The sequence below is a fragment of the Salmo salar genome, chromosome ssa18, assembly GCF_905237065.1.
Source record: "Salmo salar chromosome ssa18, Ssal_v3.1, whole genome shotgun sequence".
Lineage (NCBI taxonomy): Eukaryota > Metazoa > Chordata > Actinopteri > Salmoniformes > Salmonidae > Salmo > Salmo salar.
Genome location: NC_059459.1, coordinates 24,262,706 through 24,334,794, shown reverse-complemented (window position 1 = coordinate 24,334,794; position 72,089 = coordinate 24,262,706). Strand labels below are relative to the sequence as shown.

Here is a 72,089-nt window from a genome sequence, read left to right as displayed (position 1 = left end):
CTTAACTTAGAACTTGATCCTTTCGCTTTTTATTATTTTATTTTACCTTTATTTAACCAGGTAGGCCAGTTGAGAACAAGTTCTCATTTACAACTGAGACCTGGCCAAGATAAAGCAAAGCAGTGCGACACAAACAACAACACAGAGTTGCACATGGAATAAACAAGCGTACAGTCAATAACATATTAGAAAAAAAAGAAAGTCTATATACAGTGTGTGCAAATGGTGTGAGGCGGTAAGGCAATAAATATGCCATAGTAGCGAAGTAATTACAATTTAGCATGTTTCATGCTTAAGCGTGCTTAAGAGTTAGAGGACAAATTGTGATATCGTGATTGTTAGATTCAGTCAAATAACAAAAACATTGAAATAATTTCGCCCTGTGAGAACAGCTAGAACATAAGGACGCAATTTGTGCATTTCCTCCTCCTCACTAAAGACATGGTGAAGAGGAGACTAGCTAACCTTCCTCTCTCCACCTCTGCCCGCCTCAGTGCCCGGCCCCAGAGGGCCAACGCAATGCAGATGCCTGTCTCTTCTGTTCTGTGTTAGTTAACAGCCGCCATGAGCTTCACCACTGCTCCACTCGTCCCATTTCATCAGTCTAATTCACATCAACCCTGACTAAAAGCTAATAACGCAGGAGCTCGGCGATCATGACCTGTGCCAGAATACACAGAGGGGTCCCTATTGACGTAATAAAACACAAGTAGGATGAAGGAATAATGTTTCGTAGCAGAGAGTTACAGTAGGTCTAGTTTGGAAACATAAGCCCAAAAGACAGCTACCATACCTTAGGGAAGAGTGGAAGTCAGATAATAGATCTCTGCCTCTGGGCTACAGTCAGAGTGTCTCTTGAAACAGCTGAGTTGGGAACCTGGCCCATCAAACCTCCCCGGGATGCAGGAAATTGTGGTGTTCGATACTAACTAGTCAGTATATCAACCACCCTGTCCCAATCAGCATAGGTTCACAGCTCTCATTAATTCCACTTTTGCACCAAACTAAACTGGCCCAACAAACAGGTAGTGATGTTTTTCCAATATATTTTCGTTACACAGCACGGAGGCAGCCTAACCCTATTTTCCCTAATGGAGCATTTATTACACACTAGCATTCATGCCTTTGTTTCCTGTGCTGTTCAATTCCCTGTTGAATTCCCTAATCTTACAGGCCCTTGCACCACCTTGAGCACCTGTGGAGGGTGGCCTAATGCCAGCGCCGCAGGGACAAAGGAGAGAAGGAAGGGGGGAGGAAGAGAGAGAAGGATAATCCTGTTAGCAAACTAATCACTGTGCCCAGGAACCACACAGGGAGAACGTCTAGGGATGCCACGAGTCTCTACTACTAGGAAGGAAACCTGTCATGGCTGCAAACTCATCATTTAAGAAAGGCAAGAGGGCAGGCAATCAGAGAGCAGGCTGGGAGTCCATTACCCATAATCAGCCAAGGCCCTTGAGGAGAGTTCGCTGAACAGGAGTGCAGAGAGCAGAGCTCGGCCAACACTCCAGCAAGAGATCATGCCTTGCAACAGGTGAAGCACTGCTAGTCCTTTGACTTTCATATTTCAGAATATTACATCAGCACGGTCATGGGCAGGTTAACAGGCATACTACTGTGCCCTGCCAGGGGATGACTTTTCATAGAATGGAATGATTGAGTGTTCATTCTTTTTTGATGATCATAAGAGATTTCACTGTGGTTAAGTTCTTGCCCATTTGCCACCCTATGTGACTGCCTAGAGTTGCTTAATGGGAGGGCAGCTGGACACTGAGTTTCCAATAATTAAATAAGCTTGCATCAGCAACTATGGGTGTGTTCATAAATTCAATCTGGAGTGCCAGAGTGTGTTCAGAGTGCGCTCTGGGCACTCGTAAATTCAGAGCGTTCCGCTCTCGGAGCGTTCAGAGCAGACACAGGATGCTCAGGCCGAGGAGTAGGGTTGATCCAAGCATTCTGACCTCACAATGGCAGTCAAGCACCCAAGCTAACTGGCTAACGTTGGCTAGCTTGCTAGCTACTTCCAGACACAAATGAGAGAACACCTGAGTCCGAACATTTTAATCGCCATAGCAGAGTTGGTTAGGCTGTTTTCATGTTATTGTAACAATGCTGTTGGCAACATTTGAATTACGCTTTTTTGCCGACATTTACTGACACCAGCCATATTCAACGGGTGTTGAGCGTTCATAAATTCATCAGTTATTCTGCGCTCTGGCACACTCAGACCAGAGTGCTCTGAAATCAGAGTACATAGCCAGAGTGAATTTACAAACGCACCCTATATAAAAATGCTACAGTATCCTATATGCTAAGCCTCTTTCCCTCAGATGAACAACCAGTCCTTGGTTCCTACTGTGTCCTTTGGAGCTGTGCACACCAAGGACAACCATGGCAGACACCTCAATGGTGTTTACATTAAACTTAAAAGTTATTCCAAAAGGAGAATATTATTTAAATAAATGAATACATCAAGTATTCTATGTAACAATCTTAGGAGTTGTATGGTACTTGTACATACAACAGAAGATTGCATTCATATTTCATGCCCGTCGAGATATGCTTACCATATATTTTATATTCAACATTTTAGAAAACAGAACACATTATGGCCTTTTGAAGCAATCAATCATATGTTTCAATACAAACATAAGTATCAACAACAAGAAAAGAGACAGCTTAGTGTAATTCTTAAAAGTCTAAACTGTTCTGGGGGGGCGTAAGGTTTTAAGGTGTCTGGAGATAGAAGAAAGCTCAGGAAATACACTACCGGTCAAAGGTTTTAGAACACCTACTCATTCAAGGGTTTTTCTTTATTTTTACTATTTTCTACATTGTAGAATAGTAGTGAAGACATCAAAACTATGAAATAACACATATGGAATCATCTAATAACCAAAAAAGTGTTCAACAAATCAAAATATATTTTATATTTGAGATTCTTCAAATAGCCACTCTTTGCCTTGATGAAAGCCTGTCACACTCTTGGCATTCTCTCAACCAGCTTCACCTGGAATGCTTTTCCAACAGTATTGAAGGAGTTCCCACATATGCTGAGCACTTGTTGGCTGCTTTTCTTTCACTCTGCAGTCTGACTCATCCCAAACCATCTCAATTTGGTTGAGGTCGGGGGATTGTGGAGGCCAGGTCATCTGATGCAGCACTCCATCACTCTCCTTCTTGGTAAAATAGCCCTTACACAGCCTGGAGGTGTGTTGGGTCATTGTTCTGTTGAAAAACAAATGAGAGTCCCACTAAGCCCAAACCAGATGGGATGGTGTATCGCTGCTGAATGTTGTGGTAGCCATGCTGGTTAAGTGTGATATGAATTCTAAATAAATCACAGCCAGTGTCACCAGCAAAGCACCCCCACACCATCACACCTCCTCCGTGCTTTACGGTGGGAAATACACATACGGAGATCATCTGTTCAATCACACCGAGTCTCACAAAGACAAGGCAGTTGGAACCAAAAATCTCCAATTTGGACTACAGACCAAAGGACACATTTCCACCGGTCTAATGTCCATTGATTGTGTTTCTTGGCCCAAGAAAGTCTCTTATTCTTATTGGTGTCCTTTAGTAGTGGTTTCTTTGCAGCAATTTGACCATGAAGACCTTATTCACACAGTCTCCTCTGAACAGTTGATGTTGAAATGTGTCTGTTACTTGAACTCTGTGAAACATTTACTGGGCTGCAATGTGAGGCTGTTAAGTCTAATGAACTTATCCTCTGCAGCAGAGGTAACTCTGGGTCTTCCATTCCTGTGGTGGTCCTCATGAGAGCCAGGTTCATCATAGCGCTTGATGGTTTTTGCGACTGCACTTTCAAAGTTCTTGACATTTTCTGTATTGACTGACCTTCATGTCTTAAATTAATAATGGACTTTTGTTTCTCTTTGCTTATTTGAGCTGCTCTTGCCACAATATGGACTTGGTATTTGATAATGGAATTTTATATCCTAATGCTATAAATTAACAATCAATAAGCCTTGACTAATCCCCAGGGTTTGTAAGACACTGGGTTCATAATTAGGCAAGGACTCAGCTTTCTGCAAAAGGTCTGTTCAGTTTATTCAGAGAACGTTCTGAGGTCTAAATGACAAAGATGTTCATTTTATCCTCTCTCCGCTTACGCACACACATCCACACCCAAAAGTAGATAACCTATGCACACACATACGCACAGACAGTAGGTGAACAGTATCTCTTCCTTGACCTGCTACCAGTGTTCCAGCACTGCCTGTTCCTTTCCCCATAGATTAGGAGAACCTTGAAGGCTCCTCTCTAAATGGTATCCTTGAAGGTATCTCTAAATACACACACACATTTCTCTCCCTTTCCAGCCTCTACTAGACCTTTATGAGACTAACGTTCAGTACATTAATTATACATGCTCCATAAGTAATAATTAATGATGGATTATTGATTCATTTACCCTTATTAGATAATTCTCTTATCAGTATTTTACCAAATAGAGCTATATTCTGTATACCCCCACCTTGTCACAACACAACTGATTGGCTCAAACGCGTTAAGAAGGAAAGAAATTCCACAAATGAACTTTTAAGAAGGCACACCTGTTAATTTAAACGCATTTCAGGTGACTACCTCATGAAGCTGGTTTAGAGAATGCCAAGAGTGTGCAAAGCTGTCATCAAGGCAAAGGGTGGATATTTGAAGAATCTCAAATATAAAATATATCTTGTTTTACACATACACTACATGACCAAAAGTAGATGGACTGGACACTTGCTCGTCAAACATTTCATTCCAAAATCATGGGCATTAAAATGGAGTTGGTCCCCCTTTTGCTGCATTATCACCCTCCACTCTTCTGGGAAGGCTTTCCACTAGATGTTGGAACATTGCAGTGGGGTCTTGCTTCCATTCAGCCACAAGAGCATTAGTGAGGTCGGGCACTGATGTTGGGCGATTAAGCCTGGCTCGCATTCGGTGTTCCAATTCATCCCAAAGGTTTTCGATGGGGTTGAGGTCAGGGCTCTGTGCAGGCCAGTCAAGTTCTTCCATACCGATCTCGACAAATAATTTCTGTATGGACCTCGCTTTGTGCACGGGGGCATTGTCATGCTGAAACAGGAAAGGGCCTTCCCTAAACTGTTACCACAAAGTTGTAAGCACAGCATTGTATAGAATGTCATTGTATGCTGTAGCATTAAGATTTCCCTTCACTGGAACTAAGGGGCCTAGCCCGAAACATGAAATACAGCCCCAGACCATTATTCCTCCTACACTATGCATTGAGGCAGATAGCGTTCTCCTGGCATCCGCCAAATCTAGATTCATCCGTCGGACTGCCAGATGGCAAAGCGTCATTCACCACTCCAGAGAATGCGTTTCCACTGCTCCAGAGTCCAGTGGCGGTGAGCATTAAACCACTCGAGCTGACGCTTGGCATTGCACATGGTGATCTTAGGCTTGAGTGCGGCTACTTGGCCATGGCAACCCATTTCATGAAGCTCCCGATGAACAGTTCTTGTGTTGACTTTGCTTCCAGAGGAAGTTTGGAACTCGGTAGTGAGTGTTCCAACCAAGTGAAACAGTATAGCTTCCGTCCCTCTCCTCGCCCCTACCTGGGCTCGAACCAGGGACCCTCTGCACACATCGACAACAGTCACCCTCGAAGCATCGTTACCCATCGCTCTACAAAAGCCACGGCCCTTGCAGGGCAAGGGGAACAACTACTTCAAGGTCTCAGAGCGAGTGACGTCACCGATTAAAACGCTATTAGCGCGCACCACCGCTAACTAGCTAGTCATTTCACATCGGTTACACAAGGACATACAATTTTTACGTGTTACACGCTTCAGCACTTGGCAATCCCGTTCTGTGAGCTTGTGTGGCCTACCACATTGTGTTCGTGAGAGTCTCCCCTTTCTACAATGGGGTATTAGTTTGTATCCCAAACGGTTCGGACGATACAGACAAAAATTAGCACATCAGTGTTACCGACTTCAGACGGTTGTAGACCAAAACGGAGAACACCATCGTGTCCGTGAGAGTCTCCCCCTTTCCATAGAATGGTAGTCCAAACCATTCAGATGATACAGATGTTTTCATGAGAAGGACGATTTTTGGGATGTCTCCTGGTCCAGTAACAAACAGCGCTGTAGCTCTGCCACTTTCCACCGCAGATGTGGAAGGGTGACATAGGCGGATGTGACGGATTGAGATGCAGCCCATAAAAAAACAGATATCTCTAGCTTAAACTGACAGATTCTGATGGGGATTATTTTATTATGTTAATTACATTGACACACCGGTGCGTCAATAGACTCTAGGGGGTTTTAACAAGACAGCTGATGCAAAGGAATGATATGATTCACATGTGAACACAGTCTACTTTCCTTCAGTATTCTGATTCCCTGTGACTTACAGTGCTTGATTTGGGCAGGAGCTCACAGGAGCTGAGTACCGGCACCGCACATTTTCTACTGCTTGTTCCTCTCATAGAATATCAGCTCTAAAGTTTTATGGAGCTCCTGCACCTAAATATAAACAGTACAGGCACCCACATTGAATACCGGCAACTATATCAGTCCAAGTCAAGCGCTGGTTACTTATGATCTCAACAGGTGTAATCGGCACAATTTTTTTTAGCTTTTGCTAGTTTAATAAAAACTTGACCACCAAAATAGACACTATTCACACTGAGGATGTCCTGCGGCCGAAACGTTGGTCTTTTGTTTTCACCTTTCATTTATTAACTTTCTTTTCGACAGCGTGCAGCTCTCTATCTCATCCAGTATTCTTACTTTTACTCCTACGGACCTGGAACAGACACTATTCAGTAGTAAGGGCTTTAAAAGAGCGCAGACAGCCTCTAATCATTCACCAAAATAGACATGAAATGACTTCTCGGTCCTGTATGGACATAATGTCATGGCTGTGCTTTTTAAGTGACAGTACTTATTACGCTGTACAGTCTCTGCAATAAGTGTCAATTAATTCCCAATTAGACTGTCTCCTTATGTCATTACTGACACACAGCTGTTACTTTTCATGCAGGGACACTTGTTATTTTTTGGAAAGTTAACTCACCTGAACCAAGTCATGAAAAATATAACCCTCCTTTGAAACTGCAGTCAATTAGGAGTTGCACTTAAATTCCACTGTGACTGACATTTAGAAGGTTCTGCTGACATATCTCTGACAGTGATTTTAATTGCCTTTTTGGCTGAAATTTCCCACTAATTATAATGTACATACAGGTAGTTGTCGTATGTGACTGAAAAAAAAAATGTTATACATCCAATTGCACAAAATGGATTCTTCGTCCTTTCGTCATGGAGATAATATCATCAATAAAATTACTCCTGACACGAAAGGAGGGAAAATGAAAGTGTTTGGGGTAAGATCTTATGAGACTAGCGTGCAGCAAGATTACCAATCAATGGCTAACTGGAGAGAAAACCCTATGACAGATACTTGAGTTATGTTTAACATGAGAATTTAGCCTCCCAAATCAGGATGAATTGTACTCTGCTGCTTAAAGTAACACAGGGAGGAGGGACATTAGCCTTAGCGTGGTTCTCTCCTCTGTTGCTCTGCAACGCCACCAAGTTACAACGGTACAGCCTGTGCCTGTCTGATCCAGCTCCTTCTGGGACAACTCTCTCCATCCAATCCACACTTTAAACGTGTCAGCTCCCATGGTGCACAGGGAGACCCTAGGCAAGCCATTTCCCAGGTCATGGCGCTTGACATCAGAGTTTCAAAACCCAGAGGCCCAACATCGCAATACTTCAGGGAACGCTTTGCAAAGCAGACTCTACGGACCAGACTGGGTTTTGGGGTTTGAGAAGTCAATAAGAGAAACGTAAAATTATTCTTTAGTTGTTAATTTTCTCGATTTCTAAAGGAACTACCTAGATTCGAGCCAATATTGTAACTGTCCAGAAAAATCACACTTTTAAAAGTTCATATTCTGTTAACTCATACCCAAAGAATGTGGTTGTCTCATCCTATAAATGGAGAAAAAAAAACACTTCAAAATCCCACCTCAAAGTTGTATCTTAACAGACAGTTTCACAAATGCTTGAGGATGAGCTGGCCAATCAGCACTCTAGAGGAGAATGAGCTGGCCAATCAGCGTTCTACTGACATAAATATTTTTAATGACCGGTATTTCTGTTGTTGGGTTACCCCCACACCATTCCAACACAGAAAACTATTTCACTCATATTGTAAGTAATTATAGGTCATATTTCATAGAACTCTGGAAACACTGGACAGCTACACATTTTCATTTTCGTCAAAAACAACTTAATTTCGAAGGAGTGCCTTTGATTTGACGGCATTTGATGGCATGACTGTGAGACGCCATGACGTGTTTCTGTGCATGACATCGCCTACAAGCATGATTGGGGTTTTCTATTGGAGAAGCAGTTTATAGGCATCTTCATACTTAACCATCTTTGGCTTGACCCTGTCCGAAAGCAAAGCCTCTAGTGGGTAACTGGGAGGGGAACAGAGTAGACACTGATTACAGACATGGGGTGGGTATGATCTCATGTAGAAGGGAAAAAACATACCTTAGAGCTGTACAGTGGGAGGGGGCATGACAGATTCTGTCCTGTATTTCAGGGCACAGGGATGGAGGGAAAATTATGTGAACTGTAGAGATGACAGGCAATCCTGCAAAGGACAGGATGTGGGGGGGGGGGGATAAATATTGTGCATTCATGCATGGCTGTAACAGGCCACAATTATCCTAGCTCTTATACCCACTGTGTCCTGCAGGGAAGTCCTTGCCTCTATTTGACAATGACAATGGGCTACAGAGCTGACCGGTGGCTCTATTGTTTGGTGACAGTCAGTATGAGAGATGTCTATTCCCTGCTGTATTAATGGAAGTTTGGCTTCACTCCTAGCTGGTGCAATCAGGTCTCATGCAACAGCTATTCTTCTAAGAAGTGTGGTTTAGATGGAATAGTATTTCCCAGGACGCAAAGAGCTTTGAGACCCCCAGTTAGAAAACGTTATTTAACCAGTTAGAAAACGTTATTTAAATTCACAATGCTTTAAGCAGCAGGTAGCCTGGCAGATAAGAGCAATTCAACGGTAACAGTGACACTGACTCACTGTTACCGTTCAGTGACACTTTCCCTTGAAAATTATAAATTGTAATTTTACATTTATTTGCAAACATTGTTTTTTGTTTGACATGCATTTTAAAGTGAAAAGTCTGTGTCACTCTGTTACTGTGGAATTGCCCTCTTGCCTATCATGTTCATCTGAGAGGCAGAGAATAGACACTCTCTCCAGATCGAGAGGGATTGGTAAATCCCATCCCATGCATGGTGGCCAGGTCTTTATCTGTCTCGTCTGGGCCTCAGAGGGATGGAGGTACTTGGGATGTCCCCAACTTCACAGAGAGAAAAACAGAGAGTGAGAGAGAGGTGATTATAATGACTCTCTCATGCAGAAAAGAGAGAGAAATGGAGGAAGGGAGGACAGAGGGGAGAGGGGGATCTTGGTAACTTTCAGTAGGGACATTGTGCAGATAGCCAGGATTTGAATACAGGCCACAAGGACGTCTGGAAAGCATTCAAGACGTCTGTGAGTGTGGAAAGGAGGGAGCGATGGAGCCAGGGTGATCTAACAGATGTTGTGTCTTAGAAAATGGCTGGAGGAGATCCAGCAAAGCTCCGTTTCCCTCCTGAGAGAGTGGCAAACCGCGCTGCCTCCAATCCACACTGTTCTCCACTTAAACACAGGTGTTTGCCAATTACCGGTACTGAAAAGTGTTTGACAAAAATACACCCATAGAAAGCGGAACACTAGGGGATGGGGAAGGCTGAGGTGAATACCACAAATATAGTGCTTCTTGGGGAATGTTGTGCAGTACTACTTTGTTGACCAGAGAGAGATTCATTGTTTCCATTCATCCCTCGGTCTCCCTCAGATATGCCTATGCTAGGTCTCTCTGTTCCTGCAAAAGTACTGTCAAAAGAATAAAGTTAATATATTTGGAATAAATTAATGTCTTTACAAGTAAATGGGTTACAAAAATGAGAACACACATCACATTATGTATACAATTTCCACTGAGGAAACACCTACCTCAATTTTACCTTCCTTCTTCCAACAATGTTGCAGGAACATTTCCTGATTGAATCAAACAACATGCTAAAGCAAAAATCATAACTAGCACACTGTTAAAGAAAACCCTCAGTTCTATTAGATAGATAGCTCTGAATCCACAATATGGCAGAGGTTGAAAAGCTATAAAACATACATTTTCTCAACAACAAGTTATGGTCAATAATATCAAAGGCTGCACTGCAATCTAACAGTACAGCTACAACATTTTTCATCTCATTAATTTCTTTCAACCAATCATCAGTCACTTGTGTCAGTGACATGTTCAGTGCCCTTCTCTATAAGCATGCTGAAAGTCTGTTAGATAATTTGTTTACAAAAAATATATAATTTAATTTGGTCAGACACAATTATTTTTGCTAAGAGCTGGCAGCAAGCTGACAGGTCTGCTGTTAGAACTCTTGGGTAGCAGAATGACTTTGGCTTCCATCCTGGCCAAACACATTCCTCTAGCATCAGATTAAAGGTGATTGAACGGAGTTGCCACAGAGTCATCGACCCTCCTATGTAGCTTTCCATCTAAGTTGTCAATGCCAGGAGGTTTGTCATTATTGATTGATAACAATAATTTTTCCACCTCTCCCACACTAACTTTACAAAATTCAAGCTTACAATTATATTTGTTTTTTATACATGAATACAATGGCTCACTGTTCATTGTTGGTATTTGCTGCTGATTGCCACTTTGTCAAATAATTAAAAAAATATATAATAATAATAATAATATTTAAAATAATTAAAATCAAATCAAATATACTTTTATTTGTCACATGCGCCGAATACAACAGATGTAGACCTTACCGTGAAATGCTTACTTACAAGCCCTTAACCAACAATTCAGATTAAATTAAAATAATAGTTAAGAAAAGATTTACCAAATAAACTAAAGTTAAAAAAATTAAGAGTAACAATAAAATAACAATAAAGAGGCTATATACAGGGGCTCCCGGTACCTTGTCAATGTGTGGGGGTACAGATTAGTCGAGGTAATATGTACATGTAGGTTGGGGTAAAGTGACTATGCATAGATAATAAACAGTGAGTAGCAGTAGCGTAAAAAAAAGGGGGGGGGGGTCAATGCAAATAGTCTGGGTAGCCATTTGATTAGCTGTACAGCAGTCTTATGCCTTGGGGGTAAAAGCTGTTGCTGTTAAGAAGCCTTTTGGACCTAGACTTGGTGCTCCAGTACCGCTTCTCGTGCGGTAGCAGAGAGAACAGTCCATGACTAGGGTGGCTGGAGTCTTTGAGAATTTTTAGGACCTTCCTCTGACACCGCCTGGTATAGAGGTCCTGGATGGCAGGAAGCTTGGCCCCAGTGATGTACTGGGCCGTATACACTACCCTTGTTGTCGGATCCCAAGCTGTTGCCATACCAGGCAGTGATGCAACCAGTAAGGATGCTCTCGATGCTGCAGCTTGGATCTGAGAACCCATGCCACATCTTTTCAGTCTGCTAAGGGGGAATAGGCTTTGTTGAGCCCTCTTCATGTCTGTCTTGGTGTGTCTGGACCATGATAGTTTGTTGGTGATGTGGACACCACGGAAATTGAAACTCTCAACCTACTGCACTACAGCCTCGTCGATGAGAATGGGAGCTTCCTTTTCCTGTAGTCCACGATTTTTTACTCTGTCTTGATCACGTTGAGAGAGAGGTTGTTGTCTCTGACCTCCTCCCTATAGGCTGTCTTAACGTTGTCGGCATTCAGGCTTCCCACCGTTGTGTAGTCGGTAAACTTAATGATGGTTTTGGAGTTGTGTTTGGCCACGCAGTCAAGGGTGAACAGGGAGTACAGGAGGGGACTAATTTGCACCCCTGAGGGGCCCATGTGTAGAGGATCAGTATGGCAAATGTGTTGTTACCTACCCTCACCACCTGGGGGCGGCCCGACAGGAAGTCCAGGATCCAGTTGCAGAGGGAGGTATTTAGTCCCAGGATCCTTAGCTTAGTGATGGACTTTGAGGGCACTATGGTGTTGAATGCTGAGCTGTAGTAAATTAACAGCATTCTCACGTAGGTGTTCCTTTTGTCCAGGTGAGAAACGACATTGTGGAGAGCAATGGAGATTGCGTCATCTATGGATCTGTTTGGGCGGTATGCAAATTGGAGTGGGTCTCAGGTTTCTGGGATGATGGTGTTGATGTGAGCCATGACCAGCGTTTCAAAGCACTTCATGTCTACAGAAATGAGTGCCACGGGGCGGTAGTCATTTAGGCAGGTTACCTTTGTGTTTTTGGGCACAGGGACTACGGTGGTCTGATTGAAACATGTTGGTATTACAGACTCAATCAGGAACAGGTTGAACTTGTCAGTGAAGACAAATGCCAGTTGGTCAGCGCATGCTCTGAGTACAGGTCCTGGTAATCTGTCTAGCCCTGCGGCCTTGTGAATGTTGACCTAAAGGTCTTACTCACATCAGCTACGGAGAGCGTGATCACACAGTCGTCCGGAACAGCTTGTGCTCTCATGTATGCTTCAGTGTTGCTTGCCTCAAAGCGAGCATAGAAGTCATTTAGCTCATCTGTTAGGCGTGTGTCACTGGGCATCTCACGGCTGGGCTTCCATTTGTAGCTTGATTTCTTATGAGAGTCTTAAAATGTATTTTAATTGGCAACATCAAATGGTTTTGTGATTAATACACCATCTGATTCGATGAAATATGGAGTTGAATTTATCTTTCTGCCCATATTTTCATTTAAAGTTCTCAAAAGTTGTTTTTTTTTCATTATTCTTCATATAATTTTCTTGGCATCATAATATAGCTACTTCATTTCATTGAGGTTAGTCACATAATTTCTAAAAGTTGCTGTAGGTCAGCCAGTTCGATGTGCACCTAGACTTATTAGCCACTCCTTTTGCCCCATCTCTTTCAGCCATACAGTTTTCAATAGCTCATCAATCCATGGAGCCTAAACAGTTCTAACAGTCAGTTTCTTAACAGTTGGTAATTGGAAGATGCAATTTCATAAATTCATCCAGTGCAGCATGCTCCTTATTAATGACGGATACAGCTTTAGAACAAAGTTCTACAGTATTTGTAAAAATGTGATCAATACATGTGGATGATCTTGTTCCTGTAGTGTTTGTAAACACCCTGACAGGTTGATGTATACTTTCTTGGGGACCTGAAATTTGACTGGTTTTCACTCAAGAGGAAGCTTCTTACTGTAACCAGTGCCTGTAATCTGGTTCAGGTTATAACTCTGTTTACATCACATACCCTATCAATAATTTTACAAACATTTATATACTGTCTGTCAGCACTTGGTGGCTGATAGCAACACCCCAAAATAAGAGGCTTTAGATGAGGCAAGTGAGCCTGCAACCACTTCAATAACACGTGACAACTCTAAGCATTGCAGTGTCATGACTCTCCTGATAGTGGATCAAAGCACCCATCAGTTAGGCAAATATTTGAAGATAGTAGAAGGGGGAAGAGGGGCTGTGCTGGTCTTGACATTTTAACACTGAGTCGTAAATTTAAGCAGGAGAGAACTTTCTCTCTCTGCCTTTCAGTATCCACCAAAGGAATGCTTTGTCTAGAGAGAGTGTGGCCTGCCTAAAAACTCTAACGTCAAAAGATTGGACATTGGAACATTAATTTATGACATCCAAATGTTAAGAATGGTACGGGGGGTCTGAAGAATAATCCTGTCACATTGTTTATTATTTTGTGATGTCATTAAGGACGGTATAACAAAGTAACTGTGTCTCTGAAAGTGTACGCATCCCATGTACCAAGTTTACATTTAAATGCTATATAAATTATATGATTAACCCTCCTGTTGTGTTTGTTTCATGTTAATTAATTCTGTCTTCCCGGGCCATAATGACTGCCCCATTATAGCTGACTATAAATCCATAAATAATACATATATTATCAACTCTCAACATGAGTGAAGAAGGTAAAGACTAGACCAGAAAATTCACAGTCTGCAGCTGTGCATGAAAAGTGGTTTTAGAACTTTGATTAAAGACACGAGGGAGGAAGGAACACAATTCTCTCTGATACAACCATTGGTACATCTGAAGTAACTATTCTAACGAACACTCCAAGACCAGAGAAGCTCTACAACTAAGAAGGACAATGTGACCTCTGGTGGACAACCAGAGCCTTACATCAAGCCACTACCCATAGACGGATCGATTGGATTCAACACAGAGAAAGACATGTACGGGTAAATATATATTGCATTTCTTATCCGAATGAGCGGTGGTTAGGGTGCTAAGTATTCTGGTTACTGTGAGCGTAGTTTCCAAATGTACAGTATGTATTTTTTTATTTTTTTATTTAACCTTTATTTAACCAGGTAGGCTAGTTGAGAACAAGTTCTCATTTACAACTGCGACCTGGCCAAGATAAAGCAAAGCAGTGTGACATAGACAACAACACAGAGTTACACATGGACTAAACAATAAACAAGCCAATAACACAATAAACAAGTCAATGACACAGTAGAAAAAAAGAAAGTCTATATACATTGTGTGCAAAAGGCATGAGGAGGTAGGCAATAAATAGGCCATAGGAGTGAATAATTACAATTTAGCAGATTAACACTGGAGTGATAAATGAGCATATGATGATGCGCAAGTAGAAATACTGGTGTGCAAAATAGCAAAAAAGTAAATAAAATAAAAACAGTATGGGGATGAGGTAGGTAGATTGGGTGGGCAATTTACAGATGGACTATGTACAGCTGCAGCGATCGGTTAGCAGTTCAGGTAGCTGATGTTTAAAGTTGGTGAGGGATATAAAAGTCTCCAACTTCAGCGAGTTTTGCAATTCGTTCCAGTCACTGGCAGCAGAGAACTGGAAGGAAAGGCGGCCAAATGAGGTGTTGGCTTTGGGGATGATCAGTGAGATATACCTGCTGGAACATGTGCTACGGGTGGGTGTTGGTATCGTGACCAGTGAACTGAGATAAGGCGGAGCTTTACCTAGCATAGACTTATAGATGACCTGGAGCCAGTGGGTCTGGCGACGAATATGTAGCGAGGGCCAGCCGACTAGAGCATACAGGTCGCAGTGGTGGGTGGTATAAGGTGATTTGGTAACAAAACGGATGGCACTGTGATAGACTGCATCCAGTTTTCTGAGTAGAGTAATGGAAGCTATTTTGTAGATGACATCGCCGAAGTCGAGGATCGGTAGGATAGTCAGTTTTACTAGGGTAAGTTTGGTGGCGTGAGTGAAGGAGGCTTTGTTGCGAAATAGAAAGCCGATTCTAGATTTGATTTTGGATTGGAGATGTTTGATATGAGTCTGGAAGGAGAGTTTACAGTCTAACCAGACACCTAGGTATTTATAGTTGTCCACATATTCTAGGTCAGAACCGTCCAGAGTGGTGATGCTAGTCGGGCGGGCAGGTGCGGGCAGCGAATGGTTGAAAAGCATGCATTTGGTTTTACTAGCGTTTAAGAGCAGTTGGAGGCCACGGAAGGAGTGTTGTATGGCATTGAAGCTCATTTGTAGGTTTGTTTGCACAGTGTCCAAGGAAGGGCCAGAAGTATGATAAGTTGACTCTCTTTGTCTCTCCCTCTCTTTATCTTTCCCCACCCCTTATCCATTGTGTAACAAGCCGTCCTACCGTGTCCATCCACTAGGGATTTTAATCTCATGTAAGTGTGTATGGGTATTCTGTGTTATTATTTAGTTAGTTAATAAATAAACAATTAAGCCAATTTGTGTATTGCTGATTCATCAATGAGGTTAGTGTTCTTGCAGACGTTCAGAATGAGACTGATGAGGCAATAATTAATAATTGACTGTTATTGATGTAAGAGATATCTATATATCTTTAGAGTTTAAGTCGGGACATAGTAACTTGTTAAAACACTTTTCCCATGGTGCCCCAAATTCCTAATGAGTTAATTGTTACATGATTCATTTAATAGAGTAATTATTAAACATAGTTAGTTTATGAAATAAATAACAGTCATCAGATTGATGATAGTCACGTCATGACAACAGGCTCTGAATATATACAGCAACACGTCCCCCATAGGCATTCCAATGTTGTTCCGCCTTGATTGTCCCTGGAGATAATCTGATTTCTCCATCATTGTTATCATGGATTCACATACAGAACTGATGTTCTCTCTCATTGACTTACAGATTGCTGTCATCTTGCCATTTTCCTGTTTAAATTCATCAAAATGACCATGTGAGAAATGCAAACTGTTTTTCAGGTCATGGAGCTCACTGGTCAGGTTGTCCGTAGTTGACTTCACCAGTATTTGGACAAAACACTTGAAGCTATTTTATTGTTGTTGTAAAAACTGCTAGTAAAACCAATTTTGTTCATTTTAAAGAACCTTCACCTGCGATAAAAAGACACCACAGTCCTCAACAGCACTCCCACCAGCTTTGGTCATTGTCATGGTAGCAATGTAGGCTACACTGTTACTCCTTACAGTTCCAGACCGGGCTGGTCACAGGGAAGATGTAAACAGCAACAAACAGCAGGGATCTAGACAGCCACAAGCCCGGGACAATCCGCAGGTCCAATTTATCCCAAAGGTCTTAGATGGGGTTGAGGTCAGGGCTCTGTGTAGGCCAGTCAAGTTCTTCCACATCGATCTTGACAAACCATTTATGTATGGATCTCACTTTGTGCATGGGGGCATTGTCATGCTCAAACAGGAAAGAGCCTTCCCCAAACTGTTGCCACAAAGTTGGAAGCACAGAATCGTCTAGAATGTCATTGAATTCAGTAACGTTGAGATTTCCTTCCACTGTAACTAAGGGGCCTAGCCCGAACCATGAAAAACAGCCCCAGACAGCCTCCTACACCAAAATGTACAGTTGGCACTATCGATTCGGGTAGGTAGCGTTCTCCTGGCAACCACCAAACCCAGATATGTCCGTTGGACTGCCAGATGGTAAAGAGTGATTCATCACTCCCGAAAATGCGTTTCCACTGCTCAAGAGTCCAATGGAGGTGAGCTTTACACCACTCCAGCCGATGCTTGGCATAGCGCATTGTGATCTTTGGCTCGTGTGTTGCTGCTCGGCATGGAAAACTATTTAAAGCAACTAGGTAGGAGGTAGGATGTTGATGTACATCAAATCACAAAGGGAGAAGAGGGAACCAGTCCAAGCCCCACTCACCATAGCAAAGCTAAACATGGCTCACTCCATCTTCCTCTGGCTGGGTCTGCACCAGCTCTCTTCATCATCTCCCACCCTCACCAGCCCCCAACGTCTGGCAAGCCCAATCGAGTTGCTCTGTGGTAGGCTTGGTCATTTAGGCCAGTCCCAGGCCTGTGTGGCCCTCATCATATCCACAGATACTTAGGGTTGTGGTGATAGCTAGCATTAGACATCAAACACAAGGAGAGCTGGAAAGAGCAGAGAGGCAACAGAAGCAACCTAGCAGGGGATGTTTGTAGGAGTACCCCTCACCTCAGCCAAATGACTACAGGCTTTACGTTTGTATTATGTGCCCATCCGCAGTGCTAGCTTCTTCCTTCAGCTCTAACATAGGAAGTACCCATTGGAAAACTGTTTTGGGATGAACATCTTAATTAAGAAGTTGTAGTTGATCAATTGGTTGTGTGTTTTTCTCCTCTTCTCTTGGTTTTAGTCCTTCAGTACCAATGCCAATTGTCTCTCATTGGATTACATTTGGCATAACCAGCAGACAATATTTCAGGTCTGTAGGAGGTTGGCAGTATAAGATAAGTAGCTTGCTGGTGGATAAGTTCTTCTACAACAATGGTCCTTGTGTGACATTGCCAAGGACTCCTCCTCTAGGCATTTGAAAGAACTCATGGCCTCTTGCACGAATGGAGAGCTAGACCGAAGAGGATAAGGGAGAGGAATATAGAGAAGGGGAGAGGCAGAGGGAATACCAGCTTCTGCCTTCTAATTCCCCAGGTCCCAGCTGTTTCCTATCTGTCTCTCTTCTTCCTCATCTCTGGCAGGTGTTGAATTCTTTTTGTCACACCTTTTTTCCTCACAACATTCATGGTTCCGAGCCTCACTGATACTTTTGTGTGAGCTTGATAAACAAGGGGCTTTTCTGACTGCCCTGTTTTCTTGGATAATTATTCCCCAGAGAGAGAGAGAGAGAGAGAGAGAGAGAGAGAGAGAGAGAGAGAGAGAGAGAGAGAGAGAGAGAGAGAGAGAGAGAGAGAGAGAGAGAGAGAGAGAATCAGTTATAGAACCCATTGCCCTTTATGGTTGTGAGGTCCGCTCACCAAACAATAATTCACAATGGGACAAACACCAAATTGAGACTGCATGCAGAATTCTACAAAAATAACCTCTGTGTACAACGTAAAACACCAAATAATGCATGCAGAGCAGAATTAGGCCGATACCCGCTAATGATCAAAATCCAGAAAAGAGCTGTTAAATTCTACAACCACCTAAACCTTCCATAACAAAGCCATCACCTACAGAGAAATAAACCTGCAGAAGATTCCCCTAAGCAAGCTGGTATTCACAAACACAAACAAACCCCACAGAGCCCCAGGACAGCAACACAATTAGACCCAACCAAATCATGAGAAAACAAAAACATAATTACTTGACACATTGGAAAGAATTTACAAAAAATAGAGCAAACTAGAATCAATTGCCGTTGGGAGTACACAGTGGCAGAATACCTGGCCACTGTGACTGACACAAAGGACATCTTTGAGGACATCTTTGATTATGTACAGACTCAGTGAGCATGGCCTTGCTATTGAGAAAGGCTGCCGTAGACAGACCTGGCTCTCAAGAGAAGACAGGCTATGTGCACACTGACCACAAAATGAGGTGGGAACTGAGCTGCACTTCCTAACCTCCTGCCCAATGTATGACCATATTAGAGACACATATTTCCCTCAGATTACACAGACCCACAAAGAATTTGAAAAAAATCAAATTTTGATCATTTGTGACCTGTTGCCACAAGAAAATGGCAACCAGTGAAGAACAAACACCATTGTAAATACAACCCATATTTATGTTTATTTATTTTCACTTTTGTACTTTAACTATTTGCACATCGTTACAACACTGTATATAGACATAATATGACATTTGAAATGTCTTTATTCTTTTGGAACTTCTGTGAGTGTAATGTTTAGTGTTAATTTTTATTGTTTATTTTCTACCTCACTTGCTTTGGCAATGTTAACATATGTTTCTCATGCGAATAAAGCCCTTAATTGGAATTGAGAGAGAACGAGAGAGAGAGAGAACTCTACAAGCGCTCCTTGGGCAGGGGCTGACTGCAGAACCAGCATCTTTGGGCTTTAAAACAGCAGCCCCCAGTGGCCACCACCACTCACTGCAGCCAAAGCCTCAGTCCGTCTCCAGAATAAGATAACTTTATTTATTCAGAGTGCAGCATCATTTAGATAAGGCTGCGATAGTCACAAGCTAATCAGGGCAGGCTTACGGCCAGTGGGTTTTTTAATCGAGAGTTGTGATGTCTTGTTCCCGTGCAGGTATTGGTTTTCCCCAGTCCTTAGATGTGTGTAATAGAGGGAAGGTTAAGTCTGGCTCAGTGTAGAGAATCTGTCTGACCACACAGACACAACACAGCATCTCCCTGTCACTACTGAGCCAAGCTTGTTTGGGATGCAGCCGCGATGACAGCCAGTGTGATGAACCAATTTGTTCCATGCTCATCTCAGGCCCTATTCCCCACCGCCAAAGCAGGAAATGTACAGGCCCTAAAGAGGGTTTAGTGAACACAGCTGCAGGGGGGAGACATGGTGTTGGACAACTCTGGATGATTTGGAGTCCTCTTCTGGAATCAGCTCTTTCTAGCTACTCAACACTGGTGTTACTACAGTATGCATGTCTGTGACATTGGTGACAGTTCAACTGGATGAAGAGTAACAACACAATGATTTGACTGCCGTTGATGTTGTTTTGATGAATGATAGAAGGGCTGTCATTAGGAAGCACCAGGAGACATGCACCAGTAACAGTAAAAGCCAAGCCGGAGGCTCCCTAGAGTGGTGATCAAAGTTGTTGTGTTCAATAAATTCCTGACTGCTAAAAACCTCCCGTCAGTGAATGGAAAAGGGCATTTTACGGTCTTTACGCACGTTGTTCTAGTTTATCTGCCAGAGAAGGCAGATGCAAAGTAAACACATTTTCTGGGACAGTTTGTCAAAGAGTTAGAGTGACAGCCACTTACTTCACACTGTTGACTGTGAATATAAGTAAAATAACATTTGAAAGATCTCCCTAGAGAGTTCATTTGCACTCACTGTATATAGTCTTTTTTGTTTTCTTTTGTTCTACTGTATTATTGACTATGTTTTGTTTATTCCATGTGTAACTCTGTGTTGTTGTTTGTGTCAAATTGCTACGCTTTATCTTGGTCAGGTCGCAGTTGCAAATGAGAACTTGTTCTCATCTAGCCTACTTGGTTAAATAAAGGTGAAATAAATAAATAAATAACACACACACTGCATTTTCTGCATTTCTGAACGGGGTCAGAAATTTGACGGGAGCGGAATTGGTGGAATGGTATCAAATACATCAAACACAAGGTTTCCATGTGTTTGATGCCATTCCTTTTGCGCCGTTCCAGACATTATTACCAGCCGTCCTCCCCTCAGCAGCCTCCACTGATCTCAAGGTCCAGCACATCGCTCAGCTCAATTGGTGAAATGTTTCACTGCAGTAAAGATATGGGAATGCATTCCCTTCTAATGAGTCTAGCACGTATCAGGTGATTTGGAGGCAATTAACAATGAGAGGAGGAGAGGTCCTCACCCCAATACATCACAGTGAACATGGGCTCCAGGGTTCCAGTTTATGAAAATTAATATGCATGGAATATAAGTGTTATAATGAGCAAAGTAAGGTCCATTGGGGAGGGTTATTGTTACTGCAAAATAGGTAACAAATATGGGACATTTACAGTATGTTTCATCATAGAGAAGACTTCACAGAGGACAACAGGTGGATGATAACTTCTTTAGCATACCCACCTTGTTGATTCACAGCTAAATATTTTGTCTCATGAAAAAATGTTTATTGGATCAATCTGATCCTCTACTGACACAAATAGGGGGGTTCACATGTCTGTGTTTACACAGGCAGCACATTTCTGATATTCTTTTCAATAATTGGTCTTTTGACCAATCAGAACAGCTCTGAAAAAGATCTGATGTGATTGGTCAAAATACCAATTAGTGGAAAGAAAATCAAAATTGGGCTGCCTGTGTGAATGCAGCCAATGCAGCCATTATGTACAGGCTTTAGAAAAGCACACAGGCCCAGATTCTGACCCGAGTTAAGCGAGCAGAAATTGATAATATTCCCTTTTTATGCAGTTCTCTCTATGCGTATTCTGATCTTGAACTTAAGCATGAGAATAGTATGCTATTCACCAACTATTCGTTCGGGGTGGAGATCTAAGGAATTAAGGTGTGGCGGAGGTGTGTCTATAGATAATCCGTATTCTGACCTTGATAACCTTATTCTGACCCTCATAATTCCACCATCAATAACATCGACCAAACCTGCCGGTTCCAAGTGGAAAAAGCATCTAGTTTATTTTTTCCCGATAGAAATTCTCCATACACTGTAATTTATAAATGGATAACAACTATTACAAAGAGCTAGGTAAATCAGTAATTCATTTGGAGAAGGGGATTGTAAATACACAGATCCCTGGAAACGAATGTGAAACCAGCCATATGGAAGCAAACTGAAAATCAAATCAACATGACATGTATTACGGCCCCTTTTCCACAGCGAAATAGGCTCTAAATAGCTGTGCCGTTATTCAGTATTTTAATTGTGTGCACTCATAATTTGCGTGGATGAAATTTGGACACCCATGCTATAGGCTTCTGTAGGGCTGAACCTGCCGAATTGATGTATGCGCTGTAGAATGTATTAATTATAGCCTATGCCCAGGCATTTCTCCTTTTTATTTTACAATTTGTATCATACTAAATATTAGCCACTATCGGGAGCCACCATCAGTAAATACCCACATACATTTATAGCTGTCACTTTAGTGTTCGTTGTCTTCAATTTGTAGTTTACATTTTGCATCATTCCATTCCGTTGACCTTTCTTTTCTCTATCATGTCCAAGTTGTTCCTGAGGGTCGCTATTAGTGCATCATATTAGGATGACGTTGTGCAGTAATTTGGAACATGTAGCCTATTTGAATCATTATGGAACTCAGACCACACCTACTGTAGCAGGTTCAACCTGGAGCCTGGCGCACAGTTCACAACGACTGGACGGTTGATATATCATTATGGAACTCAGACCACACCTACTGTAGCAGGTTCAACCTGGAGCCTGGCGCACAGTTCACAACGACTGGACGGTTGATATACAGTTCCATGATTAGTGAGGATTAGGGTAGATTCATAGGATTATTGTTCAACCCCTACTGTATACTTTTTTCCACCTTCCAATATTGAACTTGAATATGACAACTTTCAGGATGAATTAAACCACTATATTTTTTATTCATCAATATAGATCGTGCGTAAAGGCTCTCCAAACCTGTTTTTTTTATGATTCATAGAAAATGGGTCTAAAAAATCTATAAAATCAGGGTATTTTCTATCTACCAGTTGGTGCTGAAATGGAAATGAAGATGCATAGATGGAATTCTTTCATTGATCCATATATTCTGAACCTGTTCTCTTGGTGTATTGTAGTCTTTTGACAAAATTCGAATTAAAGGTACACCGTATTTAAAGGGATGGCTTAAGAGAAACGTACTGAAAACCCTATTGAATGAAAACCATGCCTGGGTTTCCATCAGTGTTAAAGCACTGCCTTACAGCAGCCACACTGTTTGAGATGCCACTGCTGCACTCAGATTGTCTCCACCAGCCTCAGAGACGTGATGGCCATTTGGAGTTGTAATTGCAGCTGAGATCCGTTGAAGGCACCCAAAACTACAATTACCCAGGGACCCCTCCTTCTGTCAGCCTCTCACAGCTTTGTCCAAAGTCACCATGGCGTTACAGAGTGAATGAATGCATGTCACGGAGCTGGAGGAAATTAAGTTTGCGCTCCAGTCTTTTTGTTATGATATGACAAATAAACATAGTGAGGTGAAGGAAAGAAAGATAGAAAAATGGTATGAGTGTTTTTGTAATAAAGGATTTATCTTCAGAGGATAATTAAGGGAGTGTAAGTGAATCGTTTCAAGCAGGGCCGTGCACAGACCTTTCAGGAGTAACTCAAACTGAGACTTTTTTTTATAACAAAGGCCTATTTATTTCTGCAAAAACCCACTTACTCCTCACAAATTGTAAGCAAGCCAGTTACAGTGCCTCCTAGAGACATAATTGACATCTGGAAAGGAGGGTGGGCTACCAGCTGATCATTGATGTTGATGATTGATGTAAATCTGCTAGTTTGCTAGCTCAATTTTTTTTTTACTGATTGTGATTTATCTTCAATGCTCTTAAAATAATAACTTTATATTGTAATATTCATAACTCAAGATATATGGCTGGTTGGCTAGTGGCTTATGTGGATATTTTAGTAGGCCTTAATGTTGGTTAGCTAGAGTCTAGACTACTTGTGTTGCTGCTGCAGACTGAGGAAGGGATGGAGTTGGGTCGGAGAGGCTCTTCTCTCTTTCTGCCTTTCTCAGCTACGCGTATCACCCAACCAGACCGAATATGGATGATGATGTAAATCAAGTGTTATCAAGTGTCAATACAATGTTGTGCTGCAGTGGCAGAACTGTTGGTATTTAAACTAGGTAGCTAGCTACACACACTCGACCAGGCGAGGTGGGGGGGGGTGGAGGTGGAGGTGGGAGGGTGGCGAACTTGATGACATCAAGAAGACTTACGGACAATAGGTTCAGAACAACAACGACAAAACTTGTTATCCCAAAAAATGTACATCACCACCCAAAAGGGCACCTAGTTAGTGGGGGACAAAGGTCACGTACTGGGAACAGATCGATTCTGATCTGTGCACGTACCTGGTCTCAAGTAAGAATAACAACAACAAGATTTAGGGAGGGCCTGTCTCTTTCATCTTGTGAAAGAGACAGGCACTCACAGACTATTTACAGTATGTAAATTACCTAGTGGGCATATAGAAAGATGAGGTGTGCAGGTGAGCCTGGAAAAAGTCTCAGAGCCTAAACCAAACACCATAATCATCATGATGGCCATTATACATGTAGACCTCCCAGAATTACCTCGGAAGCCCTGAGAGGGTAGATGAGGCCAGCCGGAGTGAGAAGAAAGTACACTTTCATGTTTCAGCTGCACTTAATGTTCTATCATATACAGTATTAAAGGTGTACTCCCACTAATGTGTCCCCACATTCCCTTTCAGCCAACATTCACTATGCAGGGAAGGGATTTTCAGGAGATATGATATGAGGACTATTACGCGACGTGGACTAATGTGCTTTACAGAAGTTTGTATGTAACTTTGTACAAGGATGACTCAGATTAAAGGATAAAACCTGTAATATTCTAATGACTGACAGTGCCCACTCGTAGTATGTGAGGACAGGGCAGGAGCCTAACATAATATACTTACCTTGTCCTCAGATGTTAGCTTTAAGATGCACTACTGTAGTTGTGCTTTGGCATGGGCCCATAAACTACTGTAGTTGTGCTTTGAGATGGGCCCATAAACTACTGTAGTTGTGCTTTGAGATGGGCCCATACACTACTGTAGTTGTGCTTTGACATGTTTACACTTATCCTGAAACGTATACAGTACACCCCCAAAACTTCTAAACTGTCCACTTATTCACTGACCAAGACGTGATACATATTTAATTCACCTGAACAAGCATTGATATTAATTCCTTTCTCTATTTTACACACTTACTCCAGCTGATCCAACATACAGTAGTCCCTCTGACACACCATCTGGGCCATAGTAGAGGAGAGGCTGCAACAGACGGTCCTCCACACAGAATGAAATATAATATATGTGTATCTATATGGTTCAACACACAGAATTAGGAATTATAATAGATCTCTTAGGTCCACCATCCCCCCTCAGAACTGTGGTTGGCCCCTGAAAACAAGCACTCTGGAAGTGTGAGGACAAACTACTGCCAAACCATGGCTGCCATAGTAAGGATTAGCAGGGTTGTTGTTCCCAGCCAACTCAGTGAAGGGTGGAAGTGAAGCCCCCGCTACCCAGACAGTGTGTGTGTGTGTGTGTGTGTGTGTGTGTGTGTGTGTGTGTGTGTGTGTGTGTGTGTGTGTGTGTGTGTGTGTGTGTGTGTGTGTGTGTGTGTGTGTGTGTGTGTGTGTGTGTGTGTGTGTGTGTGTGTGTACGTGCGTGGGATGGAGGCCCCTAGAAGACACAGCTGTTAATGCATAGAGCAGTGTCTGCCATAATCTTAATTGAAATCTCCTAGCCGCCCTCTCCCTCTGTGTGCGTGTGCTGAAGTAGAGAAACATTTTCCTTCACTAAGCTCACCTCAGTTTGTGTGTGTGTGTGCGTACTTTCATGTGTTGAAAAATATATAAGGTTGTTCCATCACTATGCTGAAACAACAATACATAGGTCTACATTTAAAAACCGATCAAAGATAAACAGAGCAAAGTGAGACTTATTTCCAATAGGGTCTTTTTGACCAAGAGCAGAGGTTATACAATGATAAAATGCAGGGCCCATTCTATTTACAAGAAGATGATGCAGTATTTCACTGCAGTGGAGCGTTGAACTCAAATGACTAGCTTAGCGTCTAGCTGATTACTGAGCTGAAATTCAGGTAGCAGTGAAAGTCAAGCTGACAGCTATCCTGACAGTCTGCGCATTAGTGTGTTCCCTCCCTCGTCTACACGACCCTATTATGAAACAGCCTGCATGCTAAGCAGGGCACAATTCCCTTCCCCATCACAGCACCTGACGGAGAACGGAAATGATTCAAATGAATATCAATCCATTTCAATAAGTTGAGATCCCAGCTTAACTTCAAACAATTACTCTGCTAAACGCCTCACTGTTACAACATTTATTTTCAGAGAAAAAATCTAATTAGGCTGGAAGGTGAAAAAGTTAGGAAGAATGAAAAGGGTGCTCATTGGAGTCGTTCCAGAGACTGCTCCCTTTCTTTAAAAGCAGTGTTTGACATGTTTGCAATTTGTTTGATTTAACTAGGCAAGTCAATTTAGAAAATAATCTTATTTACAATGACAGCCTACCCCAGGCCAAACCCAAACGACGCTGGGCCAATTGTGCGCCACCCTATGGGACTCCCAATCACGGCCGGATGTGATACAGCCTGGATTCAAACCAGGGACTGTAGTGATGCCTATTGCACTGAGATGCAGTGCCTTAGACCGCTGCGCCACTCGGGAGCATGGGTGCACCTGGGCTTGCTTTACCGTATCCGCTCAAGCGTCGCCTTAACTCTCTTTTGTCTGTCATTTAAAGCAGTGAAACTCACTGGTCAGACAGTACAGATACTGTTCCTGACATTCAATTCAATAAAGAACATCCTAAAATCTAGGGATGTGTTCTACAGATGATGATGATGCAATATTATGGGGAAGTACACTCCAAATGTAATATAACTTTCAGTCGGCCAATATCAGAGAGCATCATGATAGTCCTCACATGACATCTCCTGACTGAGAACCCCTATCCCTGAACAGTCAATGTTGGTCGTTAGGGAATGTGAGGACACATTTGTGTATTATTGTGAACAATCTTATTATCTTCGATCTACCCATGTAGACCTTAATACTGATATTAGTAGATGCTGTTAATTCTAGCTGCACTGTCATTTCTTCTGCATTTCCCCTGCTCTGACATCAATGCTCTACAAAGCCCAACGCTTTTATGATATTTTATGACTTTGACTTCTGACAAGTGATAATGGCACGCAGCATGGCATTGCAAAAAAAGCGCCAAATCAATTACAAGTACAGGGCGTGGGGGATTTAAACGCTGGCTTAATCCTTAAAGAGGCATCACATTGTGTTTCTTAGCGACCCCTTTGGTTCAAGCCAGCCGCAGTTCTGCAGCTGACTACTGATGGTTCAGATTAGAAGTACCTGCTGAAACGACTTGCCTACTGAAAACCGCCCTCTCTGCTGGAGCACCAGATAAGAGTTTGAAGTGTGTTCTGCGAGATGCTCGACATCCATGTTCAATGCCAAGGCCTTATCACCATATAAAAGGCTGGAGGAAATGTCCAGTACTTTCTGTTTTGTTTCTGTTTTTCTCTTTTCGCTGTCAGCCATAATTTGATATCCAACTACTGTCAGATATAGGCTGCTTCTTTGTCTGAAATGCAAGAAGAGCTCAAGGCCTGTTGTTGTGTATCGTCTGTTTGGGCTGCACTCTGATAAGTCCTGCAAAGGCCTCTGGGAAATATGGGCTACTGAGGGATTGGACAGGGTGAAAAGGCAAAAGTCTGGCCTGGGTGTAATGAACATCAAGTTTAACCACTTATTAACTGCCCTCCCATGTTTTGCTCCAGAACTGTTGCCAAGCAACTTGCACAATCTAATGACCTAATAGGACACATTAACCCCATAGATGCCAGTCTCAGCATAATGAAATAAGAAGAACATTATCTGTGCTACATTCACATGGACACAGAAATACTACTGTCATCCATCACTCTGCCGAGCTCACGGCCCATTATTTCCATCAGTGTGTTCCTGAAAAGAAGGGAGGTGGTGGGTAGTGACCCTGGTTAACACTGCGCTCGTTGGTGCCGCTGTGTTTTACACACTCCCCTCTATGCCCCACGCGCCCCACCTCCAACGCACACACACACTCAGACTCCAAACTTGGCGTCAACTCTGTGGTCTATCACTCTAGCGTGAAACTAAAACAGGATAAAGTAATTTAACAGCTTGATGGACAAACTCCCCAGCACTGACTCCTGAATCTCAACTCTCACTTGGCTTACCATATCTTTTGTCAACCCAGCAATGACGATATGCCCTTTAATCATTTGTATTTTATTTCACAGCGTTAACTTCAATATCATTACATGCTTTGCAAGCCACATCTACATCTATTAGTCTGACTGCAGGTGGGCCACCACCAGGTAACCTCTGTGGAACAGTTGGGTTCCCCTTGGTTAGCTAGAGGCGACCAAGGGAAATTATACGACCTTGGTTAGCAAGAGGCGACCAAGGGAAATTATAATGGAAACTAGATAATAAAGTTAGACTTTGGAAACCTTTCACCTCTGAACATTTCTTAATTCAAAGGCCTTTTATTTCAAAGATTGGATCATCTTTGACACAGGTGTCATGGACGTTAATTCCCCTCAGCCTTAATGTCCACTCTTCCTGTACATGGGCCAAAATCAGCCAGGGTAAGAGACATGGTAGCACACCAAAGGCTCTTTTTAATCCGTGCCAGAGAAAGACGGTAAGGTCCTGAAGGTGGAGGGAGCCTCTCACTAAATGAAAGAGTCTGTCCTGCCATCTGTTCCCTCTCTTCACTCCTTAAGCCTTAGAGCTCTCTCTCTATCTCTCTCGCATTCCATAAGTCATTTTTCATCTCTGCCACCATTTCTTCCCTTGTCTTCATCCTTCGATCTTGTCTTCCTTTGTGTTTCTGTCTTTCTCTTCTAGCCACCAGTTCCATCTCTCTTTCTCTCTTTCTGCAAATTCTCCTTTGTTTTCTCTATCTCCTTATTTCTCTGTTCTCTCTCCCTCATTCTTTCTCTCTTCGATGGCACTATTTGTTTCCTCAGTATATCAGGCTCTTGAGGCTTACACCATGTCTCCTCCTAATCCTGGGTTGGCAGGGTGGTGTCATCTACCAGATTCATCTGTCTCCTCTGCATTACCATTAGTTTAGCTGGCTCCATGATCCATGAAGACTTCAAGGGACACACCTCCAGGCCATATTTCCAATGGCAAAAACAATGCCAGATTTTCAATGAAGTATTATTGTAATAGCTGAGTTTTCAACAGCACACCCTCATAGAGTACTTTTTTTAACTTAATCATATCACAAATAATATTTTACCAGTTGAATGTAGACACAAATATAATACTTTTGTCTATTAAAACGTTTCTGAAAAACTTCATAACAATATGCAAATGTTATTTACAACATATCAACAATCAACAATTCCCTCAGGGCAAGTGTAGAGAATATATCTAAGGATAACCACACAACATTTGGTGAATGCAGATGCTTTTGAAGCTGCGAAAATTGAGTTAGCAAGTGGGAGGGGTTTGACTTTCGGGAAATGGCAGTAAAAGACAAGTACGCTGAATTTAGATTATCAAATAACAAACACCTATTTAGACCCAATCCCCATCTCTTCAAAGTAAGTTGCTAAATATAGTCGTTTGTAACATTCTCTATGAAATGGCCTTTTAAATTATGTGTATGTCCATTTTAAAGTGGTTAAAATGTATTAAAATGTTGATGACGGAAGTATGATTAACTAAAGAAAATATACATTTGCATCCAGGTTTTGACATTTTTATATTTACTTTTTGAAAATATTAATATTAAATGGACCAAAATGCCTTAAAGGCCTTAAAGGCTATTACAATGTTAACATTAGAGCCCAGCTTTCATATTTTAGTTCAGTTGAGGGAGAAAGGGTCCACACTTTCTCTTTCAGTTTATATGCTGAGTCGTTTTAATGTTTGGTGTCATGTTTCATTGGCCTGGTCAGTCTTACAGATAAGGATGAAATCTAACCAACTCTTATTTTATCATCCATTTGCACAGTATGACCAGCCTTTCCTTCTTTATTTTATTCCACATTTCATTAGTTGCCCCAACTACGTTAAGCCACAATTAAACCACAGAGCTAGCACTCCAATTAAAAACAAACAAATCAAAAGACATCCCCTGCTGTCGTACTGGCTTGTGTCACATCAACCGTTTTGTTTGGGTGGAATATAAAAGAAAACGGATGCCTGGGCAACAAGAGATTACCAATGCAGCCACGGCCTTTGGAATTACAAGGGTGACATTTTTGCTGGTATGCCACTTTCCTCAGGCAAGCCTCCCCATTACTGCATCCAATCAAAGTGATGACATGGGTTTCTAAATCGTTTTCATTCATCGGGTTTACACAGAGAGCTGCTTTGATGTTTCCCTATTGAAAATATTATATCGTGGCCCAAGGCAGATACAGTACTGTAGTTCAGGATGAAATTATACTTACATCAGCCTGCCGTATGAGACTTAAAACAGTGACAGACAAAGTACATGATGTAACAGTGTGAGATGTAGCCTCCAGTAGTCTTTTGCATGTAGCATGCACACTGTTTCATTGTGTGAGTCATTATAGTGTAACATAATCGTAGGTATTGTACTATGTCACTGTGTCACGCATAGACTGCACATGCATGTGATCTGCTGTACATGGCATCCATATATTCATCCATCTGCAAAGGTAGATACTGTAGCTGATGGAGAGTCTAAGGAGTCTAGACCGTTACTGAATTCATACTAGATCAATTATAGTCGGGCCTTTCAGTGTTCAGTTCCTCTTCTTTCCTTCATCCTAGCCCACCAAGACATCTCAGCCAACCTCAGCCATTTCAAATGCCATATCAATGAGCAAAAGGTCTTCAGCCAGGCGGTAATTTGACATCATGTTCTTCGCTCACCCAGAGCAAATTATATCAGCGTAGTTCCCCCGTCCAGTTGCTTTTCCTAGCAAAGCGTCCCTGTGCAAACAGAGTCCTGGCTCTGGAGATCAAATGTACCTTACAGTATGTTCAGCAGCTCACTGCACCAGAGCATGAACTAAACATGCTTTAAATATTGTATGTTTTTATTGCATTGGAATTGTAAATATTGTGATTTGTATGATTATGTGCAGGGCTCCCTTGTAAAAGAGGCCTTGGTCTCAATGGGATTTCCCTTTTTAAAAAAAGGTTTACAAAATAAATGCTTCCTCACTTGCATAAGAAGCTCCCAGTGGGTTAAAAACAAATTATTGTTACATAAAACACTCCTTTATGGAAGAGATTTGATATGCAATGAAGTGTTCTGATTTCCTGCAGACATTGGGGAGGTGGTGGTGATCTGTTCTTCTCATTAGTCCCCTCCTTTATGTCGATCTGTTCATTCTGTTTGTGTGCCACGGGAGGGAGAGAGGAGAGGGGAGGAGAGGAGAGGAGAGGAGAGGGGGAGCTGGATAAAAGTGCTAACTAAATGCTGCTGGTTTACATAGGCAGCAATCATACACTATAATGTATGAGAATCATACTGTATAAAATAATTTATGAGAATCATAGACGTTGGGGTTGCAGACGACTGAACCTGCTGTTACAGACTGCCGTTTGTGCAGGTTGGCTTTGCAGGAGGGCAACATAACCCTCTAGCCTCCTAGAGTGTTGGAGCATTGTGGGTATGTTTGTTGCTATGTAATCTCACTGAGTGGTCTTCCCACAGACAGCTCTTGGGTATAATTATATGGGTGTTTTATCTGACTGCTAGAGAGGTTGAGTCATTCAAATTTGACTGTAAACCATGGTGTTTAGAGAAACATGATGAATAGGTGGTGGAGCATTAAGACTTTAGAAAACACTTTGTGCCTGTGGGAGTGTGTATACGCATCTATTCATATGCAGGCAGAAATCATGGTTTAGTCAAATCAAATGTTATTCGTCACGTACACAGTTTACAGCAAGTGTTAAAGGTGCAGCAAAATGCTTTCGTGCTTCAATGCAGCACATGAATCAATAACAGTAATAACAATAACAAGAATCAAGTAAAAAATAACAAGGAGTAGAAGTAATAGAAGAGGTAGTCTGCACTGTAATAATGGACCGGACTACACTGTATGTACAATAGACAGTGGGTTGTGACTTGGTCACGCAATGGAATCTACAGTACGTAATACAACAGCAGTGTTGACTGTGTGTTAGTTAGTTCTGAGTGTGTGTGGATGCGTGTGTGTGTGTGTGTTTATGGGTGTTTGTGTGTGTAAATTTGTGTGTTAGTGCTTCTCCGCTGAGGGCCATGCATCTTTTTGACGCTAACACAAATCTGGGCTTGGGTGTGGACAGAGTGTGTTCCTGTGGGAGAGGGGAGCCATACATACCGCCTCCTCACTTAAGCCACCATAATAAGGCAATAATGTTGAGAGGAGGCACGTCCACACCAGCACATCTATCCAAGGGGCACTGCTCTTACATTGATCTCTTCATCTCACTCGCTCCTCTCTCTCAGTCTCTCTCTCAGTCTCTCTCTCAGTCTCTCTCTCAGTCTCTCTCTCAGTCTCTCTCTCAGTCTCTCTCTCAGTCTCTCTCTCAGTCTCTCTCTCAGTCTCTCTCTCAGTCTCTCTCTCTCTCTCCCATAATAAGGCAATAATGTTGGGAGGGGGCACCTCCACGCCAGCACATCTATCCAACTCCCTGCTTTTTTCCCCCATAAATGTATTATACATAGCCTGCACAATCATTTATTAAAGCTATAATCCTGTATTGAAAGAAAACAAAGCATACTCCCCGCCCCTGTTTTGCTAAAAAGCTATGGGATGGGGTCTGGAGAAGTGTAACCACTCTCAAATTCATAGCTATGGATGCAAGGACTGACAAATGTATAGTTTTAACCATGCTCTGAGGCTATACAGCGATTGTTTACATTTACGTTCCAACAAACATTGGAGTAAGCGTATATTTTGGGTTCTGATGGGGTACAACAGTTGAACTAAGCTCATGGGGCATTTATGAGTTATATTCTTCAATAATCAATGGGTATATATCAGTCATTTATAAGTCCAAAAATGGATTTAGCAACTAAGGATTCTAGATTTAAATGGCTAAGCCAGATGGAGAATGGAAAAGCGTGTGAATCCAAGCTCGAAGAGGAGGAGGGGAATAGGACACAGAAGAGAGAGAGAGCAAGAGAGAAGCAAGTAGAGCCAGACTGACATCATTACTCAAACTCTGGCACCAGACTGTGACCAGCAGGTAGTGCCACCAGGCCATTGCAGCCTTGGCCCTGATTGGTTCTAGTCATGTGAAAACCTTGGTCATGATTGGCTCACTATGGCTTCAAAATCCCAGCTCAACAATGCCCCCTGTCTGGCAGATCTGTCACTGAGGCAAGTTCTTTACAGCAATGGTACATCAACACACAGACACTTATCTTTTCCACTCAGATCAAAAACCACTCTGTCCATACAGTTAACAATGCAGATTAGCGTTTTCCGTCATGAATCTTGTTCTGATGGCAGCTCTACAGAGTGGTCACTAGCTGGTACAGCCACAAAGTCACAAAATCTGATTTTAAGCCTTACCTTAACCACACTGCTAACCCTAATGCCTAACCCTAACCACACTGCTAACCCTAATGCCTAACCCTAACCACACTGCTAACCCTAATGCCTAACCCTAACCACACTGTTAACCCTAATGCCTAACACTAACCAAACTGCTAACCCTAATGCCTAACCCTAACCACACTGTTAACCCTAATGCCTAACCCTAACCTTAAATTAAGACAAAAAATAGTTTTTAAAATATATGCAATACTGATTTTACAGCTGGCCTATGACAATAAACGTCAACCAGCGTTAACAATAACAAGCAAAACTTTATGGAAACAAGCGGCGAGGAAGCTGTATTGTCTGTCTGTGAATTCAAATTTGAGTGAAAAAGTTTTACAATAAATTGTGTGTGTGTGTGTGTGTGTGTGTGTGTGTGTGTGTGTGTGTATGCTTCACCACCTATGGTGTGTATGTATGCTTGTATTGTGAGCCATGTATATCTCAGTGTGTTTTCACATATTCAAGTGTTTATGGATGCACACCAGCAGCTTCTTCCCCACCAAAATGGCGGTTGAAATCCAAAGTTTGATTCATTATACTGCAGTGGAATTATGCTGCAGATGCCTGCCACTTGGGGAGATGGCTCCATATTCACAGCCCCCGATGCATTCATAAATCAAGCTGCCTAATGTTCTGTGTGTCATGTGCTTCAGGCAGAGGATGAAAGGGAGAAATAAAGATTCCTGAGAACGAGGGATTTCAACTCGTAGTTCTTTGTGTTAAGAACCCGGGTTGATGTGGACTGTAGCGGCCCACAAGACCAATAATACTCCATCAATCAACGCTGTGTGAAGAGTGTAAGGCTTTGGGGGACATAAACACACTCACACACACACGGACAGTTGGACATGCACACAAACACACAGAGCAGTCTTTATCTCAAGTCTCATTAATGCTAAGCAGAGAGAGAGAAAGTGATGTCTGGTGTTGTGGTAGGCTTGCAGATGGAGCTGAAAGGTACCAAATAGACTTATTTTACAGGCCGTTTGATGGCAGCTTACTTGACTGTCAGACAGACTTAGACTCCGGAAAGCATGTATTATTGTGAGTATAAAACTACCACTCCAATGATGTCAAGTCGAGAGACATGCAAACAGAAATCAACTACATCAGAGTTGTTTATTAGTAGACACTAAGACTGTAATTAACTCTCAATAGAGGATGATACTATTTCTGTTCAGTCTGATTGCTTTCTAAAGTACATTTTCATCTTGTGATAAAGTATTATTTCACCAGCTCAACCCTGGTTAGTTTTCATTATAGCTATTCATATAACAATGATTAATGACATTTCTGAATAAATGGTTTCCTACTTCGTTATGAAGAGGTTTAGCCTTTCATTTCCATTATTACTATGCTGTTGAGAGGCTTTCACAGTAAGAACTAGGGCTGGGAATTGCCAGGGACCTCACAATACGATATAATCACAATACTTAGATGCCGATACGATATGTATTGCGATTCTCGCAATTTCCACAATTCTATACAGTATGTACTTACATTTGATACTGTGATTTTATTGTGATTCAATGTTCCAAACATATTGCAGACCATATGTCTGCTGCAGAGTGTCACGTTCTGACCATAGTAAGATGTTATTTTCTATGGTAGAGTAGGTCAGGGCGTGACAGGGGGTGTTTTGTGTTTTTCTATGTTTTGTATATCTATGTTTAGGTTCTAGTTTTTCTATTTCTATAATTTTTTGGGGGGGATGATCTCCAATTAGAGGCAGCTGGTCCTCGTTGTCTCTAATTGGAGATCATACTTAAGTAAGGGTTTTTTTTTCACCTGTGTTTGTGGGTAGTTGTCTTCTGTTTAGTTTATGTACCTGACAGAACTGTGCGCTTTTGTTTCTGCTTTGTAGTTTTTTTCTTTAGTATTCTGAGTTAAAATAAATATTCATCATAAGCAATCAACACGCTGCGCTTTGGTCCCCTCTCTACGACAGCCATTACACAGAGAGACAAGAGAATGCTATGAGAAAATTTGTTTTGATCAGTCATGAAAATAAAATAGCTGAAAACAAATTGGCTCCATATTTAAAAAGAAGATGAAGAACAAGCTATGAAGAAAAAATCCTGGAGTTTTGCTGGGGGTACAGCAAACTAGTACAAAAATATTGTAGCGATATTGTGAAAACGATACATCGTCAAAAATAATATCCCCATAAGTAACTGTATTGATTTTTTTCCCACATCACTAGTAAGAACACCCAATTAGAGTATTTTATCCCTAATTATCTATCCTAAAACTATGCTTAAGGCCAAAGTGATCAACAATATAACAACTTTTAATGGTCTTTGAGGCAAAGAAGACAAATTACTGTTTGGTTGAAAGAGAAAGGTTGATAAGAGAGCAGGAGAGAGAGAAAGAGATGTTGATAAAGAGAGCAGGAGAGAGAGAGAGAGAGAGAGAGAGAGATGTTGATAAGAGAGCAGGAGAGAGAGAGAAAGAGATATGTTGATAAAGAGCAGGAGAAAGAGAGAGAAAGAGAGATTTTGATAAAGAGAGCAGGAGAGAGAGAAAGATATGTTGATAAAGAGAGCAGGAGAGAGAGAAAGAGATGTTGATAAAGAGAGCAGGAGAGAGAGAGAGAGAGATGTTGATAAGAGAGCAGGAGAGAGAGAGAGAGAGAGAGAGAGGTTGATAAAGAGAGCAGGAGAGAGAGAAAGAGAGATGTTGATAAAGAGAGCAGGAGAGAGAGAAAGAGAAATGTTGATAAAGAGAGCAGGAGAGAGAGAGAGAGAGAGAGAGAGAGATATTGATAAAGAGAACGGGAGAGAGAGAAAGAGAAATGTTGATAAAGAGAGCAGGAGAGAGAGAGAGAGAGAGAGAGAGAGAGAGAGAGAGAGATGTTGATAAAGAGAGCAGGAGAGAGAGAAAGAGAGATGTTGATAAAGAGAGCAGGAGAGAGAGAAAGAGAAATGTTGATAAAGAGAGAGAGAGAGAGAGAGAGAGAGAGAGAGAGAGAGAGAGAGAGAGAGAGAGATGTTGATAAAGAGAGCAGGAGAGAGAGAAAGAGAGATGTTGATAAAGAGAGCAGGAGAGAGAGAAAGAGAAATGTTGATAAAGAGAGCAGGAGAGAGAGAGAGAGAGAGAGAGAGAGAGAGAGAGAGAGATGTTGATAAAGAGACCAGGAGAGAGAGAAAGAGATGTTGATAAAGAGAGCAGGAGAGAGAGAGGGAGAGATGTTGATAAAGAGAACAGGAGAGAGAGAAAGAGCTGTTGATAAAGAGAGCAGGAGAGAGAGAGAGATGTTGATAAAGAGAGCAGGAGAGAGAGAGAGATGTTGATAAAGAGAGCAGGAGAGAGAGAGAGATGTTGATAAAGAGAGCAGGAGAGAGAGAGAGATGTTGATAAAGAGAGCAGGAGAGAGAGAGAGATGTTGATAAAGAGAGTAGGAGAGAGAGAGAGAAAGATGTTGATAAAGAGAGTAGGAGAGAGAGAGAGAAAGATGTTGATAAAGAGAGCAGGAGAGAGAGAGAGAGAAAGAGATGTTGATAAAGAGAGCAGGAGAGAGAGAGAGAGAGATGTTGATAAAGAGAGCAGGAGAGAGAGAAAGAGCTGTTGATAAAGAGAGCAGGAGAGAGAGAGAAAGATGTTGATAAAGAGAGCAGGAGAGAGAGAGAAAGAGAAATGTTGATAAAGAGAGCAGGAGAGAGAGAAAGAGAGCGTGGAGAGAAAAAAAATGTGCCTTATAGCAGTTTGTGGATGACGGTCCCCAGCAGAGCATATTATGTTGGGCTGTATGCTTACTGAATACTAAGACCCTGAGACAGACAGACAGACAGACAGACAGACAGACAGACAGAAACACACACACACACACACACACACACACACACACACACACACACACACACACACACACACACACACACACACACACACACACACACACACACACACACACAAAGCTGACAGCCATGGCCACCTGGTGTTTGCTGTAGTATCCATTTTCAGTGTTGGCCTGTGAAGGTAAACCAACCTGTCCGCCCCTGAACAGGTCCCTATTCACTTTATGTGTGAGTGGGACAGGTAGGCAGACAAACAACAGCACAGGGAATGGTAGAGGAAGTCATTCTCCCAATGACATCACTGTGAAACAGAACCGAGCTAGAGGAGAGGTAAACTCTATGTCTGCCCTATTTACTGTACTGTGGATGGTTCATTTAGCTGGTGGGAGGGAGAAGAGATGTTGTAACTAAGTCCCATTATAAGAGATTGTTGTAAATCTAAAAGGCACATTACAGTGGACATGAATGGTATAATGACTTCCATGAATCAGGCATTTGACTGGATTTTAGGTGGTTTATATAATTTCATTATAACCTGTTGTTTAGCTCTGAATAAATGAATGATTTGATAGCAGGAAGGATAGAAAGAAAACAACACTTATGTGAAACATTTCCATGGGTTGTACATGGAAGATGGGCATGAGTTTCATTCTTTCCCACTCCTGCACTAAAGACTATCATGTTGCACATCAGGTAAAGGGATCTGTGCTTACACACACACACACACACACACACACACACACACACACACACACACACACACACACACACACACACACACACACACACACACACACACACACACACACACACACACACACGCACGCACCAGAGATCAGGTTAAAACCCCTCGCTTCAAAGCACATGGAGCAGAGGGAAGGAAGATGGCCCCTGCATTTTGTTCTGGTGCTGGATCCAGTATGATGGTGAGAGAACAGGGAAGAGGAACAAGGATCTGAACTCTACAGCCCAGTAGGGTCTCTGAGGACTGTATGAACACATAGATGGAGGGAATGACACTTGTCTTCAATATGAAGTGAACTGATAAAAGGGGTTCATGGCCCCCTAACCCTCACCTAACCCCACCTTGGTTAACAGATCTCTTGGGTGTTTGGAAGCTTTGTGTTGCCAAGATGATGCAGCAGATTTTGAGGGACATGTACATCGATCCGGACCTGCTGGCGGAGCTCAACGAGGAGCAGAAGCATATCCTATTCTATAAGATCCGCCAGGAGCAGGTGAGGCGCTGGGATGAGAGGGAGAACCAAGAGAACCAGGAGAACCAGGACCAGGAGAAGAAGGGTGAGTCTGGGTGTACTGTACTGATTCTTTTTTGACAAGCGGAGTGTAGATTTAGACATGCTTTTAGCTGTGTCTACATTATGATTTCATAGGGATGTTTGGTATTGGTACTGGTAAGATTCGTCAAATAGAATATTCCAAAATAAACTGGAGACTGTAGAGGTTGTGTTTGAAATGGTTTTATTAGTCTCAGACACAGACAGCCAAAGGTGATGCTAACATGCTATCCCCACTGTGCCCGCTCAGGCAGCAGGAGAAGTATCCAGTGGCTGCAGGGCTGCGATGGGGATGTGTGGGTGTGGGTGATGGGCGACGCTCCTGGGGATAAGCCTTATGAGGACATCATCAAGGAGCTGATGGGGGAGAAAGCCAGACGGCAGGCTCAGCAGGAGGCCAAGGAGCTCTGGTGAGTGGGGAGGGATAAACCATTGTAAATGGTAAATGTTATTGAAGCAAGGGAAAATGTGCCAGAGAGATTATACTGTATGAGGGATGAGATGGGTAGATAGGGAGATATGTGTGTTATAGAGCCAGAACTAGATTGAAACTCTCCAAAGACATCTTTGATGCAACCCATGTCAAATTGGGCTTTAGGTAGGTTTCTCACCCCTTCCTTTCACAACAAAGTGTTTTTCAACAACCCTCTTGCTCAGGCGAACCAAAGAGGCTGAGATTGAGGAGAAGTTCCGGGATGCTATGGCGAAAGAGAAGGCCCGTTTTGTGGCAGGGAAGTGGAAAGAAGAAACGGAGGACAGGAAGGCTGCCAAGCAGGAAGAGGAACACATCCAGGAGGCTCTCAAGGTAGGGCAAAGGCTGTGTGTGTGTGTGTGTGTGTGTGTGTGTGTGTGTGTGTGTGTGTGTGTGTGTGTGTGTGTGTGTGTGTGTGTGTGTGTGTGTGTGTGTGTGTGTGTGTGAGTGATGGGGATCTTTGGTTGCAATTTGGAAATGCGAGTCGGATTACTTTTCCCATACAATCCAAGTGATCAATGTCATCGACAGGGATTGTGTTGATGCCCACCTTCAGGCCATACATTCTTTTTGCTGGACTACCTTGCCAGAACAGTCCCATTAAATATTTAAGCCTTTAAGTTGCATGGTGCAACGCCACACTGCTGTTAGAGAGAGAGGACATCCCCACAGTTTGCATCCCAGCGCACCCTGCTCTACAGGAGAGGGAGAAATATGAGAGAGGGGGATCGGTCGATCGATACTCAATCTGGGAAGCACACAAGCAGAGGGAGAATCAGCCTTATTAGAGGGATCTGTGGGGCAGGGGTGAAGTATTTTCCAGGGAGTGCACTGCACAGAACAGCCCTGTGTGTGTGTATATGTGATATGTGTATGTGTGTGCATGTGCGTGGGTGTAGAGATACCGTATATGTATATGAGGATTGATCATGGAAAAGGGTTTGGTCTTTATCAAACTTAATCATCTTTATACCTTCAAAGGAGAAGAAGAGGAAATAAGGGGGGAGCTGGAATCTGTGGGGGATGGCAGCACCACATCTGCTGTACCATAGAGCCCTGTTGGAGCATCAGCAGTCCTGGGTGATGTAGAACCCGGACGAATGAGACCTTCTTAAGAAACTCGTGAAATATTAAAGAGCTTGTTTATCATTGCCCTCTGTTGAGCTCGCCTGAAGGAAAAGCGCTGAGTCATTAAACATTTTCCTGTCTGAACCTCTGGGACAAACTGGGACTAAAATATAAAATATAGAAGACGCTAAAGTCGTATCACTAGACTATGTATAGCAGAGTTAGGTCATTAGTCTTCCACCAATTCAGTTTTCAATTCAGTCAATTCACAACCCTGGCTTCCACCACAATGTCTAAAAATACCATTTAACTGTTCTGTTTGATGGGTTAATTGTGCTGAAAACCCTGGTTTGAACCCCTGTTGGTTACATTCACAGCAGAGTAGCCTTTGACCTCTTTGAGAAACCCAATCGTGGTAAGTGCTTGACTTACCATTGAAGCAGAACCCTGTGTGGTCTGAAACTATGAATATGTTCACTGAGGTTCTATACACGACATGTTCTTTCCACAGTATCAAACAACACCAATTATCTCCCCATCACAACTGTCAGAAACATCGTTCACCACTCTCCAGCAGGGGGAAAAATCCTTTTAGCTAGAACAAAACACAACAGCTAACAATGGTCCTGGTCAAAAGCTGCCTGTTTTCACTCCATAACTCAATGACAATTACTCCATGCAACTAATTACAAGGCTTAAGTGGTTCAAATTACCACAATGCCATGTGTTTGTCCCTGGGAATAAATTATTCAGTAAATTATTACCACATCAGTACAGATGATGAGCCGAATGCTTGTGTATGAAATATCATACTGGGCCCGATTTCACAAAAGCATCTTAAGGCCAAGATCATCGTAAGAACCTTTGTATGAGCATCTTTTCATCTCAGAGTCCATCGTTACTAAAGTTGCACTTGAAAACGCTTGTTATTTATCGACTGCCTCAGACCACTCGTAAAACAGCATTGTTAGGTGCTTTTTGCCCTTCCGCATCACTTTACACACAAATGATCTGTGGTTAACATAGAATCAAGATGCTCATTTGTCTCTCTGTGACTGCAGATAACTTCAGAACAAAGTTACCAATGTCTTTGTAATTTTTACAAACAAGCATGGTATAAAAATATGCTTCAAATGAAAACCTAGATGACTAAAATATTATTACAGTTTACATATATATTTAAATAATATTGAAATCAATTTCTTATTAAGTCAATAAGTTCTATTTTGCTAATTGTAGGTTACAGAAATGTTTGCCTCAGTATACACTATATATACAAAAGTATGTGGACACCCCTTAAATGTGTGGATTCAGCTATTTCAGCCATTTCCTTGTCCTGTTGTTGACAAGTGTATAAAATCGAGCACACAGCCATGCAATCTCCATAGACAAACATTGGCAGTAGAATGGCCTTACTGAAGAGCTCAGTGATTTTCAACGTGGTACTGTCATAGGATGCCACCTTTCTAACAAGTCAGTTCGTCAAATTGCTGCCCTCCTAGAGATGCCCCGATCAACCGTAGGTGCTCTTATTGTGAAGTTGAAACGTCTAGGAGCAACAATGGCTCAGCCGCGAAGTGGTAGGCCACACAAATCAAGCTCACAGAACAGGACTGCCAGGTGCTTAAGTGCATTGCATGTAAAAATCGTCTGTCCTCGGTTGCAACACTCACTACCAAGTTCCAAACTGCCTCTGGAAGCAACGTCACCTCAAGAACTGTTCGTCAGGAGCCTCATGATTTCCATAACCGAGCACCCGCACACAAGCCTAAGATCATGCGCAATGCCAAGCGTCGGCTGGAGTGGTGTAAAGCTCGCCGCCATCGGACTCTGGAGCGTTGGAAACGCGTTCTCTGGAGTGATGGCTCACGTTTCACCATCTGGCAGTCCATCGGAGGAATCTGGGTTTGGCAGATGCCAGGAGAATGTGACCTTCCCCAATTTATAGTGCTAACTGTAAAGTTTGGTGGAGAAGGAATAATGGTCTGGGGCTATTTTTCATGGTTCGGGCTAGGCCCCTTATTTCCAGGAAGGGAAATCTTAATATTAACATGACAAAATACAATGACATTCTAGACGATTCTGTGCTTCCAACTTTGTGGCAACAGTTTGGGGAAGGCCCTTTTCTGTTTCGGCATGACAATGCCCCAGTGTACAAATCAAGGTCCATACAGAAATGGTTTGTCGAGATCCGTGTGGAAGAACTTGACTGGCCTGCACAGAGACCTGACCTCAACCCCATCGAACACTTTTGGGATGAATTGGAACGCCGACTGGAGCCAGGCCTAATCGCCCAATATCAGTGCCCGAGCTCACTAATGCTCTTGTGGCTGAATGGAAGCAAATGCCCACAGCATTTAACAGCACGAAGAGTGGAGGCTGTTAAAACAGCGAAGGGGGACACGCTCCATATTAATGCCAATGATTTTGGAATGTAATGTTTGACGAGCAGGTATGTTCGACGAGCAAACGTATTGTTGTTCATGTAGTGTATTTCATGATGTGTAACAACATGTGCGCCATCTGTGATTTTAGTGCATTACTATTAGCCTGGCTAATGCGCGACGTTAAGGACGTAGAGAGGTTGGTGTTAGCAAGACTAGATTCTTATTGTGTAAACATTAGAATAAGGGTCCGGTTTCATTAATACAAAAGTGAAGACGGATCATCTCCTGGAGATATATTATTATCTTTATGGCTGTAAATATCAGAATCAGAGATTATGCTACAGGACACATTTGCTGATTGGAATATGTCCTGAGACTCTGCTGATAACGTTGACGAGCTAACCACCTCCGTCACCGGCATCGTAAGGAAATGCATCCGCGACGTTGTCCCCACAGTGAAGGTTCGCTGCTTCCCCAATCAAAAGCCCTGGATTAACAGAGGTTGGTGCTAAACTAAAGGACAGGGCTACCGCATACAACCATGAGGCTACAGCTGAGGACAGGAACATGTTTAAGAAGTCCCGCTACAAGGACTATGTAGGAATAAGGTGGGATGATATTACACAGGAAGACCCAGCCGTGATCTGCTCAATGATGCCTCTCTTCCAGACGAACTCAATGCATTTTATGCACGCTTCTACAATTACAACATCGTACCGTGTATGAGGGCCCCCACCAACCCAGAGGACTGGGTGATCTCACAAGGCCGCTGGCTGGACAGTATTCCAGGGTAGGTTCTCAGAGCATGCGCAGATCAGCTGGCAGACATATTCACGGTAATTTTCAACCTCTCCTTGTCCCAGTCTGTAATCCCCTCATTTTAAAATGACTTCCACCCTGTGGCACTCACATCTGTAATCATGAAATGCTTTGAAAGGCTAATTATGGCACACATCAACTTCATCATCCCAGACACCCTACACGCACTCCAATTTTCATACTGCTCCAAAAGATCCATAGATGACGCAATCTCAATTGCACTCCACACTGTCCTCACCCACCATAAGAGGAATACCTATGTGAGAATGCTGTTTAACACCATTGCCCCTCCAAGCTCATCACCAAGCTTAGGACCCTGGGACTGAACACCTCCCTATGCAACTGGATCCTGGACTTCCTGATAGGCCACCCCCAGGAGGTGAAGGTAGGCAACATCACCTCTACCACACTGATCCTCAACACAGAGGCCCCACAGGGGTGTGTGCTTGGTCCCCTCCTGTACTCCCTGTTCATCACGACTGCATGGCCGCGCACGACTCCAACACCATCATCAAGATAGCTAATGACATGACGGTGGTAGGCCTGATCACTGGCAACAATGAGCCAGCCTACAGGGAGGAGGTCAGTGACCTGGCAGTGTGGTGCCAGTACAACAACCTCCCTCAACGTCAGTAAGACCAAGCTGATAATGGAATACAGGAAACGGGAGGGCGAGCACGCTCCCATCCACATCAACAGGGCTGCGGTGGAGTGGGTTGAGAGTTTCAAGTTCTTCGTCCCCAAATCAATAAGGACTTAAAATGGTTTACTCACATGCGCACAGTCGTGAAGAAGGCGCGACAGTGCCTCTTCCCCCTCAGGAGGTTGAAAAGTTTTGGCATGGACCCTCAAATCCTCAGAAGTTCTACGGTGGCACCATTGAGAGCATCTTGACTGGCTGCATCACTTCTTGGTATGGCAACAGCACCACTCTGTCCCTAAGCCATAAGACAGCTAAATAGCTAACAGACTATCTGAGATGAAAAATATGACTGTCTCTATGCACACTCACAGGGCGCTACACTGCACTCATCCAACACACACATAACATGCACACACATTTATTCTGACTCTACTCTACGGGGGCGGCCGGTAGCCTAGCGGTTAAGAGCGTTGGGCCAGTAACCGTTGAGCCAGTAACTCGAATCACCGAGCCGGCAAGGTGGAAAAATCTGTTGTTTTGCCCTTGAGCAAGGCAGTTAATACCAACAACAACAACTGCTCCCCGGGCGCCGATGATGTGGATGTCGATCAAGGCAGCAGCCCCCTGCAGCTCTCTGATTGAGGGGTTGGGTTAAATGCGGATGACATATTGGTTTAAGTCATTCAGTTTTGCCACTGACTAGGTTTCCCCTTCACACACAAACTCACATAGAATCATCATTTACGCTGCTATTACTCTTTTTATCATATATCCTGATGCCTAGTCACCTTACCCTTATATACATATCTACCTCTATCACTCCAGTATCCCTGCACATCGTTAATATGGTATTGGAACTGACCCTGTACAGTACATTGCTTCTTACTTTCTCATGTTCTTATTTCTTATTTTTATTTGTTGTGTGTTTTTGTTCTACCTTATGTTATTTTTAGAGATACATTGATATTGATTAGTACATTGTTGGTGTTTGAGCTTGCAAGAAAGGCATTATACTGTACTTGTGCACGTGACATTAAAACGTGAAACTATTGAGGTGGCTTGTTCTAATGCTCAGTCTACCTTACAATAGGCTTAATGTACAAAATCTTAGATTTGGCCCATCATTCTGCACATTTTGTTACATACCATGAAATGTATTGAGGCAAAAAAATAGTCTGTAGGCTACACTTAGCTAAATAGAACTCAATATGATTGAAATATGGATTATGTAGCCCACTGTATTTAACTTTTAATTCAGTCATCTCAGTGTTCATTTGAAGCATAATTTATTTATTCGCTTGTTTGTAACAATTGCAAAGACATTGGCAACTTTGTATTTGTAGTCAACTTGGTTCTGAAGTTATCGGCGGTCACAGATTAACAACAAGTGCCGTGGAAGGGCCAAAAACGACCAAACGACTCACCTACTGTTCTAAGAGTGGTCTGAGGCAGTCGGTAAATAACGAGTGTTTTCAAGTGCAACTTTAGTAATGATGGTTTTGGGAAACAGCTCAGCGATTTAACAATTCTCCTACGAAGGTTCTTACGATTAACTTAACCATTATTACTGATGTGTCTTATTACAAAATGATATGCAAATAACTCTGCAGTGTGTGTGGGTGTGCGTACGTGTGTGTGTGTGGTGTGTACGCCCGCCAGTCTTTTGTTTCCCATTCCTCACACATTTCTTCTCCGACAGAAACGAGAGGAGGAGGAGAGACAGCAAGGTGAGGAGGAGATAAAACGTGCAGAGGAGAAGAGAGCGAGGGAGCTGTATATCTCCCTGGAGCAGGAACAGAGAAGGAGTGAGAAGGATGACAAGGAATGGGAGGAGCAACGTAAGTCAAGTGTTCCCTGCCTTTTCTGTCTACAACTGTTTTCCTTTCCAGTGATCACCTCCTTCAATTCTCCACCCCTCATTTTTACTCCTTTTACATCATCCTCTTGTATTTACCTGTCCCTCCCTAAATATCAACTCCAAAACTTTGGTTGTTTATTCTCAAACTTGTACAGTTAAGCTCTCTCGTGGTACTACAGGACACATCTGAGAATGAAAGTCCAATGCAAAGTCACTTCCTTTTCAAATCCTCTCTCTCCTCCATTTTGCCCCTTCCAGTGCGGCGCTCTAAGATGGCTGACCAGGAGATGCAGAGAAAAGCAAGGCGGGCACGGGATGAGTACAAGCGTCAGTCCCTGCGGGCTATAGAGAAGGGTCGTGTGGCAGGGCTCAGTGGGCTGTTCCAGCAGGGCCCAGTGGTGGGGAACGGACCAACAGCAGCCCCCTTCAGGAGATACAGCGACGTGCTAGAGTCCTCCTCCTCCACCACCCACCGCCCCGGCCTCCAGCCTGCTGCTCCTCCATTGTACCGCCGCAGACAGAGCCAAAGACACAGCACCATTGTTACACAGCCACTGATGGACAGGTACAGATATAGCGCTAGCCTACTACTCATGAATACGTATAAGGATAGTTATAAACTGGGTTGTTTGAGCCCTGAATGCTGATTGGCTGCTCTAATTACGTTGGTAACCAGTTTATAATAGCAATACGGCACCTCAGGGGTTTGTCGTATATGGCCAATATACCACGGCTAAGGGCTGTATCCAGGCACTCCACGTTGAATGCAGGATGTATAAGGATAAATATGGCACTAGCCTACTACTCATGAATACGTATAAGGATAGATATAGCACTAGTTTACTACTCATGAATATGTATAAGGATAGATATAGCACTAGCCTACTACTCATAAATATGTATAACGATATAGCATTAGCCTACTACTCATGAATATGTATAGGGATAGATATAGCATAATTACTATGCAAGAACCAATCAATATACAGATCAGATGCATAGACTGGTAAAGTAGAATAAATGTATATAAAATGCATTTATGGGTTTCCATAACCGAGCACCCGCACATGTGTATTAAGTGATACACAGAAGCAGACCCGATAGGCCCACCATGCTTTTATGTGCCTGGAACTCATCTAAAGCATGATGCACCTTTATCATGGCAGCATTAAAAGGCTTAGGGCAATCTGTGCTATAATATGTCTTAAATGCTTATTATGATATATGATGTGGTTATGTCTTGCTTCCCTTCAAAAAAAAATCTCTGTCTTCTCCAGTCCAGCCTGGGTGAGAGCCCCCCGGCCCAGCTCCAGAGAGTGTGTTTTGCTGTGGTTCAAAGAAGAGCAGACGCCCAAACAGGCTGGCTATGAGCGCAACAGCACCACCATCGCCCCCTGGTTCCACGGTCAGTGCTGAGTTGTTTTCTTGATCAATAGTGGATCCCTCCAAGCTTCCCCTCTTGCACCAATCTACTTACCACTGCCACATGCAAACTATCTAACTCAAAAGTATTCTCAGGAATTGAGCATTGAAGGGAAGTGTCAGTCTGTTCGTGCATGCTAGGGTGTGTGGCTGGAGGGATGAGGCTCTTCAATAATAAATAGGCCACCCTAGACTAATTACTGGCGAGTGGCCCTGAGCCCTAACTCTCTCCATAATAGGTCACAGTGTGTAGCTCCTGGTTAAGTGACAAAAGCCCAGATGAATGGGCCTATGAGTGGCACACTCCACTGGAAAGAGGGGTGCAACATGCACTTCATGCTATCATGCAGAGACAGGGTATCAGGAACCTAAACAATGTGAGCACATCCAAACCCACTCTTTATATTGAAAAGATGCCAGTTTAATACCGTTTTCCCAAATCATGCATTCAGGCAACTGTCATTATCTCTCTGTCACTGAGATTACTTTTGTCAGTAACAACGTTAGACAACATTAAAAGGAAATATTCACGCATTTTAAATGTTATTTAGTATTTGTGCATCTCTGAGCAATGTCCTATCAATTCCTGGGGTCAACTTTGTTTTCATGTGTATCTGAGCTCTTTCCATTTACGCAGGCAGACATACAGCCGGTATGACGTAGCATTGTGAAAAAGTTGCTCTCACTACACTGGAAGATTACTTTAGATCGCGAAAAGTCTATCACACAGGTCAGATTTCAATACTGTCTGATGTCATAACGCGGGAGGTCTTCTCTCGAATGAGCCATTGATCATATATTTGCGATATTCCTACCTTGAGATTTTGTAATTTAACAGAGGGTGCACCACATTTCTCCTATTTCTCTGCCACTTCAATCCAAGGTGCCGTTGCAAACTTCACACTGCAAAGAACATGATCTGTAGGTTGAACATGGTGAGATTGTAGACTCCTAAATTGATATTGCAGTTTGTTTAGGCAATTTTGCAGATGTTGCTATTATTGTGTGTAGCTAGCCCATATAGAGCATAGCATTATGGGTTTTGTAGTCGACTTGAGCTGCAGATATCCACAACGATTTTCACATGTTGCTAGCAATCTTTTTATAAAGACAAAATAAAAAATTTGTTCACAAAATATATTGTTCTCACATATTAGTGTAATCTAACACTGTAAATTACAGGCAGGTTTGGGGAGTAACAGATTACATGTAATCCATTACATGTAAGGGATTACAAAAACAGGTAACTGTAATCTGTTACATTACCAACAAAAATATTGTAATCAGATTACAAATACTTTTGAAAAACTAGAGAGACCACTATGATGACACACCAAATGTGTTTGGTCGATCGCGGGAAAAGAACAGGAATAGGTTTTTGTTGGCTACAGTCCAAGCTATGTCTTCCAATGGTGCGACTGCTGTCAGCATCCAAAGATGATCCAATCTGAATAAACGCTTGGAGGTAAGGATGACAGTAGTGGTATAGTCTACGACAATACGGATATCCCTTATTGATATCTACGTAGCGCATTGATGTGAATCACACTGCTACTCTCTCATTTAGCTATTTGCGCCTTACGGATTGTGGTTGTTGTGGATGGCTGTTCACAAATCTAAATATGTATTTGAACCCAGTAATGGTTGAATTCAAGAAGTTTAAGCTGCCTGTCATTGTTTTTGAAACCAGTGGACAGCCAGTGAAAAACGGGCTCTTGCAACAGCTGCATAGTGTGGATCCCAGCCTATGGAATAAGTGGAACTTTTATTGCTCAACCTAATTCATGCTGTAAAAAAAATCCATAGGTCTAATGGACACATGCTCAAACTCGCACACTTTTGATATACTTAAAAGGGCAATCTGTAGTTGCTATATCCATTTTTGGACGGATATATATATATATATTGTTTAAGTGTTCCCTTTATTTTTTGAGCAGTATATATATACTGCTCAAAAAATAAAGGGAACACTTAAACAACACATCCTAGATCTGAATGAATGAATGAAAGAAATAATCTTATTAAATACTTTTTTCTCTACATAGTTGAATGTGCTGACAACAAAATCAAGCAAAAATAATCAATGGAAATCCAATTTATCAACCCATGGAGGTCTGGATTTGGAGTCACACTCAAAATTAAAGTGGAAAACCACACTACAGGCTGATCCAACTTTGATGTAATGTCCTTAAAACAAGTCAAAATGAGGCTCAGTAGTGTGTGTGGCCTCCACGTGCCTGTATGACCTCCATACAACGCCTGGGCATGCTCCTGATGAGGTAGGGGATGGTCTCCTGAGGGATCTCCTCCCAGACCTGGACTAAAGCATCCACCAACTCCTGGACAGTCTGTGGTGCAACGTGGCGTTGGTGGATGGAGCGAGACATGATATCCCAGATGTGCTCAATTGGATTCAGGTCTGGGGAACGGGCGGGCCAGTCCATAGCATCAATGCCTTCCTCTTGCAGGAACTGCTGACACATTCCAGCCACATGAGGTCTAGCATTGTCTTGCATTAGGAGGAACCCAGGGCCAACCGCACCAGCATATGGTCTCACAAGGTGTCTGAGGATCTCATCTCGGTACCTAATGCAAACCTTCTTGCCACAGCTCGCATTGATGTGCCATCCTGGATGAGCTGCACTACCTGAGCCACTTGTGTGGGTTGTAGACTCCGTCTCATGCTACCACTAGAGTGAAAGCACCGCCAGCATTCAAAAGTGACCAAAACATCAGCCAGGAAGCATAGGAACTGAGAAGTGGTCTGTGGTCCCCACCTGCAGAACCACTCCTTTATTGGGGGTGTCTTGCTAATTGCCTATAATTTCCACCTGTTGTCTATTCCATTTGCACAACAGCATGTGAAATGTATTGTCAATCAGTGTTGCTTCCTAAGTGGACAGTTTGATTTCACAGAAGTGTGATTGACTTGGAGTTACATTGTGTTGTTTAAGTGTTCCCTTTATTTTTTTGAGCAGTGTATATATATATATATCTATTGATTCTTGAAGAATATAACTTATAAATGCCTCATAAGCTTAGTTCAACTGTCACACTCCATGATAAACTAAAATATAAGCATGTTTTTTTCCAATATTTGTAAACATTGTAAATGTAAAAAGACACTGTATAGCCTCATAACATGTTTAAAATAATACGTTTGATATCATGGATGGTCAATCCTTGCATCCATAGCTCTGTCTATTAATCTGAGAGTAGTTACATTTCTCCTGGCCCATCCCTCAGCTTTTTATCAAAACAGAGGCGGGGTGTCCATTTTGTTATTGTTTCATCTGTGGATTTGCCCTTTAAACCGCTGCATATTATCAAGATAAAGTGTCACCAACAAAAAGGTAAACAATAGGCCTATAGCAAATGCAGCATATGGCATTCATTTTTCACATGTAAATAGCACTTTTCAGTAGTGCTCAAAGCATGCCTTTCCATGAGCGCAACGTTTATTTTTCAACTCGAATCAATGAGCCCAATAAGTCCTCTATGACAACAAAATCATAAACAGCGTAGGGCTGGCTAATAAGTCCTTAGTTTTGGGGTTATGCTCAAGTAAACAATTTGGCTAATCTATACTTCCATATTTCCAAGTCCTATTCTTGAAGATCAAGGGTATAACATTTATTGGAATGACTGGAATTCTGATAAACTTTGGTTTTAAATGTAAATATATAATTTAATCGGATTATATGTAGTAGAAAGCGATGGATTGGAAGAAGCCTACATTACCAACCAATAAAGTAAATTTAACATCCAGATATGGCCAGCTATGTAAAGTTCAACATTGATTTATCCTGCAATAGATGTTGTTCAATTGGTAACATACATTTTTGTCTTCTACTAATGCCTCAAAGGGAAAGTAATCTAAAAGTAACTGAATGTAATCAGATTACGTCACTGAGTTTGGGTAAACCAAAAGTTACGTTACAGATTACAATTTTGGACAGGTAACTAGTAACTAACGTATTACATTTAGACAGTAACCTACCTAATACTGATTATAGGAATGTGTGGTTTCAGGTGGAGTTTTACTTTAATCATTTAGGGCAATGAGTTCTTCTGGGCCTAATGAGAGGAAATTCAAGAATATTGTGCAAGGACCTTGGGCCTCTCTTTGCTTTGGATTTAACTACTGTCAGACTCTCCCTCCTCCTCAGGTCTAATTTAACTACTCAGACTCTCCCTCCTCCTGACCTCAGGTCTGATTTAACCACTCAGACCTGCTCCCCTCCCCAGGTCTGATTTCCAGACAGGAGTCAGAGACCCTGCTGATGAACGCAGCAGAGGGTTCCTTCCTGGTGAGGGTGAGTGACAGGATCTGGGGCTACACGCTGTCCTATCGCACGGCCGACAGCTTCAAACACTTCCTGATCGATGCATCAGGAGACTACTACAGCTTCCTGGGTGTGGACCAGAACCGCCACGCCACCCTGGCTGACCTCATCGACTTCCACAAGGTGGGCAGGTAGTTTACAGTATGTACAGGGTTTCACACAGTGAACTGCAGGGGTTGGGTCAGACACTTAGCATGCTATATACATCAGTAATGTCAGTGTCAGCATAGAGACTCCATGTGGAAATCAGATTATATGGTTACTTAGTAACTCAACATCAAAGTGACAGCCAGCAAACATCTGGGAGTAAGTCTAATCAAATGCTCCATGATATACATCCGTGATCTTTTCATATCACATCAACTATTTTAGCAACCAATCACAAGCACGGCTGAACTGCGTTATCTTCAATAACACTGACTTACTTACCATGGAAACATATTCTCAGATGCGGAGGCTGACAGAACTGAATGTGTGAACTGTTTATCTGTGACATTAGTTATATGCTAATGTGAAAAGTGTGCACGTTGGTCTTCAGGAATTTGCATGTCTCTTTGGCATTACACACACATACAGTATAACATGGAGTCACTGTGTACTGATCAGATAGAGCATATTGACAAACAGTTTGAATATGATTCACCACAGATCATCACATTGAATCTGGAAAAACGAAACATAAAACCATCCTATTACTATATACAGTGCATTCGGAAAGTATTCAGACCTCTTGACTTTTCCACATTTTGTTACGTTACAGCCTTATTATAAAATGTATTAAATTGTTTTCCCCCCTCAATCTACACACAATACCCCATAATAACAAAGCAAAAACAGGTTTAGGAATTTTTGCAAATTTACTAAAAGACCCCTTAGTCAGTACTTTGTTTACACCTCCTGTTGGGCAGACCACGAATCAACTGCACCCATGGTCCTGGTGAAGGTTGACGGACACGACACGGAAGCTCTATTAGACTCCAGAAGTATGGTTACCCTCGTAACCACGAGCCTGCTGAACCAGGATACCGAAAATGGTAGGGAGATGTCCATTTCCTGTGTTCACGGGGACACAAAGTGGTATCCAACCATATGGGCGAACATCGTGACGCCACAAGGGAACTGCCAGATGATGGTGGGTGCAGTACCAGAGTTGCCAGTATCTCTCCTAGTGGAACGAGATTGTCCGCTGTTCGCGGCCCTGTGGGGGCACGAGCTGAGGAAGAAGGTACGAGCCGGCCGAAGACAAGAGCGAGGACCCATCGCCTGTGCGGCCCGGAAGCAAACGGTTGATGAACCTGTATCTACGGCTCCGGAGTCAGAGGGGGGGGCCGGAACCCGACCCCCCGGGGAACCACGGGAGAAAGAACCCAGCCTCCCCCTCCTCGATTTCTAGGGGCCAGTCGAGACACCCCCTGGGGGCCAACTGAGGGGACAATTCGGGGCGGCCCAGTGGGAGGATCCTAACTTGAAAGCTGCAGCAGCCCAAGTGATAGCGGTGGATGGACAGCTACTTCCGGGGGTGAGTGACTGGCGATACCCCATTTCCAAATCAATAATAACCTTTTGTATCAGGTGTCGCGCCAACAGGGGGAACATCGAGAGGTATTGTTGCTGCCCCGACGGTAGGTGAAAACCGTTCTTCAGCTGGCCCACACGCACCTGTTGGGGGCGCACCTGGGAATGGAGAAGACCCGGGAACAGATCGCCACCCAGTTCCACTGGCCCGGGATGAGGAGGACCGTGGAAGATTACTGTAGCAGCTGCCCGGAGTGTCAAATGACTGCCCCAAAGGCACACTGCCCCAAAGGCACACTTCCGAAACCCACTGGTCTCCCTACCGATCATCGGGGTGCCCTTTGAACGCATCGCCATGGACGGGACCCCTGGTAAAAACAGCACGAGGACACCGGTACATCCTGGTAATAGTGGACTATGCCACCCGGTATCCCGAGGCCATTCCACTATGGACGGTGGTATCCAAGGGAATCGGCCGGGAGCTGTTCCACCTCTTTAGCCGGGTGGGCATCCCGAACGAGATCCTGACAGACCAAGGAACTGAGTTTATGTCCCGCCTAATGAAAGATTTGTGTGCTCTCCTGCAGATCAAGCAGATCCGGACCTCCGTCTTCCACCCGCAGACGAATGGGCTCGTCGAGCGGTTCAATAAAATGCTCAAATAAATGCTGCGGATGGTCATCGAGCAGGATGGGAAGAACTGGGACCAGCTACTACCCCACCTAATGTTTTCAATCCGAGAAGTACCCCAGTCCTCCACTGGGTTTTCCCCTTTCAAACTCCTCTACGGGAGGACGCCACAAGGCCTACTGGACCTAGCCAAGGAGGTGTGGGGAAGCCCAACTGACACCCTTACGCAGCATGGTAGAGCACGTGGAGACAATGAGGGAGCGGATGACAGCCATATGGCCAGTCATGAGGGAACACATGGAGAAGGCCCAAAGCGCCCAAGCCCAGGTCTACAATCGGGGAGCCCAGCCCCGAGAATTCCAGTTGGGAGACAGGGTGTTGGTCTTAATCCCCACGGCCGAAAGTAAGTTCCTGGCAACATGGCACGGGCCATACGAGGTGATCGAGAAGCTGGGACCTGTCAATTACCGCGTACGGCAGCCGGGGAGACAAAAACCCCAACAGATTTACCACATTCCAGCGATTGATGAATAAAGTACTTCGACCACACCAGCAGTACGCAGCGGCCTATTTGGATGATATCATCATCCACAGCCAAGGTTGGGAAGAGCACCTGACGCGCCTCCAGGCAGTGCTGGACGCGCTCAGGCAAGCTGGGTTGATCGCGAACCCCAAGAAATGCAAACTAGCGTTCGAGGAGGTGGAGTACCTGGGGTATTTGATCGGACTGGGGAACGTCAAGCCATAGGAGAGGAAGGTTTACGCGGTACGTGACTGGCCCATTCCATGCACCAAGACACAGGTCAAGTCCTTCCTAGGACTGGCAGGATACTATAGCCAGTTTATCCACAACTTTGCGGCTATAGCTTCCCCCCTCACCGATCTAACCAGGGCCCGCCTCCCGAAAACAGTGAAATGGACGGACGAGACAGAAGCGGCGTTCAGCCGCCTAACGGAAGCGCTGTGCTCCCATCCGATTCTCGTAACGCCCGATTTCCAGATGCCGATGGTGGTCCAGACAGATGCATGTGATACGGGACCAGGGGCAGTTCTGTCCCAGATACACAATGGGGAGTAGCACCCCATCATGTACATCAGCCGAAAGCTGATACCTAGAGAAATAAGTACTCCATTGTTGAGAAAGGGTATCTAGCGGTGAAGTGGGCGCTAGACACTCAAGTATTACCTGTTAGGTACCCACTTTACCCTGGTCACGGACCATGCTCCCCTGGTCTGGATGGCCAGGGGAAAGGACACAAACGATTGGGTCACCTGGTGGTTCTTGTCCCTTCAACGCTTTCCTTTTTCTGTTGTGCACAGGTCAGGGGCGAAGCATGGAAACACGGATGCCCTATCGAGGATGGAGACATAGGTTGCACTGATGACAGTCCCCTCCCTGACAGAGCTAAGGGGGGGGGGGGGGAGGGGTGTACCACCAGGGGGAGACTCATCGAGGCCTGGTGACAGACGGAGTATACATCATAAGGCAATGGCTCTATCTGCTGGACGTGCCAGGTCTTGACGGTCTCTCCGGCCAGGACTAATTGAGGCTGATTGGGGATTGGTGAGTAATCAAGGGCTGATTCCTCACCAGCTGTACAAGTCCCATAAAGCTGCCAGAAGGGCAGCACACAGGGAAGAGACTGGGGGAGGAAAGGACTCCCGTATAGTTGGGGACGGTACCAGAGGTAACAGGAGGGAGTTCAGTTTTTTTATCCCCACAGGATACAGGAAGACCCGGAGCCCAGAAGACGGTATCCCGGAGAGGGTCTCTTGGGGGAGACCTATTCTTTTCTTATGGACTTTTATTTTAATAAACACCTTTGAAAGTGAGCTAATCTTACTCTGTCCGTGTCTGATCTGTGTAAACGTTTTGACCCTACCGCCTGGTCTGCCATATTCTCAAGGATGATCAATGGAAACAGGATGCATCTGAGTCTAATAGCGAAGGGTCTGAATAATTATGTAAATAAGGTATTTCTGTTTTTTATTTTTAATACATTTGCATAAATGTATAAAAACCTGTTTTAGCTTTGTCATAATGAGGCATTGTGTTTTGATTGATGAGAAGAAAAAAATATTGAATCCATTTTAGAATAAGGCTGTAACGTAACAAAATGTGGGAAAAAGTCAAGGGGTCAGAATACCTTCCAAATGCACTGTAGATATGTAATATGCAAGCAGTAAACAGCAACAGACAAACAACAGCTGTTGATAAAAATGTATAGCACAGACATATGAGACGGTCATGTAATGTCTGTAGGGCAGTGGTACTCATTGCGCGAGCCCTTCATTTGAAGCTTGCGGTGATTTTCCTATTTTCCATTCATAATACATAGTAAGGATGCAATTTCAATTCAAGGTGTTTAATACAGGCCAGAATCACTTTAATGCAGGCCAGAATCATATATCTAGTTGTCCCTGTACGGCAGATAGATGGCAGTATGGCGCAGCTGTTGAACAGAAAGGCCGAAATAGAACGTTTGCCGAAATAGAACGAAACCGCTCAGCTACAGCGACTGACACATGTCAGTTTGCTACTAGCTAATTTTGCAGTCTTGTCGACGTGGATCGATTTATTGTAAAAATAAAAAATCTGACAATGAAAATGAGGGGGAAGTGCTGGAGAACAACGTGACAGCTATGAACGAACCACCGGAGAACCAGGAAAATCAGGAAGATGGCGGCTGTGAAATGCAGCGAGCTAATGTGGCTCCGATGGGTAAGAGAAGGATACGGTCGATTCAAGAATAACACAGAAAGTTCCAAAAGAAATGGACAGACAAGTCTTTTTTGTAGTACATAATGGGACTAGCTCACTATTTCTTATTTGCCAGAAGGCAGTCAATTGTTTTAAACGAGCAAATTTAGAGCAACATTTCCAGTCACACCAAGCCCCCTTTGATGAAACATATCCGCCACAAAGCAACCACAGAAACAACAAAATAGCGCAAGGACAGCTCAAGGGACAACAAATTATGGACAGTTCTAGCACTGTTGCAGAGGCAACATATGAGATTGCTTGGATACTCGCGAGAAACAAGGCCTTCACAGACTCAGAGATTGTCAAACAATGTTTTTCGGCCCGCAGCCGAAATATTGTATGCTGATTTCACAAACAAGGAAGCTATTTTAAAGCAAATTAAGGGACTGCAACTCTCAGACTCGACCATAACAAGATGCATAAAAGACATCGGCAAGCAACTGATGACTGACATCCGTGGCGCTGTGTTTTAGTATTGCGCTTGAAGAAAGCACTGATGTAAGTGACATTCCCCAATTATGTGTTTTGGTCCGCTTCCCTCAAAATGAGTCGTTCGGATAGGAACTTTTATGTTCACTGCCCCTTCAAGACAAACACTAGGAGAGGATATTCTGAAAGCCCTTGTTACATTTGTTGCTGATAATAATATTGACTGGTCAAGTCGGGCATATGTGTGCACTGACGGCACCCCAAACATGTTAGGGAATGAGAAGGGACTCATAGGCCTGATGAGAAAGAGAGGATGTTCCCGAATTTGTTACATTTCATTGTATTATTCATCAGGAAGCACTTGTGGCTAAACTCAAAGACTGTGACTTACAGAATGTGACGCAGCAAGTCGTACTCGTGGTGAATATTATTATTGTGAGGGTACTGAATCACTGGCAATTCCGCGAGTTGCTGGAGGAATACCAGACAGAATACGGTGACTTGATATTTCACAATGATGTGAGATGGCTGTCTCGTGGCAGAGTTTTGAAAAGAGGAGCAAGAGCTGGATGATCCACAGTGGATATTAAAGCTGAACACAGTGAATCTCCAGCTCCAAGGGAAAGCTAAAACTCCGGGCAAAATGTTACATGTGGTCACAGCATTTCAAAATAAAATCCCCACACTGTTCATACCTGACAGACAGTTTGTTCTTTCCCCAAAATCAGCAGTCACCACATACAACCCAGACATACTGCAACATTTTAGCTATGATGCATTTGTGCGTGTGTTGGAAGAGTTGGAGTCAAGATTCAAGGATATCATGGAGTACATGGAGTTTTTCAACATCATTGAGAACCCCTTTCATGTGCCAGTGTTATCTCTGACCCCAGTCATCACAGCCCTCTGTCCTGACAGTGCTGGAATAGAGTGAGATAGTGGAGCTGCAGGCACATGACACATTGCAAGGTGAACTAAGATCAGGTGTTACCCATTTCTGGAGCCTTGTATCAGACACAGAGTATCCACTTCTGAAGCAGTGTGGGCAAAAGGTGACCATTTTATGTCAGCACTTACTCATGTGAATCAACATTTTTAACAATGAATATTGTGAAACAAAAACAGAAACAGTCTGACCAATGCACACCTGGATTGCCTCAAGGATAGCCACCACAGACTATACATTTAGAATGAATTCAGTCAAGGAGCAGAAGGGACATTTTCGCTTATCCAACTAATGAGATAACCCTTAATATGGGTCTTATACATGTGATGTAGCCTATGTGATGTGCTGTACATCAAATCAATTGCATGTGCTATATTGCTCTGAATTTGCTCTCAATTGATGATAATGGAAGAAAAAGTACAACAAATGAAAGATCTGTGCGGCCCTCTGAATGATTGTCTCAACCCAAAGTGGCCGCCTTACAAAAAATAGTGAGTAACGGCTGTAGGGTTTGTTCTGATGATCTGTCTGACTGTCTCTAGGAGGAGGTGATCACCACATCAGGAGGAGAGCTTCTGCAGGAGGCATGTAAACGTACAGTCTCAGCCACGGACTATGGGGGGCTCTTCCAATGACCCCCTCCCTCTACACCCTGTCAGGTCACTATGAACACCTTTCTGCTCTCTGCAATGTTACTTTGACCTCCCCCTACTGGATTCACACAGTGAGCTCAGTCTTTCTCCAGGCATGGAGCCATGTCTTCAGACTCGAACCACTCCACAGAACTGTCTACAGACATCCATTCCCCCAGTAGCATCTTGCATGTGCCTCGCCACTAGCTGTTGCAGTGGGGAATTACTGGTAAACAAATTGCTGCTACAAGCTGTTTGGAAACTGGAAACTGTCTAACATGAGAGTGAGCCATTGAGACATACATTGTTTCTACCTGAGAAGTTACACAAATGTTGAGCAACAGTGCAATTCAGGACAAGATCAAGCTCTTAGGGAAAGAGCAGACTTGTGTACGCGGGTAAGCAGACACACCCAGACACCAAAGGCAACAAGGAACAGAGGTGGATTGTTAAAAGTGTCTCGCATCTGTCAAACACTCCTATTGACACTATTTCTTGTTGAAGACAAAGATTCTCACTTTGTACTTATGCAAACTTATGATGAGAAAGAGCTACTTCCCCACTTGAGACACAAAACACATTCAGATTAAACAAAGGTTGTCTCAGATGTTATGCTTTTAGGGAGTAGTGAAGCTTCAAAGTGGAGTCATAGAGGACTTGTTTTTATGCACTCATTCCTATTGGGAATCTGATGTCATCCTGATTGGGCTTTGTTCCTGGGCAAGACTGCAGATGAAGGAGAAAATTTGCATAGAAATCACTGATCACTGAAATCACAAATTACATATACCAAATGAATGCACATCCTCCTCCCAGTTAAAGGTACTATACGAAGGAAGTATTCATAATTTCTTGAGGTCCACCCATCTTTAGAATGAATGGAGCAACTGCCCACCTGTTCATGATACAAGACTAGTGCTGTCGCAGCACTGACAGCTTTTTCCATGCAAGTGATAGCCTCACTGGACCCGAGTGGGTAACCAGAGCTCTTCTTTTCCAACGGCCAGAATCATTCAGCAGTTAGAACAGCCAATACTAAACAGCACTATGCTAATGCCGCCACCCCCCAGTTAACATAATCAACACACACTCCCACCCACCCCGCAAACACACACAGTCAATTATAAGCTCAGGTTTCCACAACACTGGGACGCAGCATTTTCCTGGCTAGTATAGATAGGCTGCTGTAGTAACGCAGCAAGAGAGATTGTTGTGTGGCAGGCAGCCTTTGTCCGGCTTTAGGTGTCAGTTTCTCAGCAGTAGGTCCAGCATTAATCAGTGAGCTAGGTGGTCAGTCTGTTTAGAGCAGCCAGTAAGTAGTCAGCCAGACACACAAAGCTACACTGAATATCAACTTCATCACAGTCTGTCACTCATCAACCTGTGGAAAACAGAAAAAAAGGCCCCGTGGGCATCAAAGGGAGGGATCAAAGATGGAATTGTTCCTACTACTTTGCCCCAAAAACAATAAAACGCTTCATCTAATATAGAGGGATTTTGTTTTCCTATCAGGCAACACCTTTTCCGGGCAGGCAATAGCTGTATATAGAGTTACTGCCAGTCTCTGCTCTAAATGGTTTGGACTGTCCTTCCTGTCTCACATGGTCACTTCATCAAAACTGAGGAGGTACTATTGTGGCTGTTTTTACAGAGCACATTCTGCAGAAATGACTCAAAACACAAACTGTCAGAAACAGAAATTGGCAAGCGACACATCGCCACCAGCAAATTACACAGATCTGTACTTTCATGTGATAAATGACTTTCATCTTCTTGGAGATAAAGGATAGACTATATACATTGTATAAATGTTGCTTTGTGAATAGTATACTGCCTTGACTTGTAGTTAACTGCAGGGAATCTATTACCAAAATTAGGGTAGTCACATTTCACATAATCGCCACAATTAAGTAGTTGCCAACACCCTAACGATAACAAGCTAATTCTAGGGCTTGAACAAAACAATCACAATTATGACTAATCAATTTATAGTGTAATATCTACACTGTCTAAAATGTTGCAAGATTCCAAAATAAATGTTTTTAATAACTCTTACATGAAGGTTGTTCAGGACTTGTGGTCATTTCCCATTATGAACACAAGAGGGCTCTAAAACACAAGTCAGTACTTTTTAGAATAAAGTTGCCTTTGTTTTTTTTGGGCGAAGCCAATATGGATGGCTGTGTTTACAAAGGAAGCCCAATTCTGATATTTTGCCCAATTATTGCCAAGAGCAGATCTGATTGGTCAAAAGACCAAATAGTGGGGGGAAAATGTTAGAATTCAGGTGCCTGTGTAAATGCAGCCTTTTTAATCTGTGATAATTAATAACACAGAGACATTTAACAAAAAAGGACAACCAATTTATTGCTTATAAAAACCTATCCAGAATTAAGAAAATTCACATTTACAAAATGTAATTTGGTAAAACAGAGAACATCTACATATGAAAAAAGTCCCTTTTGTTAAAAACACTCCCATGATCACATGGAAGCAATCTGTAACACAAGCACACAAAATTATGTTAAACTACATAAAAGGCCTTGACCATCAGATGTGTAAATGGGAGTTGAAGGCCTGAATGAAAGTCCTTTAATTTGATCTTGTAACATATGACATTTAGCATTCATCAGCTGTAAAGAAATCCTCATTCAACAATTACATTATTGTCAATCGGCACTCTTACACAGAGCAATTGGGTTAAGTGCTTTGCTCAAGGGCACGTCAGATTTTTCACCTAGCAGGCTTGGGGAGTCGAACCAGTGACCTTTCGATTACTGGCCCAATGCTCTTAACCGCTAGGCTACCTGCCATATATGGCTCTGTAAAGCTCCCCATTCAGGTATGAGGACAGCAGTGGAGGGGGAATAAGCAGGGCATTATTGGACAGGATGAAGGTAAAGCAAGCTCAATGCGTGTAGGCACTGGCAGTTACTTAGCTTGCAGCAAACACCTCCGCTGAAAACACTTTCAGAAGGCTTGGAGTAATGTTTCAGGAAGTCTGTGCTCATTCTGTGGTCAGAGGTCACTTGGATGTGGGCTGGGTTTCTTGTTGAGGTGTAAAGGCTGAGCAGGAGACACGAGTTGGGCATCAAGACCTGCTGTACAGTTGTAATTGTATCATTTCTACATAAAGTGCCTCCGGGCAGCCCGATCATACAACACTGTATTTAATATCTAACAAGAGCAGAGTTGAACAGCTCAGCACATTTTCAAGCTAAAATTAAGAAGGCGCTGACTGGGTTTGCGTTTGTGAATGTGTTTAGAAAAACAGATCATCATCAAGATAAGACAGTACAAATTATTCAAGATGTTATAGGTGAATACAATCTCTCAATTAAACCTTTCACCATGCAGGCAGATAACCAGGTATAGTGATGTGATCACAGCACGATCCCAGCTATAGGTTGATGGGATGTGAGCGCTATGATCAGATCTCACCTGTAGTTCTAGTGGCCCATGCTGCTCTGGATGTCTCCCTGTCTGTCTGAGAGACACCGGGCTCTAGATGTCTCCCTGTGAGACACCGGGCTCTGGATGTCTCCACTGCTGCACTTGCCCAAGCTTCCTTGGCTGGAGTCAACACAACAGCAAAATAATCCAACTCAGCTACTCTGAGTGAACAAGCCAACAACTAATACTTCACTTAGGGGTCATCTAAGACAGATCAAAATAAAACACGTCAACTATCTACACACACATTGCGTCAACAGTTGTTTCCCTTAAGTTGTGTATCTACATGACCAATACGCAACACTAATTGGCATGATGCAGTAAACGTTGTGGAATGACAAGTATGTATGACAAGTTGTGAGACACATTACTGCTAGAAAAGACAAGGCATGATGGACAATAGGTCAGAGGTTCAGCTGTGCACTTTTGGTTTTGACCGGCTGCAGACTTTGATTCTAATGGTTTAAAAGGTAGACTCAGCTAATTGACTGCCACGAGCAACACCGCAGATACTGAGACGAGCAAGATGCAAGACTTTGCGCTCAACACAGTATCTGCGCATGTGCACGGGTTCGCTTCACTCTGTTACAGCGTTGCAGGTAAAGAATAAAAAAAGAAGTTCAGCCTCGCACTTTGTGGAAATTGACCCACCATGCGGTTTACTTCCTGCATCTACTTCACGTCGCTGAGTCTACCTTTAAAATAGAGCTGCATTTCTCATGTTTAGCTGAGGTAAGGGACAATGGTGGTCCCAGTCGAAAGCCTGTCACATAACAGTGCCGAAATGCTGTTGTTTCAGATTGCGCTCTAGGGCGAGGTCTTATATCGGAGCCATTGCAGCTGCACTGACGTGGTAAACCTCCTACGGATTCCCCAGTCTGATATGCTACCATTCTACTCATGAAACACTGCAGGCTAGAGAACACACCTTTTAAACCTGTGCGACGACTTGAATTGTTTTTTTTGGATCATTGAGGTATGACGTATTGACCCAAGAATCTACCTGGGTTTATTGGTTAAGACGCTGTTCCCGGGAAAGAGGATACAAGAATGTATCTAATTACAAAGACAAAGGGAAACCCAGGGTGTATTTTTAAGTCCGACTGCAATCTTGTGAGAGAAGGCACATAAGAGTCTTGAGTTGAATAAGGCGGATTAATGTCCACTGTGCAGGCTCTGCAGAGGTATCCCATCTCCAGAGACTGACAGAACAGTCCAAAGATAACAAGCCACGGGTATAGAAGTATTCTTGTCCCTTGCCATGCCTCAGAGGGAGATCAGAGAGCGGGAGGAATGTATGGTGTATAGTCCCAGTACTGTCTTCTGTAGGCCTATGCATTCCACCATACCACTCAGTAGTAGTTAAACTTGACCTTCTCAATGTCACCGATCAGTGTCCGAGCAAAGAAGATGCCCATCATCTGAGAAGTGAGAAGAATTCACAGCATTAGCTTAGAACATATCCACATGTAGTCTGTCATTTCAATATACTTATATTTACCTGGAGTACAGATATAACGATGAATACTCCAGCTATTATGTAGATATTCCGAGGCAGCCACTCCTCCAAGGCTGGGATGCAGCCCTTGACGTAAATGGCGTTACTCCAGACCCCCTGCAACAGGAAATGACAGCTATACGGAATGCTCTTTCATACCTTCGTATATACCGGCTTACGCAAATCACCTTACTACAACTCTTGGTGCACTTAATGCATCTTATAAAGGCTAGATCCAACACATTGCTATTTCAAATACTAAAGATTTAACACCAAGTGTGTCGCCAAGAAGTTTCCAGAATTTGAACAACAAAAAAGTACTTTCCGCAGCCTTTATCCATGACAGCCTATGAAAACATCTTAGTGAAACTGATAGAGCATCATAAAAGGGCAGAGGAAAGGTCAACGTTGGCAAATATTTGGTTCTTCTGCAATGAATTGAGTCATCTATGATGAAAAGCAAAACTCAGCTCTTCCATTATCAATGCGCATCTGCAGTGTCTACGACGTTTTTCCTGACCAACAAAGATGACAAATAAGTCTGCCTTGAAACCTTGTAAATCCCTGTATGGTTCTTCCGTCTCCCAAACTAATAACAATGAAGACAAATAGTTCATTCTGAGCCAGGGGACCAGAACCAATATAATATAAAACAAGGTGAATGTGAAAAACACCCATTTAAACCCCAACTTGGAGAGCGACCACTGAAACACTAGGCCAAAATATAGATGAAGAGTAATTTATTTTTCAGCCTGCCGCTCTCCATAATAAGAGAGATTCACAGGGGCAGAAGGGAGCCTAACACGACATGTGTTTATCCCATTTGGGTAATAGGGAGAAAAGACACTGTCAATACAGAGTTTAAATGACCTGCCACTAAAGCCTGTATCATCTACCCTTAAGAAATGGAAGTTCTCTTTCAGCACTGAAATTGCCCCTTAAACTTTTACTCACAATACAAAATGTTTTCCTTTCACAGCAATAGTTTTAATACAGCTAGTACAGAGGCGGATTGTTGCAAACAGTAGACATGGATGCATATATAGGTGATAAAGACAGTTCGGGATATTTAACACTAGTTAGCAATTGCGGTAACGCTAGTTGGAAACTTCCTTCAAACTGAACGCAGAGACATACATTTTATCCACGAGTTCATCCGACTCTGGGGAAGTAGATAAAGGGCTTCTTTGCCAAAACCCTGAATTATCCCTTTAAAAGACATGCAGTAGGATATAATGAAGAGAAAAAGCATTGCTAAATAGCATATATTATATACACATGTATGTGATGTGTGCGCTGGATAGGGTCATACCTTTGGACCTTTACGGACATCATATCCACACTGGGTGTTTAAAACGGTGTCCTGAGGAGAGAGAAACAGCTCGATTTAGTACCGGCAGTGTCAAGGACTAACAAGAGGCATACCTAAAAATGAGCATGACAGTGGGAGTTGTAACATCGAGAACAGAGTGACTTATTCAGAGGAGACGGATACTGATGGAGCAATGACACCAATGGCGTATTTCCATACAGGATTTGACCAGTGTTTCACCCAAAATAAATCAGGCTTTTCAGTTTCAACCTACGCAGCACAGCACCCGTGTCTCACTTGGGGCCAAAGCCCAGGCCACTGGTACTTTTCAGCTGGCATTTACATAACAATGGCTAACTGAACTTTAACACCTTCTCACAAAGCAGCCGTTTTGATTATGCAGAGGTTGTTGATTCTGCTCTTCACAAGTCTCACTGTCGGCCCTAGCTATACAAACACAATTTCCCAAGTATAACATAAGGGTGTATACACTAGTGTAACAGTGGAAAAGCAGCACAAAAGAGACATGGAGAGAAGGGCAGAGAGTACTTACTGCAGGGTCACTGAGGCAGCAGGAGAAGGGCACTCCACAGCTCTCTCTGCTGGGGTTGTTGACGGTGCAGTTGAAGTAGAGATTCAGGTTCCAGTCATCAGGCTCCTTGGCTCCGCAACAGTGGTTCTAGGACAGACAGTAAAGGGGAGTTTGAATCAGATGGTTCTAACTAACCAAACACACTGAAGCGTCTTCATACCACACATCTGACAGTGTAGGACTGAGCATACAATACAAATACACTGGGACGACAACAGTTCAGGTCTCATCAGGTCCCCAGAAAACAACAGGCCATTGTAGCGAGACTTATGAAAACAAGCACACACTAACACTGGAATGTATGAACAATCTCTGTGAGCGGTTAGAAGGAAGGGAAACAATGTGACAGAAAGGATTGAGAGACGGCATGAAACAAAACAGCAGCAAGACATTATCAGGAAAGGGAAAGAGGCAGTGGTTAAAACATCATCTTGTGTCTCACAATCCCTTTCTCTCTGCCTCTATATCCCATTACCCACCCCCACAACTTGCATAGCTCTCCCTCTCTCATACCATCTTTTGCAGGGAGTCGATGAGGTTCTGCAGGTCGATGTCCTCTCTGTAGGCCTTGACGTTGGCCAGGAAGAAGTCATTGATCCACTCCCTGACGTTGTCCTGAAAGACAAACGCCAGCACGGCTGCCGTCAGCTCCAGGAAGAAGATGAACCCGATGACCCCTGAGAACTGAAGGAGAGAAACAAGCCATTTACCTGTGGTGTGAGACTAATAGAGGGGCATCAGAGTCAGACACAGAAAGACAGGACAGTCGTGTTTGTGGTAGCATGAGTAGAAGAAATTTTTGCATACCCTTATCAATAGTGTTATCACAATACCAAAATGTTACTAATGATTCGATACCAGGCCAAGAATAGCGATACCACAGAGGAAAACAATTCTGAGTGGCCTAGCGCCCGGTTCATCCCGTCCCTGCGATGCTTGTTCCCATTATCTAAATGTTATGCGCTACATCAACAACCTTTCACTGATATTCACACTCCTACTCAACACATATAGTATTCAACATCACACTAACATACTGGATAGAATGGCTGATTCTCACATTTTTAAAGGCCTACCTGTGATCCGGCTGGAGGAATACACATGCATAATGATCTGCATGTCATTGTGGCAATAAGGGGGAAAACGCAGCATGAAACCTTTACCTCTTCATTAAAAACAGACAGATGCTCCCTCTGTCTCCCACACACTAGGCCTACCTGTTAAATTCTCTAGCAACAGCTGTGGTGGACATTGCCTGCAGCCAGCATGCCAATTGCACAAATTTGTGCACAAAATTTGAGAAATAAGGTTTTGGTGGGTATAGAAAGCTTCTGGGATGCTGCGTTTATATTTTTGTTCAGTGTATATGAAATATGCATTAAATCGAGCAGAAAATAAAGGTAGCTCTGGTTATACGGGCAATGTTTTTTTGCCATTTGAGCTAGAGACAAGATATTCTCTCTGCTGTAAAGCTGCAAGTATGCCTGTCATTTACCTGTGCTGTATTTGTCCTCTGGCACTCAAAGGCTGCTTGACAGTGAACTTGCACAGCCTCAGACTGGCCTGTGCTTTATGAAATGATACATTGTATCAACTTTGCTCGCACTGCTCCAATGTAACAGAAGACTCATCAGGGTGTGCATCCCCACTCCACATCACTGCTAAATTCTATTTTAAAAACTGATTGAGGAACATATGCAGACAGAGCGGACTGAGAGAAGCAGGTGAGTAATGGCTGGAAGGGGATGTGGCTGCCGGCTGGCTGATTACAGCTCCCACACCTGATATATGCATAAAAGTGAAGTGGATATTATTGGACTGGGGCATTCAAGAGACTAGCGCTGCTTAAAAAAAAAATCTAACTGAATTTATAAAACACTTAACATTTTATAACAGGCGCCAGCAGATTCTTTAGATTGGTAGGGCTGAAGAATGTGGTACTGTCACATGAAACTTTACTACGGTTCTTAACTTTGTATCGTAAGTATCGTGATGTTTTGATACTCTGATATTACCGTGCAACACTACAATGCAGGATGTGGTGAATGAAGGAATCCCTTACTCATAGATTCACTCTTAAGATAGACACCCCTTGTTAGTCATCGGATGTGGAATCAACAGCGGAGCATGTCTGACTCATGGAGCACAAGCTGGGCCAACAGAGGTGCATGTTTGTAAGGGCAGCTAAAATATATTTACCAGTACGCTATGAGACAGAAAAAAGGATTGTTGAAGGGGTGCAGTACTCACAAATTTGAGGAGGCAAATGTTCTCCCTGAGTGCACCTACACATCCTGCGAAGCCCAGGATGAAGGTGATCGCTCCCACAGCCAGCACCAGCCACACAGGGTCAAAGCCATGCAGCCGTGTCACCTGGGTCAGGTCCAACAGCACACCCTATAGGTGAGAGAGCAGTCGAGTTAAAGGCCTAGTGCAGTCAAAAAGACGATATTTCTAAAATATAGATATAGCCACACAATGAGGTTGGAATAATACTGTGGTATTACACAAATTATAATGCTCTAAGTCCAAGAGCTGTTTGAAAAGACTGCCTGTTTTGTTGAGATGGAGGTTTGGCCTGCAACGGTGACATCACCAGGCGGTCAATTAGTTAGAACAATAAGTTCCAAACATCTTACAATAACAGCTAGTTTTCAGTTTTCCCCACTCCCAAAACAGCCCTAACAAAATTATTGCTCTTTGCTAAGAAGCTATTGGTTTCTTTTTTACCATTTTAATTGAAAAACAATCCCAGAAAGGATTTATTAGAGATAAAATGGCTGCATCAGACCGTTAACAGTTGAGCCAACAGACCCCCAAGCTGTTGTGTATGGCGACACAGGACCGAAGTCTGGTCAATTATTTGACATCTATTTAGCTAATTTTTTTCAGTGAGCTCAATTCACATATTGCAGTTTCTCTAGATAGAAATCATATCAAGTCTTTACTGTGCGATGTAGTAGGGAGTAATAGTTTCCAACAGGCCAATATCCTATATAGCTTTGTGCAGAAAATGTTGTAATTAACTACAATGACCATAATCCATCTACTTGTCCGGTCTCTCTTTTATGACTGCTAAATTAGGTTAGAATGTACAAGGGGGTAGAGAGCAGTTGCTTCACAAGGTGTCGCTACATGAAAATACATGGTTGGTATGCAGCAGTGACAAGTTTACCTTATTTACTTTAAAGAACTAAAACTGTGATTTTGTCAAACAGCATAGGCAGCAGCTCTATAGAGATTAGATGACCAACAAATGTAATATACACAACTGAAATATTGTATTAAAGTGTTGTGAATAAGTGATAAGCAGTAATGGGCAGTCACTAACATCATGGGAATTTTATTAATTGTTTTATTCTGTGTTGGGACAGCACTCAACACAATGCATTTAATGTTTACTTTTTTTAATCGAAATTGAAAAGTGATTTTTAATAATCAAACTGAAACAGGCCTAAGAAAAGCACTAATCGCTCAGCACTAAACACTGATGACACAGAGGCTGATATAATTTCAAGAATAGCATCAACATGCAGGCATTATTTCAAACATTGAATAAATCACAGAGTACCTGTGATTAAAAGCTGCTGTGTTACCTAGTAACATTAATAGGTCCAATACGCATTAGAATAACCTCCAATGTAGTCGAGCGGTTCGACCCTACACAAGACATTTACATTAAAAATGCCTTATCAGCTAAAGTTAAGCCATGTGTAACAAGAGGGGAAATTACATTTGAATTTGATAATTGTGAATCTTTCAAACACTGTGATGGCAGTGATGAGAAGTGACTTGATAATCCTGGCTTAAGTATTATACTGCCAATCAGTCTGTGTGTTTAAGGTCTATCTCAAACACAATTATACAAACAGTCATTGGGCAGAGTTCAGTTGTCTCTGTCCAATGGTGAAACATTCACAGGACCATGGGAGAAGCTGCTCACTCACCTTCTCACTCCAGGCCCAGAAACCAATGGCGATGAATGCTGCTCCAGCCAGCTGAGGAAGGAAGCATAGAAAGTATTTTTTCTGGTGTGTTTATTTGTTTACATCAGGTGTGTTTACTTGTATTTAACCAGGGCATTAGGTCGACCTCTGCACACTAAAGAACATTGAAGCATAGTTATAAAAGAGGGATCCTGCTGACAACACCTTTAATTACAAAGGGGAAGCAACATAATTAATACATTTTTAAAAACAGGAAGAGCAGTCACAAATGGTTACCACACCCCCTTCCCTATCAAGAGATGAAGTAACACTCTTAACCAGAAAACAAACTGAAACATTTCTACATTTCCTGTTGACACCAAGAGAGGAAGCTCGCACCCATCAGACTGAGTCCGGTTCACTCTAAAGCAGGAAGTATGGGCTCTGAATGTTCATTCTGAACTCGATGTTGGCAGGGAATTGATAGAAATGTGTAAAGTGGCAGCGCAAAGCACAAAACAATATTTTGCACTATTCTTTAATTGACAAAATAAACCAAAGCCGTGGCTGTTACCAGTGGAGGATTTTATCAGAGGGAGAGGCTATGGAAAAAGTACTGTGTAGAAAGACAGTGGCAGGGGCACCGGGTCAGCCTGCAGAGGTTGCTATCTGGCCTACGAGGCAGAAAATGGTTGAAGTGAATCAATGTGTTTCCTACATGGGATTCCTATAAATTCTTGCATGAAAAGAAAACAATGTGCGCCACCCCATTGTTGCAGTATTCTAGTATCTGATTTAGGTACTGCTCATGGATGACTCATAACCAACAGTATATTCATAGCTACATTCATTGCTTAGCACCAAATGAGACATGGGGGTGTCATAGTATTTGCATGCCTGAACATCAGACTTACCACGGTTACCCCATGATATTCAGTCTGAAAGAAGTCTGCCTAAAAAAAGACAAGAGTCTACGAGCCAGAATGTTGAATACTTACATATTTACACTTACTTAACCGGTTGTCTGTGCTTTTGACAGTATGTGGTAGAGATAAGGTATCCACAGGAAAGTGTTGTTAACTCGACTTTTTGCGATGCCTGTAGGTTCTGTCGCTTGGATTTTCAATCTCCTGGCACATTGCACAATATGTAACCAATAGCCGAATTTAACAGAACGTAGTCAACCGAAGCACGTTTCCTCGCAATCAGCTTGAAGTGTTTGTGAAGTTTGCCAGCTGATTGGGATGGTACAGGTTCGGTCTGTGGTTCGGCCATATTGTGCAAGTGTTTGTTGTGTCAGTATTGAAAACACAACCAGAAATACAAGCCAGCATACTCAAAGTCTGGTTGATAACACTTCCCTGTGGATATTTTGTCTCAGATTACTTCAGACAACAGAGACAAAAGCAGCAGACAATAGGTCAAGTTTGTTCAACATTCTGACTTGTAATGGGACTGTTCGGGAATGCTGAGCCTACATGTTAGAGATGAGTGTAAGTATTTCACTCTCAGATTCTAAAGAGAGGCTAACCATTTGCCTGCCTTAAAGGTTTACAGGGCTACCGCTAGTGTTACTTACCCAAAATATTATGTTGTAGCTAAACATGAGGTACTTGTAGCAGCAGCTGACCTCTTCATTTTCATAACGATAGTAGTGCATCTTTTCCCCTGTGTTGAGAGACGAGACATAACATTTAGCTAGGTGGCACTGATATAACAGGATGTGAAAGGTTTACCTAGTTAGCTAGTGTATAATCCAGCTGCATCTTCATAAAGGTCAGCAACATATCTGGTTAGTTAGCGCAACTGAAACACTGAATGGTAAGTTAGCTACAACTGATTATTGACAAGACCGAAGCTAGCTTTTAAAACTTATTTGGCCAGCTAACTAGCTAAACGTTAGTTTACCAATTTCGAGCTAGTTAACGTTAAATAAACGTTAGTCGTTACCTGGCTACCATGTTAGTCGGTCAAGACAAACAATTTATACTGCGGCTAACTATCGCTAGATAACATGGTACAGTAGGTAGCTACATGTAAACACAGCTAATTTAGCAAGGTAGGTAACGTTAGTTAGCTAACGTTACTAGCCATGGTGGCTTCCCGGGACGTAAATATGTGATTCATTGGAAAGTTAAACACATATGCCATTCAATAATTATGCAGCTAAGCATCTAAAGTTCCCTTGCTAGATGCCATGCGCTCTCGCCAACGTTCATTAATTTAGCTAGATAACGTTAAGTTAGCTAGCCATTGACTAGGACTCAGCTAACTAACGGTGACGATATTGTTTGTATAACTACTGTAGCTAGCAAACTCGTTACATTTAATCAATTCGTAATACTTATTTTCTCCGTTGCTATCTCAACACTCACCGTTGTGTTGGCTTGGCTGAGTTTTAAAAACTCTTTGGAGACTTTATTCTCGACTTCCCGTAAGGGCAGTAGGCCACGCCCAATTTGTCCGGGCGTGGCCTGCTTTCCTTACTGGATGTGGCGAAAGAAAGTCATTGTTAGTCATTGTTACAAAGAAGTCTAAGGAGACTAATACGAAACCCAAACCGGCTGCGCGCGTCCGCTATCGTGCATACATTTATTTTTTTATCTCCTACACCAAACACGATCACGACACGCAGGTTAAAATATCAAAACAAACTCTGAACCAATGACATTAATTTGGGGACAAGTCGAAAAGCATTAAACATGTATGGCAATTTAGCTAGTTAGCTTGCTAGCTAATTTGTCCTATTTAGCTAGCTTGCTGTTGCTAGCTAATTTGTTCTAATTAGATAGCTTTCTGTTGTTAGCTAATTTGTCCTGGCGCTGCGAGCAGTGTTGGTGCAATAATTGAATAACATGGATTTCTAAATTTATTTTGCGACGCTCGAGCACGCGACGTGTCCGGTCTGGACTAGTGAAGTCAGTTAAGAACAAATTCTTATTTACA

At 42.9% G+C, this 72,089-nt stretch overlaps 2 protein-coding genes across 2 annotated transcripts; one reads left to right on the top strand and one right to left on the bottom strand.

Annotated features, from left to right (window-relative positions):
* The first annotated feature begins 38,019 nt into the window (after positions 1-38,019).
* Positions 38,020-60,417, top strand: sh2d4ba (SH2 domain containing 4Ba). Its single transcript, XM_014154951.2, has 8 exons — positions 38,020-38,435; positions 38,682-38,841; positions 39,089-39,236; positions 45,520-45,658; positions 45,937-46,243; positions 46,956-47,083; positions 51,349-51,569; positions 58,273-60,417. Exons 1-8 carry the CDS (start codon positions 38,267-38,269, stop codon positions 58,363-58,365), a joined length of 1,365 nt encoding a protein of 454 aa, XP_014010426.2. The 5' UTR covers positions 38,020-38,266; the 3' UTR covers positions 58,366-60,417.
* Positions 60,418-60,703: 286 nt separating this feature from the next.
* Positions 60,704-71,640, bottom strand: LOC106577130 (tetraspanin-14). Its single transcript, XM_014154886.2, has 9 exons — positions 71,519-71,640; positions 70,723-70,811; positions 69,165-69,215; positions 67,468-67,614; positions 65,731-65,901; positions 65,179-65,304; positions 64,626-64,676; positions 63,317-63,430; positions 60,704-63,236 (listed from the first exon to the last, which is right to left on the bottom strand). Exons 2-9 carry the CDS (start codon positions 70,801-70,803, stop codon positions 63,168-63,170), a joined length of 810 nt encoding a protein of 269 aa, XP_014010361.1. The 5' UTR covers positions 70,804-70,811; positions 71,519-71,640; the 3' UTR covers positions 60,704-63,167.
* Positions 71,641-72,089: the final 449 nt, after the last annotated feature.

Excerpts from the sequence above, each read along its gene's own strand:
- sh2d4ba (XM_014154951.2), top strand. The coding sequence starts at position 38,267 with ATGATGCAGCAGATTTTGAGGGACATGTACATCGATCCGGACCTGCTG. Across the intron at positions 38,842-39,088 it reads CAGGAGGCCAAGGAGCTCTG|GCGAACCAAAGAGGCTGAGA; the intron begins GTGAGTGGGGAG and ends CCTCTTGCTCAG. Across the intron at positions 39,237-45,519 it reads ACATCCAGGAGGCTCTCAAG|AAACGAGAGGAGGAGGAGAG; the intron begins GTAGGGCAAAGG and ends CTTCTCCGACAG.
- LOC106577130 (XM_014154886.2), bottom strand. The coding sequence starts at position 70,803 with ATGCACTACTATCGTTATGAAAATGAAGAGGTCAGCTGCTGCTACAAG. Across the intron at positions 69,216-70,722 it reads GCTACAACATAATATTTTGG|CTGGCTGGAGCAGCATTCAT; the intron begins GTAAGTAACACT and ends TTCCTTCCTCAG. Across the intron at positions 63,237-63,316 it reads TCGTTATATCTGTACTCCAG|ATGATGGGCATCTTCTTTGC; the intron begins GTAAATATAAGT and ends CTCACTTCTCAG.